The 71,256-nt window shown below is 48.3% G+C and overlaps 2 protein-coding genes across 3 annotated transcripts; one reads left to right on the top strand and one right to left on the bottom strand.

The window, feature by feature from the left end:
- The first annotated feature begins 28,318 nt into the window (after positions 1-28,318).
- On the top strand, positions 28,319-29,317 carry NPBWR2 (neuropeptides B and W receptor 2). Its single transcript, XM_074843406.1, has one exon. The coding sequence runs from the start codon at positions 28,319-28,321 to the stop codon at positions 29,315-29,317; it is 999 nt and encodes a 332-aa protein (XP_074699507.1).
- A 10,457-nt stretch (positions 29,318-39,774) lies between these two features.
- On the bottom strand, positions 39,775-53,431 carry OPRL1 (opioid related nociceptin receptor 1). Of its 2 annotated transcripts, none has more exons than XM_074843355.1 (4): positions 53,041-53,431; positions 52,287-52,540; positions 43,137-43,492; positions 39,775-42,863 (listed from the first exon to the last, which is right to left on the bottom strand). In XM_074843355.1, the coding sequence occupies exons 2-4, from the start codon at positions 52,511-52,513 to the stop codon at positions 42,340-42,342; spliced, it is 1,107 nt and encodes a 368-aa protein (XP_074699456.1). In that variant the 5' UTR covers positions 52,514-52,540; positions 53,041-53,431; the 3' UTR covers positions 39,775-42,339. The 2 variants fall into 2 exon arrangements, with proteins under 2 accessions (XP_074699456.1, XP_074699457.1); XM_074843356.1 differs by having other exon boundaries at positions 52,302-52,540.
- Between the last annotated feature and the right edge of the window lie 17,825 nt (positions 53,432-71,256).

Genomic DNA, 71,256 nt, shown 5'->3' with positions numbered 1-71,256 from the left:
CAAATACCATGGGGCACCAATTCACTGAATGCTTCTCTTCCAGTAGTGGAGAGGACCAATATAGGCAGCCATCCACTTGTATTTGCAATGAGCAGGATGAAGCCTCGAGTTAGTACTGATGTGCACGGTTTGGATGTGCAATAGCGTGTTCAGCTAACTCAAGAAAAGCCCAGAAGCTCAGTCAGAAAGAACAGAAGCAAGCACCTCCTGCAGAGGAGAGAGCCCAGAGGCTCTCAGCCAGAGAGCTCTGTGCCCTAGCAGCCAGGCTGGCCAAATTTTTGAAAGAAAAGGTCCTGTGTGCAAAACCCAGGCACAGGAACCAAAGGCAGAAATACCTGCTGGCCTCTTTGCAGGTGATTGCTCCGGGTTCACACGGGTACAGAGTGATGAGGTGCTTATTTTTTCCCCAGCATTTCAAGGCACTGCATGGCAGAACTCAAAGGAGATGGCAGAGTGTTACAGGGCTGTTCAGGATCCTGCACCTGGAAAAGGGTGGGTCCAAATTCAGTCAAGCCTTACAGAGTTGTCACTACCTGAATTTTCTCCTGTTGTTATTCTGTTCTCCTGAAATACATTATGGTGAATTACCAAAGGCAGTTAGCTAATTGGACTGTAAGCAGGTGCTGGTGAAAAAACACCACTTCCCTTTGAAACCCAAAACGGAGACTTATTGAAATTCCTTTTGAAAAGAAATTCCAAAAGCTCATAATCCGTTGATGAAAACAGTCACCTGAAAGGAGAGAAACAGCATTTTTCAGCAGGTTTCACAACTCAGGCAACTGCAATCCCCATCAAGCATTAGGATTGTCATTCTCATACCAGAAAACCCTTCAGAGACTCAAAAACCTTCCTTGGGAAACAGTACCAGCATGCACAAACTTGAAAAATGATCCATGAAAGCCTAATATTTCCATCAAGGACAGGACAAAATGAGTAGGAGAGCATGACTGGGGCTCTTCAAAAGCCAGACCTCAGAGCTGAGAGGGGATTAAATCCTGACATCGCTCTGATTATTCTGGAAAAGGGTCAAGCCATGAGAGCGATCTCAGAAAGCATGAGTGCTCATAACAAAACATTTGCATGTACACAGAGGGAGGAAGAGAAAATGTGGTGGATTACATCCTAATGCTGCTATTCTTTAGACTGACCTGCTGTCTAGCACATGGTGCAGTGAGTCACAAACACCTTGCTCAAAACATGGGTGGTAGAACTGAAAAGTTCACCAATAAGCAATAGAAATAATTAAAAGCATATAGGAGTGAGCATAGCGATTAGGGCTTGGAGAAGAAAGAACCTAAAAAGGCTAGGCATCATATAATAATGTGTATAATGAGGGTAAAGTAGATGCTGCTATTCATGACATATCAAAAGAATGACAGACTGTTCAAAGAAACCAAAAAACAATACAGTAACTGTCAGGGGAAAACTATATTGAAAGCAACCTAGAATTAGAACCAAACCAGCAACTTCTTATCTTTGATCTAAAGAATCATCAATGTACAGATAAAGGCTTAGATATTCACATCGGTAGCGTGATACCCACATTGAGCTGGGGCAGAGAGGGATGCAAGCCTATGCCTTCCAGGCTGTTGCAGTCAACAACTGAGTAAGAGAAGGAGTAAGAGAGCGACAACAGATGAGCTGAGTAAGAGAGGGACAATAGAGAGGGACAACAGATGAGCTCATCGCTGAGGTTTTGTGCCGAGCTCTGCTCCGGCTCCTTTGCAAGGCGGGGAGGGATGAGCACAAACACACCTGCAGGAGCTGCAGTCTGCAAACCCAGTTTCCTACTGCGTGGCCATGTCTCCTCGAATTCTGACCCTGCCCTGTTCAAAATAGGTGCTAAAATTACTTGGCATACCTCTTCTTTAGCACTGACTGCTTTACTTTCTAGTCATCAGACCGCCCTTATCCCGCAAAGGCACGTGCTCATCTCCATTGGCTCAGCTGGGAGCTTTGATATCCACAGTAGAGTTCAGAGTAGCTCGGAGGAGGGAACAACACCTGGTCTCAAGGGGACAACTGGCCCTTCCACATCCTGAGCCCCTTTGCCAGTGCTACGTTGTTCCCCGAACAAGAAAATCAGCATCAGTCCCCCAGCCTGGAGCATCCTGCAGCCCCCCCAGCCTGCTCACTGGCTGCCTGCCAGGCTGCACTGCTTAATTACACCCGCACAGATGGCTAATGACTTTGTCCTCTCCTCGCTGATGAGCTGGAGAAGGATTGTACAAGTTTGCTTGTTAGCAGCGTGACCCTTCAGGCTGCCTTGTGCAAAAGAAAAGAGGCTCCGAGTACTCCAGCAGTGAAAAAAAAAAAAAAAAAAAAGAGGTGGCTACTTTCCAAAGACATCACTTTTGGGAGCAGCCAGGGCACAGTGGGCCTCCATGGGTCATCATTTGGCTTCTGCATCTGTCTCCTTCTCATTAACACATCCCTTAATCCTCCACTGCCATATTTGTGATCTGGATATGCTGTCTGGCACCGAGGGACACAATAAAACAAAATCCCACCACTCTGATTTTCCCATGCTCTGCTAGCAGACATCTCCCTGACCACCAGCTCCTGCAGAAACCTTGGACTTTGCCATGTGACCCCAGCATAGCATCTGGGCACACTCGTGTGAAACACCACCACAGAAAAAAATGCATCACCACTCCTACAAAACAAGGCAGTTTTTACCTGAAGATCGAGCAGCACTAAACTTCTCTGGAAAGGCCGGGGTGCAGGATAACCAGGGACAGAAAAGGGATGTCTCCGTGGAGCAGTGGGCTGGTTTAAATTCTCATTAGGTCGTTAACTGCTGGTTTCATTAGGCTGCCTACAGACAAAACGTAATTGCTTAGTGGCTACTGCACAGTGAATAGTCATTTTGGTTTATTAATGTTCTCACAGCTGTAAACCTGTCAGTGAAATTATTTTAAATATGCCTTGTAAAGTTTGTTCCTTCTTGAAGAACGTGTCAGGTTGATAGACTGGTGTTTGAAATTTAACTCCCCCATAAAAAGGAGTTTTAATGCCGTTTAATAGCACTTGAAAGTGCTCTGCTCAGAGATCCTGTCTCCAAAATCCAGGTGGACTTTTCTCCGCTGGAGCTCTTAGAAGTGTGTGGAAGTTATAACTCTGGTGTACATTGAGCTTTTACAGCTCAAGAGTCAAGACCAAGGCCATAAAATTCTGCTCAAGCCCTGAGCTTCCTCAAACCACAGGAAAACTTGCATCTAAAGGTCTGTTTGGAGCCCAGGACTACTAAATCCTCTTTAGCAGAGGTCTGTTTTAAAGCTTAGCTTGCAATGAAGACAGACCCTTAGCTTAATTTAGTTAAATGTGCCCCCTGAGCTAGCATAAATTATAATTGCTCTGCTAAAACTCGTGGCTCTCCACTCCTAATTTACTCTTCCTCTTGTAGGAGAGCTAGTTATCTTAGCCCTAAGCACCATCCTTACTCCTACAACAGTTTGATGGCTCCCACTTAACTTATTATTATGCAGACACATGTTAGATTAAAGTTTACCTTAATGAGAGCTTTATCCAGTTCCTGATGAAGCTAATGGTGAAGATATTTCAGTATATTCAATGCAGCTATTATCTCAGAAAAAGGATCTTGCTTAGATTAGAATAAAAGTTCTGCCAGAATCAGTATTCCTTTGTTTCACCCAACCCATTCACTAAAAGCTCTCACTCATTTAAGAGCTTTTTATACCATTTCTAGCATTCACCACATAGTCAATTATTAAAAGAGCCACGGACCTGCAGTGCAGTTAATGATGATCTCTAGCATATTTTTTATATTTTTTTTCTCTCCATGTTTTCTTCAACTATAGCTAAGCAGGTGCCCTCCCCCTTTTTAATCTCCTGTTTAATCCATTTACTATCATCTTTCATGGCACAGCACATGATGTTTCCACAGCACCTCCCGTGCATAAGCCTGCGCTGGCCACTATTTCACGATTCACCCATGAAAGCCAGCCCCCAGCCTTTACACTCCCAGCTCTTCATCTTCCTGTCTAGGGAGGAGAGTCAAGGTCAGCCAGATGCAAATGAGATATTTGAAGCTGAAGCGTGACGGGGTGATGATTACCTGATGAGCGTTAAGAGGAGCGAAAGGTCTTGGCTGTGCCTCATTTATTAAATCACCGTCAGTTGCGCAAGGAAAATTAAGGACAGAGTGGTGACGCTGCTCTGACCAGCTTCCCCATGTAATCATGCATGTCATTAAGACAAAGGCAGGCAGGTTACACATATCCTCCTACCCCAACTCCGGCTGTGATAAAAACATTGGGAAAAGGAAAAAAAAAAAAATAAAAAATCAGTGGTTCTCATCACATGAGCTCTGGATTTCCAGCTTTTTACAAAGGGCAAAGATTTGGCAGGCAAAGAATATTAGAAGAAGCCTCCAACTCTTCAAAACATCAGTAAAAATTATCTTTTCCTATGCAAGCCTTAGCATCTAAGCAAAGCAGGCCAGCTTTTCAGACCCTTTTGCACAGCCCATCTCCATCGGTGCATCTCACAAAGAGTGTGTTCCCACTGCCCCAGCATCCCAACACAAAACCTTACAGTGCCATGAATACAAATCCTAAGGAGCTGCTGCCGTCCCTCCGAGCCCAGGTAACTGCAACAGGCACCTCTGTGCTGATCTAAACCGGTTCCTCCCCAAAATGAGGTGATCAATTGCTCCCTGAAAAGCTGGGACTCAAGAAGAGTCATCGCTTCACACCTATAATCTCCACACTGAGACTTTATCCCCCTAAAGTGGTCCAAACACACAGGCAGCATCAAGGAAGGCATTTAAGGGAGATGAATTTAACCCGAGAGCTTCTCACCTCCTTGCGAAAACTAAGACAAGCAATAGTGAAAGAATTATTACCCACAAAACTGGCACCTAACAACCACAAGGGAAGAGAAAAGTTGAATTCAGAGAATGAAGGGAATACAGAAAAAACACTAAGTAATAAAACGTAGGAAAAACCCATCAACAGGTAAATGAAGGTAAACAATTTAAAGAAACACATGGATAGCTGGGGGGGAAAAAAAAAAAAAAAAAAAAAAAAGACCAAACAATTCGTAAATAGTGTGACACCCAGAGCCAAAACAAGCCCTGGGAGATCAAGAAAGAGCTCAGCACTGCTCCAAACAACAGAAGTGAGCTTGTGTGAAAGGGGAACAAAAGGAAGAGACAGCCTGAAGAAAGGAAAAAATGCCTCTGCACTCTTCCTAAGCATCTAATCCATTCCCTGCCCACTAGAGGTTTTTTAACCCATGGTGTTTTGTACCACGCAACAGAGATCCAGAAACAGGAGAGTAAAGTTTCGGAGAAGAATGGCTTAGGGACAATGTTCCTGCAGAGCGGACAAGACACAACCTTGTGCGACAGCAGGGTCATGTCTGGGTAGCGCAACACCTCAGAGAGATCAAGAAAAACAAAGAGAAAGAAAAAGAGTCTCAGAAAACACAAGATTTTTCTCCCTCGCTCCTTCATGGACAATTTTAGACCCATTCCACAGGCTCAGCCTGCAGTGAGCCGAGACGGTGGCTGCGCTGGCCGGTGGTTACGGCAGGTCAGGGACGTGCTGTGTGCTGGGGAGCTCAGGATAGTTGCCTCATTTGCAAACGCTGAGGTTAATGATGCAAACGATTCCATGCAGCGCTCACATCTTTAATTGCTTCTTTTTCTCTTCCCGGGAAAGCCAAGTTGCCCTGGTTACTACAAGCAATATTTTCTTCCTCCTCCCTGCCAAATAACAAGCCCCCCTCTTGGCAAGTGCTCCCAGGGTTACCTAATGCTCATCACACCCTCGCTAAGGGGAAGGGAACAGGTTCATTTATCACTAATTACACTGATTAACTTCCCCAGCCGCTGAGTTCAAGAGTCTCGGAGTGCCTCAGGTTACAAATGATCACAGGACGCACCAGTCCTCTTTGCCTGTCAGATACACACGGCTGCTCTTTCGCTGCCTTGTGAAAATCCCCCATAAAATCCAAGTTATGAAATCCCTCGGCACCCAGGGGAGAGCGCGGCAGGGTGCTGCTTAGGTCTACATCACAAAGCTACGTGGGATATGTGTGGTCTCCCCCTGTAGAGGCAACGTCTCAGGAAAACAGAATGTTTGCCTCGTTCCTCCCAGACCTAAAAATCATATCAAGCTTATCAACAGCCTCAGAGATCTATTTCTATTAAATATCTACATTTTTGAAGGAAAGGAATAGAGCCAACCCTCTATTGTTTGCATCCAACTCTTCAAAAATCATCACGAGCTCTTTAGCAAGGGCTGCCAACCCCTTTCCTTATTTTTCCCCATTTGGTGGAACATTTTCTTTCTGTTGTTGTTGTTTGTAGCAGTATATTTATATATCTGGCTGAGGCTGCTTAAAATAGTACAACGAGATACCAGGGTGCTGGGGATGGAAAACTCTGCTCTTGCACATCCAGTGTTTTTGTTGTTGGAAGCCTTAAATCCCACCTCGCTGGTGGGATGAAATAGATGCTGCTAATCCAATTTCTAAAATATCAGGCATCAAGCTGACACTATTTTAAGACTGAAAAAAGCCAGTTTAATCAAACCTCTGCTCTTTTCCCTTTTCTCTGTTCCACAATTTATGACAGAAGACAGGAGAGGGAGATTGTTTTGGGAATAATGTTTTCAAAACTCTTAAAATAATATAAAACTGCTCTGCCACATTCTGGGTTGTTACCGCCCCAGCCCTGGAATGCTTTAGCTGGGCTTGCCCAAGGAGTTGCAGTGGTCGTGGTGGGACTCCTACCCAAAGGTACCGACCCTGTGGCAGGTCGCTGCTTCCCAGGAGGCAGTGACTGCATTCCCACCTCCCCCGGAGCATTGGAGCGAGCAGAGGAAAAATTGCCTCACCTTTCATATTTCACCCCCCAAAATCTCCCAGAGGCACACATGGAGTCAAAAACCAATCTTCAAACCTCTGCTGAAATATTTATCATCCTGTGCCGTAGACTCCCACTCCGTCACCACCGTACTCCTGTTTGCACAGAACATTGCAAAATCAGGTTTCTCCCTTCGTGTTTTTTTGGCCATGGCACACTGTTCATATATCTGCAGGGACAGAAGGTAACTAGAAGCCAGATACAAGCTGAGGGTAATGCAGAAAATAAATTGTGAGTGATGAATAATTATTTAATAGCTGGTTTCATTGCTGACAATGAGAAAACGCAATGGGGCTCCTGATGTGATAACCAGGATCTCATTGTACCTCATGCAGAGACCAATGAGGTTGGGAGCAAAACAGCCACCAGTTTGCAAGAGCTGGGATTTGTCACAATGAGCGCATGGTAGAGAAACCAATTAATTCTGACTGGATGTAAAGTCACAGCCTCCTGGCCCACAAGCAGCCTCCAAAGCAGCCCAGGGAGGCAGCAGCCCATCAACATCCAGGTTGGAGCACTCCTTTCCCTCCCAACAATTTATTTTTAAAGCACTTCTGCTGTATTGATGTTGGCCCATGAAAGCAACGCCGGGAGCAGATGGGAGAGCCGTGTCGGCGGGTGCAGAGCCACGACGCGTGCGACGGGCTGTGGCTGCGCGGCTGCTTGCTGCGTGGTCTGGGGCTCTCGGAAATGTCAGCAGGGAAACACGCGGCCTTGTGTGTGGCTGTGCATAAATTCCACCTGACCTTTGTGGCTTTTGGGACTGGGATTTGTCTCTGAGATGGTAGAAGGGGTGGGGGTGTAGTGGCTACTCTACCAGATTTTGCAAAGCAGGAGAGGTAACGCCACCGTCCTCAGGTCTGCGTGCACAGCCAGGGGCCTGGGCTGAGCTTTACCCTCCCAAAGAGGAGCTGAAATCTCAGAGGGGTGGCACGTGTCCCTGAAAACCAGGGGAGAGCACTGGGAAATTTCTACAAGGAGACACTGTGGCAATTCATGACCATTTACCTTGTTCTCACGCACTCAGCCAAACAGCAAGCTCACAAAGAAAAGTTTGTTTTGAAAGAGGCTTTTCCAAAAACAAAGAGCCAGATTTTGGGGGTTGGGTTGAGTTAGGGGCTGCATGCTTACTGAGCAGGGAAAAAAAAACCTGGGACTTCAGCTGCCACAATTCTCACTCACCAGGACCCACCATCACTCCGTGGCAGCAACGCAGCCACTGTGATTTAGTCATTGACAGACACAGCGAGCTGGGGTCCTCTTTGTCCCCAGAAATGTCCAGCTACTGTGTGACCACCAGGGTATCTGTACATGGGAGGTCACTACGAGCGCTCCCATGGGACAGACAGTGTTCTCCTGTGAATAACTACAGCACTTCTGTCTAGCAAAGCAAACACAAACCTGTTTTAATGGCCCTTGAAATTGGATGTGTGAAATGAGGTACATGAAATCAGAGGCTGGCTGAATCTGTGGTCTGTGAACGAGTCTTCGCGCTCCTCCCAGGAAGATGAACTGGAATCACTGTTTTGCCAGTGAAACCGCATCAGCTGGGAATCTGGTTTAGAAAATGTGCTTTCTGCTCCTCACCGAGTCAAAATTTGTACAGATTTCTTGCCCAGTTAGATGAGGATCATGTTTGTCTGAGTGACAGTGAAGTAAAATGACAACCCAGGAATATATTTTTCTATACCCAGTATCATCCATATGCATGATTGATTACTCACAGGCACACATGAAGGGAAGGAACCCAAATGCATCACTGTACCTAAAATCATGTTTGTTGAGGGGAGGGGAAAAAAAAAAAAATCTTGCAGACAGGCTGGAAACCTCCCGTGAAGGTCTGCTTCAGGGAGAGCCTGAGCTCTTTGAAGGTTCTGGGCATGAAGATGCTCAGGACCTTCCATGGATGCTTCACAGCCATCAGGATTGTGCCTGAATCCCGCTTTGGAAATACCCGCAGCTCAAACGAGAGCTGGGGGAATGATTTATATTGCATTGAGAGGGGGCGAGGTCACACAAGAGCCTTTCATCAGGAGCAAAGAGCAGGCTGGAGGGTGGGGAGCGCTGGATGCAGCCCACCCCGTGGCCATCCTTCACCTTAATGCGGAGCCGCTGCAGCTGGGGCTGCCACTCGCCCCCAAAGTCACCATGTATCACTTTTTATATTTCTGCTGTCATGTTTAGTTTTGAGCAGCTGGTATATATGGCTTTTCATGATGATCCTGCGGGAAGCAGCCATTTGCAGGCTGTGATTCCCACAAAACTAATACCAACATCTTATTCCCTTTTTTTTTTTTTAAAAAAAAAGAAATGATTGGTGAGCTTTACACTACCGAACTCAAGAAAATGTAAACCTTGCCTAACTTACCAGAAATTACTTTTGACTGGGTTTAGCTGCATCCCCAGGTATAGCCGGGCTCAGGATCACCAATATATTTGCAGGATTTGCTCTACACCCTCAGCCTGCCCAGGCTCTGTGTGCTCGGTGCTACACAAAGGGAGAGGAAGACGGACACTGCACTGGGCCCCTTTTCAAATGGCAAAACCTGGATCAGAACACCAGGCAAAAGCAGAAAGAAAAATAAGACAATCAGCTCAGAGCAGAGAGATCATCCCACCATCTGCCTCTCTGCTTTTATTAATTTTAGACATTTAGAGACAAACCTGGGTCTAATGCTACCATTTCTCCATTCAGTTTCTGATACTATTTGCCACCCTCCAGCTGCATTTCCCACTGATGTAACTCACTTCTGTCCATATGGAACAGAGAGGAAAAGCACCACCAGATCCTACATGAACCAAGTTTCCCTTTAGAGACCACCCCTGTCACCAGACTCTGGCACAAGCGTGACACAACTTTATCCTCCTAGTTAAAGGTGTGAAGTTCACTGGCATGAGTTTGCTCCTTGGACTTTATACCACAGCAAATGTCACAGAATCATCTTGGTTGGAAAAGCCCTTGAAGATCCTCCAGTCCAACCATGAGCCTCACACTGACCGTTCCCAACTCCACCAGATCCCTCAGCACTGGGTCAACCCGACTCTTCAACCCCTCCAGGGATGGGGACTCCCCCCTTGCCCTGGGCAGCCCATTCCAACGCCCAACAACCCCTTCTGCAAAGAAATCCTTCCTAAGAGCCAGTCTGACCCTGCCCTGGCGCAGCTTGAGGCCATTCCCTTTTGTCCTGGCGCTGGTTCCTTGGCTCAAGAGACTCATCCCCCCTCTCTGCACCCTCCTTTCAGGGAGTTGTAGAGGGCCATGAGGTCTCCCCTCAGCCTCCTCTTCTCCAGACTAAACCCCCCCAGTTCCCTCAGCCGCTCCCCATCAGACCTGTGCTCCAGACCCTGCACCAGCTCCGTTGCCCTTCTCTGGACACACTCGAGTCATTCAAGATCCTTTTTGGAGTGAGGGGCCCAAAACTGAACCCACTCATCGAGGTGCTGCCTCACCAGTGCCGAGTCCAGGGGTAAGATCCCTTCCCTGTCTCTGCTGGCCATGTCAGCACTCGTAAGCCCTGTTCTGCAGCCCCTGCTCAGGCACCAAACCAGATGAACCTCCAGGCACATCTTTAATTAGTGCTTACCTGCAGACAGCTACAGGGGGGGAACGTACCACCAGCAACAACACAGAGAAATAAATACTTTGCATTGATAGTCTGGGTTGTAGCTGAAATGAAGGAGAGAGTATTTTAGTGCCAAGAAGGGAGTTTTTTAATGCTGAACTCAAACTCCGAGAAGAACAATAAACCTAATGAAAGCTTTAGGTCTCCTCATCTCCCACAAATGCGTATTGCAAAGGTTTCCTCCTGGATTACAACTGACTTTTATTAGTAGGTTCAGAATTCTAATATTGTTCTTGGTTAAGTTGCAGAGATAATATTTCAGAGCGAGATGAGCTCAGCACGCAACATGCAGCATGGATTTTCAGACCCAGACATTTACTCCATGCAAACTGATACTTTTTCACCCCTGTGTAAAGATAATTATTAGTACGTCACCAATGTGCCACGCGCTTCTCAGAGCTGTTCCTTCTGCCCGGCTCTCCCAGGTCCCTTTGCAGATCTCACGCCTGAGCAGTTATCAACAGCATTAAGTAGCACGTGGCATTTCATCCCATCTTTCCTTTGCCTTCTCCTCCCCAGCCGTCTTCAGACACGGTGTGTGGGCACTGCCTGACAAGCCGACAGCAGCAGCATTAAAGTGTTGCCTTGTTGACACCAAGGTGCATGTCACAACATTTCATCAAGAGCAGCGAACAAACGATTCACACCGGGTCCCACGCAGCCCCGTGGGGACCTTGTGTGGCTGCAGCTCCAGCACGGGACCTGGTGCCTGGGCGAAACCCAGCCAGGGACACCCAAGGGGCGAGGTGGGGCCTGGCCCAAGCGCGATGCTGCTGGGATGAGGCTTCCACAGGTAACGCAGCCACCCTGCAGCGTGGAGCTGGAGGAGCTGGGGGGTCTCTCCTGGGGGAAACAGCAGCAAAGTGAAGCTCTGCTGGAGTTTGGCAGGACTTGATCTTGCATGCTTTGGGTTTACCTACTTTTTAGCAAACGGTTAAATTAGCAAATAAAAACTTAACAGAAAATAAGTGAATAATAATTAGGTTTTGGAGAGACAAAGATGTATATTTAACAAAACATTTAAAATGACCAGCTAACCCAATTGTCTTTTCTTGGCTTATGATCCAGGGGACTCTGCCAAGACCCAAGAAACCAGCTCAACTTGACGAGAAGTAGAATTACAAGCCCCTAATCCCACAGAGGCAGATTTGACAGATCAGCTAGAATTAACTGCTGGACTACTGCTTCACACTGAATTACACTCCAAGGGCATTTCTACCAAATAGCTTCACTATGGCCCAGTGACCCTCTTTCAGGAGCTGGACTCTGACGTGGGTCCCTGCTCGGCAGCAGTGGCTTTCCTTGCTCTGCTGCCACCTCTCCTCCTGCCTGGAGGACACGTGTTTCTCCCAGGAAATGTTACTTTTGAGCAGCAGAACAGAAACCAGTTGTCAAGAGAGTAATATAGAAAGAGAACAAATCCACAAGTTTTTCATCATTAATTATTTGCCCAAGCAGGGACGCAGTTCCTTAATGAGGCCCCTACAGCACCACAGCTCCAAGCTTGGTGCACGAGCCAAAACCCACGGCAGCACGTCCATGGGATGCTGTGCCTAAACTCAGATCCGTGGCAAGGAGACGAGTCCAATTACAGCACTCTTCAGATCTGGACAAACATCTGAGCAGAGATTCTCTGCATGACATACATTAGTTCAAGCAGAGCTAGCTCAGAGTTCCCTAACGCAATAACTTACACCCATCCCAGTTCCTGAGGACTTTGAAATAAGTTTATTTTCTTTAAGCAACCCCTTGCAACCACCGAAGGCAGCTCCTTGGGGAGCAGAGCTTGGGGAGAGGAGCACTGCAGTGAATTGCCCTTGATCGTTCAGCCCCAGCCCTTCTGCTACAGAAAACAGCCTCATTGCCCAGCACAGCCCCCTCCGGCTTTTAAAAACCAGCAAGTGACTGGGTTGCAATGACAGGTAATTAGCAGGAGCCTCAAGTGCCCAACAAGCTGTGGTCACTCTCCAGAATGGCACATCTCAAGGGGCTCACTATTTGATACCAGCAGAACAAAGAGCTGATTGCAAAGTGTGGGATTTTTAATTATTTTTTTTTTTTTTTTTTAAGCACACAAGAAAAAATACAGTCATTTAGCAGCTGGAAATTGCCCTGAGGGGGCTGTTTGGGCAGCACAAACACCGCTGCCTGAGGGGCATTTTGGCTGCGGCAGAAAGGGACAATAGCAGGGACCCCCTCAGGATCCTGGTGCAGGGTCCCAGTGTATCACCTGCTTCCAGAAAACAGATGACAGAAGTCCAAGACAGGCAATATTTTCACTAAGAAGAAAAATTTATGCCAAAAGTGTCGAGTAACTTCCATCTGCAGATAAAGAGCCAAACCTGTTCTGGAAAAATTCACAGGATGAGCTGAAAACAGCCCAGGTATTTTTACCCATTTAGCGTTTAGACATTTCAACTACTTTCCAAAAGGAAAGAGGCATTAAAAGCCCATGGGCAAGGCCAAGAAGATGATAAATCTTTAAACACACCCTGCTCAGAAGATGTTCCTCCGTGCTGGCAGGATTTCATCCTCATGCCAGGCTGGGAACATCTGCTCCTGGTCACCTTCGGACCCAGGGCAGGGACTGTTCATGCTGTTCATCGGGCTCAATTCACCACCTGCAATAACACATTCGCATCCCATTGCCATTTACGTAGGAATTTCAGGAGAGGACAGAGAAGGAGTCATCAATTCACAGAGAAAAGCATTCATTCACTCAGTCCAAATCCCCACAGCGGTGCAGACTGCAGTAACCCAGACACTGCATTTTGCCTGTGTGCCTTAATTTTCCCCTCTCTAAAGTCACCACCTGCTCCCCCCGTGCTCATATTCCCAAGATAATTAAAAGCAGCATTAGGATGGGGACAAGCGATGTGTGCAAGTCCAAGGCTCAGCAAAATTTCTCTTCTCAGGGCTGACATTTCCAGCCAAGGAGGGAGGAAAAACCTGCATGAAATAGGTGTGAAGTCAAAACAATAATTGAATTTAGGTATAATGAGAGAAGCTGGAGAGGTTTTCAACATTCAGAACAAGATTAGCAGCTCGGGGCACAGAAGGAACGCGGCATTTCCCCTGCTTTAATGAGCCTGCAGTGCAAATCACATCTCAAATCCTTCTCCCCACTTCTGGGGCCCATTCAGCTGCTGACATGGTGCTGAATTTTTATAGCAAAGTGCAGGCTGGTAGGAGAGATGGTTTGCAAATAAAATCACTGAGTTCAGCTTGGAAGCACCAACCAGTGCAAAGAGCAGCAGAGCCTGGGCCTGGGGTGCAGCGCAGCCATCTGACACATGCCTGGAGCTCCAAGGAATTAAGGGCTTTGTCACTTGTTCCCCCCCCCACCCCGGGAATACAGAAGGTGCTTTACAAAATCCCTGCCTCCTTCAGCCTCATCAGCAAGTAGAAGAGCACAAGGATGAAGGGTTACACCATCTTCTGCTGCTGCTTCCGTGTCCTGCCTCAAACATCTCCAAATTCTGACACTACTGATTCTTCCCAGAGCCTTGGTCCTGCTTGGTCCTTCCAGGATTTCAGTGTTGAGGACCATGAAGGGACATAAAGGTGCTTGCAGAGACCAGAGATGCAACTGCTGCCTCAGGTGCATTTCACTGCCCTTCAAGTGAATGCCTAAAATCATTAAAATCAACCCCTTTGACAGCATCAAGCCAACATCAGAACATCAGAGCCTGCAAACGGTTAGAAATGTCATTTCTTAATATTTCTATCCCAGTCTCCCCTTTTGTGGTGCCCTTGCAGGGGGTTATCCCATTACTCAGCAGCTGCAGCAGGGCTTGGCAATCAGCTGATGGATTTTTAGCACTGAAAAAGCATGAGGCATTTTTACTCAGTTCACAATGAAAGAAATTTCAGCTAAATCAGATAACCTCTTTGCTCTGAAGCTGGCCAGGCGGTAATCACAGCCAGGTCCCCATGCCAAAGTCACCTGGATGTCAAACTGCCATAATTTCATCATGAAGTGGAGCCGATGGTGTCACTTAACAGCCTGACCCAAGTGCTGGGCTCTGGGGGAGAAGGGAGCTGTGCCCCAAGGCACAGCTCCTGCAGCAAGGGGGGACCACAGCAGGAACCACCCCCGAGCTGCCAGCATCCCTCTCCTCCCGCAAATAGGAGCTCAGCAAACTGCAAATACTTCCTTTTCTGTCCATGAAAGGAGCAACTCAATCCTCCACTTCCCCTCGGATTCAGCCCTGCCTCCAAGGATGATGCGGAAATGCCAGGAAGAGGAGTGATTAACAAGCCCGTCCTGAGTGGGACAGGGCCAACAAGGATCCAGCTGTGTTCCCTGTCCATCACACCCAGCAACAGCATGTTTACAGCCGGCGGGCAGGGATGGCTCAGCAGAAGGACAGCTGATGCCAGAGCATCTCAACAGGTTGCTGGGTGTCCTAGGCAGCCAAGCAGACACTATGCCATTTAAACCAGGCCAGGGGTTTCTTCCCCAATCTTTTTGTCTCCTTCCTCTGCCACCAAATTATTTCTTTTCTAGAGGACTTTTGTGCATGGGGAGCTCCCTTCCAGTCAGACACTTTGCATATAGGCGGGTTTGTTTGATCCTCAGGACATGCCAATACCTCCTCAATCCCTTCTCACCAATGAACAGGAGATAACACACACAACAGTGGCTTGAAAACTTAAAAAGAAAAAGTCATTTGCTTAAATTCCATCCACTCCAACAGCTCACACAGTGGCAGAGCCAAGGTGCAGATGATCTTCCCATAAATATTATTCCCACCTGGATCCCCTTCTTCAACATGCCTGCTCCTTCCTCTGCCCTCCATCCATGTCTGTTGGGCTAGAAAAGATACTTGGAGAAGGGAAATTACAACCAAGACAGCCTGGTTGTTGGGCCTATGGCACAAGGAAAAGTAAATGAGTTACTTTATGTCATAATTTTTTTCCACATCATTGCTGCAGGGTAACCCCCGAGCGATAAATGCCCACTCGTAAGAGAAAAGTATCCACTCATCACTGAGCCCTGCAAGTCCCTTACAGAGAACAAATTAGAGGGCAAAGGTTTATAGCCTCAGAAGGGTGATGGGCAATGCCTCTTCCTCCATCATTTGTTTAGGGAGGAATCTGCTGGGCACAGCTCTTCCATTTGTTTGCTTAAATAAATTACAATAAGGCCATGAGGAATGAAAACTTGCACGGTTAAAACTGGGCAATCCTAAACATTAAGTTTCAAAACTGACTTCAAATTACTGGGAGGTTATATTTGTTTCATTATACGTGCAAGATTCTTCTGTGTGAAAATAACTGGGAGCCATATAATTGCATTTCCAAGCACTAAATTCAGATCAGCCACAAAGGCCACAAGCACAGAGTCATAATGGGCAGCAGGAGAAGAAACAAAGACAACAGACATTTTTAAGAAGATGGAAATCAAAGGCTGGGGTTTCCAGCTATCATAGAAAGTTCCATAAATTATCTATAAACTCCTTCCCTTCACTTGTGTGGCCATCACTGAATACACTCACAGATAAGAAAACATCTGAAAACTGGAGCTAGAAACAGAAAAAGTTGCACATGTCTGAATTAAAGGACAACATCATTAAATGAGCTGCCTTACAATAGAAAGGTATGATGGACGGCAGGAATGTCTGAAGCCAATAGATAGATGAATACATGAATTATTCATGCTACAAAGATTTCTGACAAAACCTCTAATAACCCAAAGGCAACGTTTTGTCTGGCAGAGCTGGTAGTAACCATGTGCTGTAATTTGGTTGTTGACAGCAAATGAAGATCAGCTTGGAGCTCATTTGGTCCATTACATCTTTTTTTTTCATCCAGAAAATGTAATTACATCTACTCTTTGGAAAAAATTACTGCTTTGAGTGGTTCGAGGCAAAGAGTTCCTTCCCATACCCACTTGTAATCAGTCACCAAAAGAAATATTTTCTCAGAAGATCTCTTCAAAAATTTGGAGTTATTTTTAACATAAATAACTTGTTATTTTGTTCCAAATGATAAGGGAAATCAATTTGGCTCTTTTAGCTTTAAAAAAAGTGTTTCCTTCCGCTCCTTCAGAGAGAGAAGCAAAATGCTTTGTTGCAAAAAAATGGAAGTTTCTTTCCCGTGAGCTGCACAATACCAAGTAGCAGCAAAAAAAAAAAAAAAATCCAGTTTGCAGTTCTCATAGTTTAAGGGAAAAACTTAGGATCAGAGCTGGGGAAAGACAAAGTGGGAAGAGCAGGGGGTCTGCTGGGGTTTTTTGGGGTTGCAGATTGGAGAAATACTACTGTATTCAAGCAAAACCAGTGAGAACTCAAGACTCCATCCCTCAGAGAAGAAATGCATCGATTTGACCCAAATGCCATTCAAACCCAAGCAAGTCAGAGAGGCTGGGGTATTCCCCCGAGCTCTGCTGAGCCACCAGGTACAAACCAAACCACCCCGAGGAGCCAGACCTGCTGCCGGCCGGGGGGCAGGGATGCTCCCACCAGGAACCTGCTTGCGTTGGCCATGGGACTCAGGAGATCTGCCTCTACAGCCCCCACATCCAAAAAGCTCCCCCTTAAAAGTCTTTAGTTTGGGATTTTGCTTCTCTATCTGCCTGTTCTCACTGGGCAGCTGGTCCATGTCTGCACCCTTCTGCTGGGCACAAAGTTTATCCTAATTTCCAGCCTAAATGGCAAGCTATTTCCATTCATTCTTCTGCAAACACTGGGTTTTTTATACCCGATTTGCTATTCCTCTGCCTGGTGTGCATTTGTACACATAGGGTGCCAAGACAAAGAGCCTTTCCTTGCTTATATTATGCCATTTCTCCATATTATTCTCTTCCCAGGTCTTTGCATGGATTTGGTGCTGGCATGGATTCTGGCTTGACACTCAGAGCCTTGACACTATGAAGTCAACAACTGTTTTCCTACTGATCTCCCAAGGCTCTGGATCAAGCCCGTAAAGAAGAATATACAGCAAAGAAATTCTAAACAGAGGCTCTAGAAAAGCTAATAAAATGCCACATGCCTGTGTTTGCTGCAGGGAAGGATCAGCTTCCCTGTTTAGTGCTGCTTATTAAGTCATTACAAACAATTAAAGCAGCAGAGGGGAGGAAGACGGAGCTATCGTTTCCAGCTCCCCAGCCTGCCTCTCTGCCCCCTGGCATGAATTTCATAAAGCACAAATCTCCCAGCGGAAATCCCTCAGCAACCGATTTCCTACTCGTGAAACAGAGCAGGCAGACGTTCCGGCTTTCCTGGTGAGAAAAGGGAAATGAAAGGGAAAATTTGCCTCGATGTTTTTCCCAAGCCACGTGGCTGCAATGTCAAATCCCCCCCTGCCAGAAGGTTCCTTCAGGAACGTGTTTCCATGGGGTGACAACCCTCTGTCGATGCACGGAAGAGCATCGTGTGAGCGTGACCCCCACGAGAGCAGATCCCCATTCAGACTCCATCTTTGCTCATGAGCAGGTCCCAGATGAAAATTCGCAGTGACTGTGTTCCCTCAGAATGGATAATTTCCAGCCTGTTTTTCTCTTTAGCTGTTCTGCCTTCCACAAAAGCAGGGTGCCTGGGATTGCTTCAGAGCGGAGCAAATAGCTCCATCACGGGTAGCAGCCAAACACCTAACAGCCAAGACAGTACAAACCCACTTATCAACCCATCCCTACATCTCCTGGACTCACTTGAAAGCTCAAGAGAGTTAAAAAAGCCAACGTGTTTTCTAAGAACCGGCTGTGCAATCGAAATGTAAATGACAGGCGCAATCAGCCGCAACCCAAGCGCCTCTCAGCAGGCGAAGGAGCAGGCAGAGATCCCAGCCGGCAGAGATCGGAGATGCTCCATTACTGACAATGATGCCAGCTCAATTGATGCTCCCTCACTATTTGGGTCACTTTTGTTGCTTTTACATTAATGACGCATCTTGCACACCGCAATTGTGTTTTCCCTCCCTGCAGCCCCTGAAAAAAGATTCACCGATCACCCATCTTTTTCTGTTTTCTGCCCGATATAATTTTTCCCTTATATAACGGGCAAAATAGCGTTTGCTTTCACGCTGGAAACAAGTCCATAAACTCTTCTACTGATTTCAATACAGACAACAAACCTACAAAGCCTCCATTATTCAGGTGCCCCAGAGCAGCAAGGAAGGGAAGAAACAGAGCAGAGGTGGGAACACCAGCCACAGGTAACGGCGTCATACTCTGCCTCCCTCATGGATGTTTTTCCTTCCAACTCAGAAAACCCCCGGTCCCTTGTAGGGCTGCAGAAGGATGCCCCACACGATGAGCAGCAAGCCAAGCAGGAGAGCTGCAGAGCTGCACCTGGAAAACAGGGTTTCCATGTGCATACTACAGCCCAAAAGCTCTTCTCACCTTAAATCCCAGCCAGATAACAGGGAGATCCAAAGGTTCAAAAATAAAAAGCATCTCTATTCCTGCACAACCTGATGCTGAGCAGGGTGTTATTTGGCTGAGCCCATAAACCCACAAGAGAACAGGCACTGCCTGATTGCAGAGTAAGGAGTTCATCACATCCTCCCTGTAAATTAGGATGTATTGGAGATGTTTAATTGATTGCCAGGTAACCTGCAGAGACACGCAACTACTCTGCGGTTATCTAGGACTCACTAAGCAACACAAAAAAGATTATTGATGCAGTTGGGGAGTGTTTCTGTACAGCATGTGCTCCTGTACCTCCTGACATCCGAGGCGGCGAAACGCATCACTTAACATTTACAAGAAGAAAGCAATTCTTATTATAAAAAAAAAAAATATATCAACTTCCTGGCAAGGAGCCTCGGTGAGAGTTTGCAGAAGTCGGTGGAAACGGGCCATTTGCAAGGAAATCATTTTCCTCCGCCTTCAAGTGGAATTGAGAAGCAGGTGGAGATGAAGAGGTCTTGCAGAGCCCAAGTGTGCTCCTTATTGATCAAATGACACTGATATTACCAAGGATCACTGGTATTACAAGAAGAGACACTTACTTGGCCATAACTCAGCCCTCCAACACAAAACACCTTCTCTGGCTCTGTTGGCTCTTGTCTGAAATTACTCACCTGGCAGGAGGCCCTACACGGCCCAGGGAGTTTTGTGCTTCAGAAATTACTCCCAGTGGAAAACGCAGAGGTGTATTTTTATTTATTTTCTTTTTCTGCTTTTCCCTTACAAGCATCTGAAACATGACGTGGTTGTCTATAATTAAATTTGCATCAACCAGATTTCTGATGGGGACCGCATTTTCTCCAGCACGCCATGAAAACCCCAGTCAGTGCCCTGGCAGCTCCAGTTCCCCATGGAATTAAATTTTGGGCCTTTGCTTTGGGGTTCAAATTAGATATTTGAAGAGAGAAGAGCCAGGTCCTACTGACAGTTGCTGCCCTTTTGGTTATTTCTGGTGCTCATGCTGAATCCCCTCCCTCGCTCAGAGCCAAATGTCCCCACTCTGTCCATGACCATGGGGTGAGATGAGCGGACAGCACCAGCTGTAAACCTCACTTTGCAGCAACACCTTCCCTTTTCCTTTTATTTTTTGCCTGGTGTTCCATAGCATACCATTTCCTACTAATTTCACCTCAGTTATCCAACTTTCATTTCCTCCATCATGCTGACACATCCAGCAAGGATCATGCTCTTAAAACTGAATTTTCATAAGCAGATACTTGGCCGCAAGAATTACAACAACCTAGTTAAGTAGGTCAGACTGGTATTAATTGCAGAAGTGAGCTGTAATAAGTGATTGTAGTCCAAAGCCATAGAGTCAAGTTTCACTGAGCTCAGATCAGGCCTCCTGCTTTTCCCTTTTTTCTTTAGAATAATCAACAGTATCATAAACCTTGTACTCCACTATGCTTGTTAGCCTGAAGAGCGTATGGAGACAGGTGTTGGCTCTGTATAATTGCACTGGAAAATGTTGTGCCAGAAGACAGATTTCATGGGTTTTGTTGTTTTTTTTTAAACAATGAACATTGTACAAAATATTAAAACATTTTTCTAAAACATGGTATTAAGGTGCAGATGAGTCATTTCACTGTCATAACACAAGCAGGGAGGGGAAGCTGGAGTGAACAAAGCAGCAAATTCATTCAGCAGCAATTTGCACTCCATAACCCTCCGATGATTAGGCTTTTAGGCCAGAGGAGCTCTGCTACTTAAGCAGAGGAGGCGACACATTTAGCTGTTGCTTAGAGATATTGGAATATATTGCACAGAGCCTGCTCCCAGGGAGCTCCCTGAAGGGCTCGGGGCTGATTTTCCAAGGATGCGTTACAACCCGATCGCAGCGCCGCTGTTTGCAAAGCCTCACAGCTTTCAAAGCAGGTCAAGCCTTGACAGCAAGGGTGGGTGACTTCTCAGAAGAGACAGTTCAGATGTCATTAAAAAAGTCAAAGCAACAACTCTTATCACTTGGAAGCGGCGCAGACACCAAGGGCTCTTTGCAGCTCTGTAATAACCAGCTTAATGGCAACTCAACACCGTACCCTTCCCACGCGGGATGCCGGCGGGTCGCAGCACCAGCCAGCACGTGTGTCCTGCACGACCCTCGCCTGCCAGCGGCACGGCACTAGGCAGCACCGTGGGGATGGGGACCCAGAACAGCAGATCTCTGCCTGCTGACTCACACCCATTTCTTTTTCACCCAATTAGGGCAGCTAACATCCTTCTATTTCTCTTTCATTCCGATCTTTTTAAACTAGGATTCCTCCTTATGTTTTGCTTGTTACCCCCACCTTGTAGACATGCTGTGCACATCTGCTAAAGTCAACCAGCAAGAGAACAGAATCCTGTTAACATTTCAATGGTCATTGATAGTCTCAAGAGTTAACAGCATTCCAAGATAGCTGCAAAAGTAAGCAATTAACTGTACCCTAGAGTAGTGCAGCACAAGGTACTGTCACAAACGATGTTTCTACCTCACAGGCGCAGGTCCTGTATCCAGATTACACAAAAGCTCTGACTCACATGGGCTGATGGAAGAAACCTGAGATAGGGAATATCAAAAGCTCCAAGCCCAGAAGACAAATCGATCCATAGATTGATCCAGCAGAATAATTTCCTCTGCTTCCAGATGGAGTTAAGGAGGATGAGGCAGCAGCACCCCCACAGCAGTCAGAGCCATCGCAGGACACACTGCGGGACAGCCCCTGCCCACCGCTCATGGCAGCACCGATGCAAAAAGGGGAGCCCCAGGCTGCTGCCTCGAGCCCCACACACCCCTCAAAGGAGATGAGCAGCATTGAAAAGGGTGACAGGCCCCTTCCAGAAACCTTCCTCTGCCAAAGGGCCCTGGTCTGGACAGACTGTTCTGTTTCAGGGCAGAAAACAAAGCACAGACTCACTTACAGTCCTGTGGAAAAGCAGGAAAGGGTGCTGGAGAATAAAAGTATCTTGGAATGGAAATTATTTTCATTTCTCTCTGGAACAAGGCTGCTTGAAGCCAGATCAATGGAGGGGGGGGAACGAAGGTGTTTAAAGAAGCTGCACAGTGTTCTGCCTGCACTCGAAATTCTCACAGATACATATAAATTGCAGCAAGACTGGTACCACATCCTTGCTCATACGGCCGCAGGTTCACTGCCAGAGCTCTATTAATTAACACGTCACTGCCAGCACAGCAGAGGCACTCCAACAGCACGGGCTCCTTGCTGGGAGCCTGGCAGCCTCTTGCAATGCCACTCGCCCTCCACGGCTGGATGGCACCTCTGGGAACATGCCCAGGGCTCTGCCAGCACCACGGGGCTGGGGGTGTCCTGCAGAAGAGCTGGGGTCTCCAAAAGCTGCTGGGAAAGATGGTTGACCCATTGTGGGAGCTTCACAGCCTCCTTCCTGGCTTGCAGGAAGGGAGCAAACAACTCCAGCCACCCACCCACCACGTCCCAGTGCTACAGCTTTTATTCCCCCATCACCTCCAGTCTGAGGAAATTACTCATACAACATTTGTCTTGACTGCTCCCCTGCAGAGGCAGAGATGGGGCAGTTATTGATACATCCCCTGCCTGACAAAAACAGGCCATTTATAAGTAAGCCTCATTACTCTTTTCTTTAAAGCACCTCAAGTACCACTTTGCCTTCACTGCAGCTTGCGGCAGGTTGGATGTGTCACCGCTGCTGGATCCATTGCAATTGTTATTACCATTCAAAGGCACTTTCTTTACCCACAATTCACTGAGGGAGACATCTCTATCCTCATCCCTCAGAAAAATCAGCACCTACACCCTTTGCCTTGTTCCCAGGGGCGTCCCACAAGGTGAGCACCATCATCTGCCTAAGCCAACCTGGCTCAGCCTAGGAACGGTTAGGAAGCAGAAGGACACGTCCCAGCTGGTGGCAAAGGGGGAAGCACCCAGCACAGGGGTGTTGAATAAGCTCAGGTTTCTGCTTTTCAGCTCACGCCAACACTCACCGACTGCTCCTCTGCTGAGCCAGCACCGAGGAGGAGTGGGTGGTTGGTGGGGGACGCGGTGGCCAACCCCTGTGCATCCCCAGGCTGGGACCAGAGAGGCTCGGGGAGGCTCAGCCCCGAGGCAGAGGTTACAGCGTAGTGACAGTTATCCTACAATAAATATAACCTGACCAGGCACCGGCTTTACTTGCCAGAAGCCATCACTTACAGACCATTCGACATAATTGGTTCTGGAAATTAACCTGCAGTGCTGTACCACCTTTTGAAAAGCCTGAACACCTCATACAAATAAATCACCCTAATAACCAGCAACTACAAGAGAGTCAGCTGAGAACATTTTGTTTTGATGAGCAAAGAGTATTGATTGTGTATCTGTGTTCTTGAGATGAACTTGACTCTTTGACAGCAGCAGGAGCCCAACGAAACAGGATTATTTCACCTGCTAATCCCTCAGGGGAGGTGGGGGTGTGAAACAAAGCAGTCTGATCAAACAGGACCCAGTCACAGGACTTCTCTGGTGGCTGCAGGAGTTCCAAGATCATGCCCAAGGGCTGTGAAGCAGAGGGCTGCTGCTCCCTGCCTTGAGCACTGGGAGGGATACGGAGCCCAGCACTGCACAACCTCTTCCTCCAAAGCTGGGAAGTGAAGCAGAGGGGAAAGCAATCCCTTCATGTGTCTAGGAAAGCTGGAGTCCTAAAACAGCAACCCAAATCCAAATCTGGCCTGCTCGCGTGATTACACCCCTCTCTGAGCCCCAGCTTTCCAGTCAAACCTCCTCTCTGTCTCTGTAAATTGTCTGTGGATCCTCCCTGGATGGACATGGAGGTGAGGCCCAAAGCCCACCCCAGAAAAGGACAAGGACTGCCAGCGCTGTGACCACAGGGAGATGATCATACCTTGTCTGCAAAGCAAGAATGTCAAAAGCAAGGTGCATCCTGAGGGGTACCCGGCATGACTAAGAAGCCATCTTCATTTTGCTTTATTTAGCAGCTCTCCTTGAATTCAATTCTAGAGACAAGAATATGCTTTTCAAAGAAGGTGAAAAAGTCCTGGAAAGCTACTGCCTGATCAGCAGGTGATCTGTGACTTTAGGCAGCAGTAGCACAGGTGCATTAAAAATTTCCAACTTTACCACCCCGCTGAAGAGCAGAACATAATCAAGTCTGTTTTCTTTCCTGCAGTTAATTAATTTCATTTTAAATGGCTGAACATGTCTCCTATCCCTGCAAGCCCTTGCAGGAAGAACACACTCATTCCCTTACCCGGTGAAGTCACCCCTGAGCAAGCCTGGTTCCACCTCCCCTGGGGCTCCTGCACAGAATAAAAAGCAGCCTTAATTCAACAAAGTTTCAAAAATTAAATCCAGACAAGATTACTGTGACTTTGAAAAAGGAGAAGGGTTTATCTCAGGGGCTGATCCAGAGGAACTCATCCTCTTTAATTGCCCCGTGGATCAACAAGGGAGGTGAGGTAGGCTTCACTCCTTGTGACCTGGAGAAGTCCTCACTGAAAGGACTGAAACCTGGTTAGAGGCAGCAGCTTTCTGCCTTAGACAACAACTCTTTAGACAAGATGCCCTCCTTGGAGGACTGAAGCAGCTCAGAGGCCTCGGACAGCATCGCTCACACTGTCGGTGGGGAAATAATCCCATCGTTCGAGCAGACATTTTGAAGTGCTCTCCAAAAGCAACCCAGGAGAAGAAAGCTCCTGCCCTGCCCATCCCCAGCGAGGTGTGAGCTGCTGGTGCGGCTCAACCACTCCAGTGCTGGGCACTCCTGGTGCCCCAGGCACCCATGGCAGCCCAGCTCTCCCTAACTCCAGAATGATGGGTGGCCTTTGGAGTCAGCAGCACGTCAACTTTATGAAGGCAATAAAGCACCATTGATTTGGCATTGCAAGGGATCTCGAGCTGCATGGTGTGAACGTGGGTTTCGAGAGGCAAAGTCCATCTCCACGGCATGGCTTTGCCAGGGATACAAACTTTGTCCCTCTTGCACCGTGCTGGTGATGGAGCTGCCTGCACGAGAACAGGTTCAAGTGGCTCAGGGAGAAAACACAGCTTGTGTCCTTCGTGACAGCAACTTCAAACTAGTGCTTGATTTTCAGGGCTTTGAGCCACCATAACATTTATAATCAAGTGGAAGGGACACCCAGCCAGAGAAAACAGGATGAATAAAACATCCTCTCAGCCTTCCCTCCAGGCTCTCCCTGTTCACATCATGCCAACACACACAGTGTGCCTCCTCTGTGCTCAGCCACTGGCTCTGGTGGGATCCAGAGCCAACGCAAGGGAAGGATTTTTCTCATCGTTGATGGAAGCGCTCCTGCTGCAAAGCAATTTCATGCATGAATTTAGATCTGTTTGCAATTGTTCTCCCCAAAGCAGGTGAGTTTTAGTGCAAGTCTGTTAGAGGAACTAGACAAGGAGCACAGCTCGGAAAGCAGGCACCGTGGATTTGCCTGGGGGATATAAAAGACACAAAACCCCCTCTACTCACACTAGACGACGAGATTAAATTCTTTGTCTCCATCTCATCTCTGACAAGGTAGTTTTAATCAAACACATCCTAACCAAGGCACGCAGGAGACTGTGCTCACTACAGATAATGAGAAGTAAGGCGGCACAGGCAGCCAGGCAGGCACAGCTCATGTGTGGTCCACAGGTGCCCAGCCACCCCTGCAGCCCTCCCCAGCCCCCAGACTCCCATCCCCTTCCAAGTATGTCCCAAAACACACAGCACTTGAGCACAGAGCCAGTGGTCAAGGCAGCGTGACAGCCGATTCCAAGATAACATAGTTTGGGGAGTGAAAGGACAGCTTTTAAGATCTCCCAGAGCCCGGAGAGATGTGCTTTATACTGGGGAAAAAAAAAAAGCCACGATGGATGTTTTTACACCATTTTGCCCTGGGAAAATAGTTACAGATGAATAAATTTCACATCACATTCTACTGAAATTCTCTATCTTCCAGTATTTTCTCCTCTTTGACAATAACAGCAGCGATTCCTGGGAAACTGCCGTCTCCCTGCAGACCTGGCAAAACCTGGCTTCCCTCACAAGTGCTTACAAGCTGTGCCAGCTTTGCCAAAACAGGCAAGAGGAGGGCTCTGGGGGTCTTTCATCTGAAGAAATATCATCCATATTGTTCCTAGGCATCTTCTTGGGCAATCTTTAATTTCTGTCTAGTTTTGCTGGTCAGATTTTGGCCAAAACACAGAAAATATCTGTAATAGTTGTACCATCTGCTGAAAAGTCAGTTATACCCATGGCCTTAAGCAGTTACCTCCCCAAGTGCAATGGAGTGTTTTGTTCCCACCCATTTACAGGAGCACAGTAATCTTGCCGGAAAAGGGTAAACATTTCCAGAAGAGGAGCAAAGTCAAACAGAGCTCTTGGCTGCACGGCTCATACAAACGAGCTGACCCGCTTGGTTAAATGACACTGCCAGGCACAGCACTGATGGATGGCTGCATTGTCTCTTGCCTGGTATTGAAACAAAGGTCAGGCAACCTGCAGCTGGGGGATACATTTAAAACACTAAAGGAGAATCAGAAGACCCTTGATTTCCTCTTTTCCTCTTTTTACAGGGACACAAAGGTAAAGCGATCTTACATCGTTGCTGGTTTTGCTGTATAACCCGGGGTGCAATTCTGTCAGGCTTCACAGGACTCCAGCATCTTGTGATGCACATCTAAAGGATTTAGCTGTATTTCCAAAGCTGAAGCAGAGACCCAGCTGGGGAAAACCAGCTGAGCTCCCCCAGAGCAGCTGAAACCAGCAAGATCTGGCAAGGTACGTCTGTTTATTTGTTCATTTTGAGCACTGTAATGTTGTGTACCCTCCTCCTACTCCCTCCCCTCCCCACATTTGTGCATCTTCCTTTGTTAAAACCAGCCAGCGTTCCCTATTGAAGCAGTTTAACCGCCCCCTTCCCACTGTTTCACACATCCCTCATTCAGCCAGCCACAGCTTGCCAGCCCTGGGTGCTGCCTGTGCCCCTCAACATCTCCCTCATTCCTGAAGAGAGCAGCCCTGGAGCATCAGCTGCTCGTCAGCATCTACCTTATTTACTATTTAAATAGCCCTGCAGAGAGAAAACTTTTTCCCACCCCCTTCCCTGGTGTGAACAAGTACTAATTGCTCAGACATGCAACGCAGAGCCACCATGTTGATATGATCGCAAAGGCGGGTAACGTCAGCATCCCAGAGACCCTCCTCCAACTCGGATTTGAGAGAAGAGGCTCAACAGTGCCGAGCAGGAGGTGCTGGAGGAGGCAGCCGGAGCCGCTCGCCAGGTAAGGGGCACTTCGACCCTCCGTTCCCAAAGCTGGCGGTCCTGCTCACTTTATTGCCATACGACAATGAAACGCAAGCGAAGTGAGGCGCTTCTCTTTCTCAGAGCCTGGGGACCAGTTGCCAAGTCTTTGATCTTCACCGGGGGGGTCGGTTGTTTGTTCACTTCCCTGCGGAGGAATTCTTGGAAGTATGGCTCAGGCAATAGCGATGGATGTAGCAACAGATGTAAACAGATGGGGTAATCCTTGCTTTGACTCTGAAGTGGATTTGCTTCCAGGGTACTTCTCTCCCTGCTTCCCTGAATAATCCTGAACTTTTCAGATTTACAGGTTTGTCTGTCCATCTGTGCCAAGTTTTGTGTGCTGCCACAGTTGTTTGCAGTGGAGATGGTCTTCATATTGAATGAGATCATAACCTAACCTTGCTTAGGGAGTACTTTAATTGTGGGTTAAACCCCTTTAACCCTTAGTTTTGGAAATACTCCTTGAACTCTATTCCCCCCTGCCCCCCCTTTCTTTTACTAGGGGACCCTGGGAATGGGGAGTAGCTGTGTCGGAAACTTCTTCATTATTTGTGACATCTCAGTCCATGAAGAGAGTCTGAACTCCGACACAAAGGAAGGCACTAATTAGACACTGCAACGCTTCTGTTCCAGCAGCAAGTGAAACAACAGCCATCCCTCAAGTCCTTCGAGGGCTGCGAGTAGCTGACCAGGCACAAAGCTTCCTCTCTGCCTTCCCTGTTCCTGCCAGCTCTGAGGACTCTTGCTGCAGACAGTTGAACTGTAGCCACTTGACTTCCCCAGCAGAGAAAAGCCAAAGCTCACCAGGATGCTCTGAGAGAGAATTCCTTGACTTACATAGGGAGTTAGAATTCTCTTGTTTGCTTTGTTTATGGAGCCTTATGTGTCTTTCAATTATTTTTTTTTTCCCCCAATCACTCCAAAATCTAACTTCTCCAATGGTGGGGGACAGGAGAGGTAAGTTAGATGATCCATGCTGCCTCACAACACACTCTTTGGAAATAACCCAGTTCTAAATGAGATAGCAGTTGCTTCTCACAGAAAAAAAGGCTCTCCCTTCTGGGCTAGCAAGGCTTTCAATGACATCTGAGAGTGGTCTGTGACCAGCAGGCATGGGAAACAGCTCTCTTCGGGATGATCTGAACAGCACCTGCAGCAACACAGGCAACAGCTGCTACCTGGACAACAGCATGAAGTTCAACTTCACCTTCCAAGAGCAGGCAGCCGATTTCTACGTTGTCCTCCCCGTGATTTACTCTGTCATCTGTGCCGTTGGGCTCACGGGCAACACTGCTGTCATCTATGTAATCCTCAAGGCCCCCAAGATGAAGACCGTGACAAACATGTTCATCCTGAACCTTGCTATAGCTGATGACTTGTTCACACTTGTCTTGCCCATTAATATTGCTGAACACCTCCTCCACTACTGGCCCTTTGGAGAAGTCCTCTGCAAAGTCATCTTGTCCATAGACCACTACAATATCTTCTCCAGCATTTATTTCCTAACAGTGATGAGCATAGACAGGTATCTGGTAGTACTGGCTACAGTCAGGTCCAAGAGGATGCCACATCGTACATACCGAGCAGCCAGGATTGTCAGTTTGTGCATCTGGATCCTAGTCACCATCATAGTTCTCCCTTTCATCATCTTTGCCAATGTCTACATAGATGACCTGGAGATCAAGAGTTGTGGTCTCAATTTCCCCAAGCCCGAAAGATTTTGGTTCAAAGCCAGCAGGATCTATACCCTCATCCTTGGCTTTGCCATTCCTGTATCCACCATCTGCATCCTCTACACCATGATGCTCTACAAGCTAAGGAACATGCACTTGAACTCTAATGCTAAAGCCCTGGACAAAGCCAAGAAGAAAGTCACTATTATGGTCTTCATAGTCCTGGCTGTGTGTCTCTTCTGTTGGACCCCCTTCCACTTGGCCACCATCGTGGCTTTGACAACTGACTTGCCCCAGACCTCCATGGTCATTGGTATATCCTACTTCATCACCAGCCTCAGTTACGCCAATTCATGCTTGAATCCTTTCCTGTATGCTTTCCTGGACGACAGTTTTCGGAAAAGTTTCCGGAAGATGCTGGAATGCAGAACTTCTTGAACAGTGGGTTGGGGCTCACAGATCCCTTCCCTCCCACGGCTTTGCAGGGGCAACTTTGCCAACTGAAGGGGTGGCTAACGGATGAGCAATGTTTTTTTTTCATTTACATGTAACATATGTGTTTATTCATTATCATTCACATGGTTTGTCCAGCTTACTTGCAACTCTTGCATTTTCCCCTCTCTGCACCTCCCAGCTTCTCAAAGTTGCATTTTTATATTATTTTTAATTACACACTCTGAAGCATTAAGGACAGAAAACTTCCTTTTCAGAGGTGTTACTGCTACACAGTGGTCCTTTATTGCCATCTGCTGTACAGCACAGACAAGCTGGAGACCAGTTTTCAGATTAATGTAATGCTCAGTCCTTAATAGCTGTGTTGTTATTTGGAGGATTGTTTCATGGAGCAGAGCTAACGAGCACTTTCCATAAAATATCAATAAAATGGACAGAGGATGCAAGATGAGTATTTGGAAGAGAAAACAAACCATTTCTGTGTCCATGTGTGTGCATATGTGTGTTATGGCTCTGTTTTTGATTTTGAGGGATGTCTATTTTCCAACCCACCCCAAATTCCCTCTTTCCTGAGCTGCTCACACAAGTTAAACCAAAAAAGAAAGATTTGGGTCTCAAAAATAGCATTAAACAACACCATACAAAGTCTATGGCAACCTTGGGAATTCGTGTTAGAAATTATTTTTAACTAATTGTTCCTGTTAAGTGTCAAATATATTTATTTAAGAGTGATTAGTGAAATAAACCTCATGGGGAAAAAAAAGAGACTGGTCCTTCTTTCACCAGGGAAAGCTACTTGTCCCATATCTTTCCTGTATATATATTGCATTTACTTAATATAAAATATAATACTGTAGATTTGTAACAAAATTAAGGTGTTTTGTAAGCCACAAGAAAAACTCCAGCAAGCACTGCAGGTAAAGTTCCTTCTTTAACAGGTAAATAGTAGAAGTACTTCAACAGCACCAGGACTTGAGAGGAAGATTCTGGAGATCAGAAACACCAAAAACATGTTGAAACCCCAACTTCCTTCTCCCAACAAGGGAACCTCTCCCTCACTGACAGACAGTGGGATGAGCACACCACCTCTTCCAGTTATGGAGAAGTCTCAACCCCACCATCCACCTGCCAAGTGACCAGGGCTTGTTGCCATGTTCAGTCCTTAATAGTGACCTACCACAGCCAGGACAGCACATGTGCCACAGCTCTGTTATTTTGGCTCCACATTAGCCACCAAAGCACCTTAGTAGAAGTGAGTAGAGTTTTTTTGGCCAAAGCAACACCAAAAACTAACTCCCCTCATCACTTCTACAAAAACCAAACTGCCCCCAGCCCTTGTCCTAGAGGGGGATGCCCAGCTGAGTGCAGCAGTAAGTGGTCTTGTATGGCTGCAGTAAGTGGGAGGTCTGTAAAAAGCTTATTCTCACACCTTTTAGCCCCATAGGGTATACATATTACTGGTTTAAAGAAAGTTGCTCAGCTAAAATCATTCTCTCCAGCTTTCCCCAGATCCACAAGCACCAACCTGTGCTCTTATCTGTCCAAACTCCACCAGAAAAAGCACAGGACAGGTAAAACAAGAAGGTGTGGCTAGAGACAGGACTAGAGACCAGCTATATTGCACATACCAAAGGCCATTCAGGAGACAAGTTACCTACAGCAGTCATCCAAGGTCTAGCCAGAAAATGAGGCTGGAGATAAAGCTGCACCAAGTTCCAGATCCATCCAGGAGACAGGGCTAGAACCAGGTCTGAGCTTAAATGGGCTCCTGGAGCAATGGGCAAAGGTGTGGGTGGAGATCCCAGCTGAGGCCACTCAGGGCAATTCAGCCCTATCAGTGCCCTCAGATCCCCAACACCAAAATTAACAACCTTCAATACATCATGATGGCAATTTCATTTTTCCCTTGTAGAAAACTGAGAGAGATTTGTGAACACAAGATCATTTGTGTTGCCTTCTCCATATTAAAGGTGTTAACTCTGGAAGAACATGGAAGGAGAACACATTCTTCCAGGTGAAACTTCTCCAGGAATTGTATTTTTCTTATACCAACTGCAACATTAACTTGCTGTAAAGATCAAGAGCTGAATCCCCAGTCTCAGCCAGCCTCATGAAGAACACACCACAGAGGTGGGTCCTTAAGCCCACAGTCTTAAACCCCCAGACTTAGTGCCCACAGGGTGCCCTGAGCCAAGTTTCCTGGTTTCTCTCTATTTCTCATTAGCTGCACCTTGCAACTATCAGCAAACACAAGGATTTTTCAAAACCTGGCCCTGACAGTGTGTGTGTGTGTGTCGGCATGTGCAGGTGTGTGGGGTGATGCTTAGCAAACCCCAGCCACAAGAGGAGACTGGGAGGGATGTGCAGAAGAGACCAGAAGCACTTAGAAGGTGCTGATGGCCCTCAAGAGGTATCAAATGACTCAAAGAATTTGGAGAAGAGAAGGAAAACCTGACAGATGGAGGACTGGGGACCATAAGGGTGGCTGATTCTGGAACAAAAGCTGGGTGCTGTGGTCCTGACTGACCTTTGCAGGGAAGGAGGCGGGTGCCAGCAGCAGATGAGGGGGTGCAGAGGTGTTGCGTGACCCCTCGATGCTGCCCAGGCAAGGCCAGGGAGCAGCGCCAGCCTTGCCGGTGAGCAACCGTGGGCACCCACTGCTTTAGCACGGTTGCCACCTGCTGGCAACAGGCTCCTCAGGTGGGGAAACCTCTCTGAGAGCAGAAAACTGGATCAGATGATGCCACCTCACACACAAATTGCCTAGTTAGCTGCCACACCACTGCTCACTGGCACTAGGTCTGTAGCAAAGGCATTATATATTTCATTAGGTGGAAACCCTATTTCATTAGATGGAAAGAACCTTTCAAATTGAAGTCACCCACTTTCAGACCTGATAGTGTCATTGCTGGAGCTTTTCCCATTTAAATCAAATGTCAGAACTGTCACAGAATCGGAGGGGCTGAGGTTGCAGGCACCTCTGGAGAACGCCCAGACCAACCCCCCTGCTCAAGCAAGGTCACCTCCAGCATGTTGCCTGGGACCATGTCCACAAGGCTTTGGATGTCTCCAAGGATGGAGGTGCCACAACTTCTTTGGGCAGCCTGTTCCAGTACTTCACCACTCTCACAGTAAAAGTTTTTTCCTATGTTTAAATGGAATTTTCCATATTTCAGCTTGTGCCTCCTGTCCTGCCACCAGACACCACTGAGAAGTCTCCCTCTTCTCTGCAATCCTCACCAGGCATTTACAGACATTACTCAGACCCCCCGAGCCTTCTCTCCCTGAGGATGAGCAGCCCCATCTCTCAGCATATCCTCTCACAACAGCGTCCTGCCTCCATCTGTGCTTTTCTCTATGTAAAATGCTCAAGACAGGAGTATCAGCTCTTTGCTCTCGTGGGGTGCAAGGCTACGAGGGGAGAAGGGGTTTGCACTGGCCAAGGTCTCCTCCTGGGCCTAGGAGGGGCTCTGGCTCCCATCGGTGCGCTGAGCTGGCCGGTGTGCCAGCCGGTGGAGCGTCCAGCGGGTTCCTGTGTTTCAGCCCAGCAGCACTAAGCGGCACTCTCTGCTTTCAGCTCAGCATCGCTGGATCTCCCGCAGAGCTGCTCAGCCTCACACGCAGGCTGGAGCCGTGCTTCTGCAGGGAAACCCGCAAACTCGGGCTCTCCATGCCCGGGCAGACCCTCTGAGCTCGGCACCCGAGACCAGGCAGCTACGGCTGTGTGTGGGAGAGCAGAAACCACCTTCGAGGAGGCACTTGCCCACTCGTTGCACAAGTTTACCCCAGGGAAAACCCACACGTCGGCTCAGTCGTTTGAATTTCATCAGGCTGCTGGGGCTGGCTTGTTGCAGATTACACCAGCCCACATTAGCCACATCTTGAAGACTGGAATCGGGGAAATAAATCCTCTTAACAATGCACCAAATAAATCCCCTTCTAAACCAAGCCTCCCTTCCAGGGTCTGCAGGGTTGCAGGAGGCTGAATCAGGGACTCGCACAGCTCCCTGCTGTCCTAACCCCCTTCCCAGCCGTCCATGCATCAAGTGGGGAAGTCAGCTCAGCCCCAAAGTTGGGGAAATTTCCTTCCGGGACAGTCCAGGATGTCTTAATGAGGGCAAAGGTGCCAGGTAATCTCACCACTCCCTGGTTACAGCAGGAGCTGAAGGATTTCCATTTGCTCCTGCCCACTGGAGCAGCACAGAGGAAGGCAGCAGGCTCCTGCCTGCCTCCTCTCCAGGAAGGACATCGCCATCCCCGCTCCAGCTGCACCCACAAGGACGGACAGCCCTGAAGGACTCTGCTTCATCATCCTTGGGAGAGGGATAAGAAGCCATTTTCCACCCCAGAAACAGGAATTAGGGCTCATACAGGGCTCATATTCCCACCGCAGGCTTTAAACGCAGGCATCCGAGATAAGAGGCGAGGATCGGAAATTACTATTCCTTTTTAAGTCTTCGTGCTGCAGAAAGTAATAATGGTTGTTTCAATCAATTGTCCTCATCCGAGCTGTGCTGCAGCTTGTTCCCCTGTGAAGCCGTAATCCCCCGGTAGTTACGCAGTCTCACACTGTCTCCTACTGCTTGGTCATGATTTCAGGTGAGAAAAGAAATAATATCCCAGTAAGGGATGAAGGCCTGGCTCTCAGAAGCATCTTTAGATGGGAAAAAAAATGAAAAGAGAGATCAAAAATGGATGAGCAAAAACTTGGAATATAGAAGATATGAAGCAGAAGAGTCTCTAGAGGATACTGTTAAAGCAATCCAAGAGACAGAATTTGTGCCTTTTCTGTACAGCCTGACTTATCTGTGACACTCGCCTTGTCACCTACGGGATGCTGGGAGCCCCTGGGTGTCATCGCAATTAGGGACGATCGGTGCTAACGTGCCACTGATGCTCCCACTGCAAACCCAAGGAAACGGTGACCCTCCGGCTTTAGTGCTAGTTCTGGGAGAAACGAGTCCACTTTGGTGCCTTCAGAGGGTCTCAGCACCTCAAAGTTTGACATTTCCCACCCAGCTGGTTTTGGGGTGATAAACCCTTGATCTAGGGCAGCTCTGAGGCCTCCAGAGGAGCTCACACTTGCTGTCATCATGGAGTGGCAGGACACCAGGCACGCTCCAAAAAAAAAAAGTATTTCCAAAGAAACCCCTCTTGAAAAGCCACATGCCACGTTGCCACATTTCTCTTCCCCCACCTCCCTTTTGCTGGAAGGGAGGAAGAGGAGCTAATTTCAAGGCAAACACCAAGAATAGTGACAGTAAATATTGCCAAGAGTTTCTCCTTGGCATTTATGTTTGGTAAGTGAAGACGCAGAGGGAAAGATCAAAGCTGTCTGAATAGCTTTTAATTACGAGCCTCAATTGCTCTATTTTCTCTCAGAAAAGTATTACAATTATCTAACAAAGCTCTTTGAGTGGAATTAGATACTAGCCCAACGCTTCGAGGGCTGTTTAGTGGCTATTTTCCCTTTTAAAAAAAAAAAATATTTGATGTCTAGATAAACAACAAGCACTCCCATAAGTGCCTACAGCCAAGTCTGGGGCTCACTGGATAAACAGAGAGAGGCTGGAAAGCTTTTCCTGGGAGGAGGGAGCAGCTCGGGCTGCACCGAAGGCTCTGCTAAAGCACCCCACCGCAACAGTGGGGGCTCTGGGTGCTGCCACCAGCATCCCACATGGGAAGGGGGACTTCCCAGCGAGGGGAAAATAAACTATAGTTTGGGAGTAAGACCTTCAACAGCAAGGAACTGTCCCCGTTTTCAGTTTTCCTGAGATGTTATTTCTTTCTCTGTCTTCCACCAGGACTTCTGTACGTCTTCGTCATCTCCCCTTGCCCCGCGGCTTCGCCTGCACAGCTCGTGCCTGAAGAATAAGACACCTTGGGAGTTTCTAAGGTTCAAACCATCCACTGGACAAAACTCAGTCAGGCAGCTGAATAAGGAAAGCAGAGAAATAAGGATTCAGTTTCATAAACTTAACCCTCAAATGAGATCAGAAGCTGCTAATTAATAAAGTCAGATTTCAACGCAATGAAAAGCCTCCCCTGAGACTCAGCCTGCTGCTGCTGCTCAGTAGTGATGGAAATGCTACGGCTGTAATTACATTTCTCTTAGCTGTGCGCTGGAGACAGCAGGCTCCTCCATGCCGTGGGTCACTCTTGGCTGAGCTCCTTCCTTCCAGGCTGCCCAGGAGCTGGGGAGATGAGGCTGATAGCCACCATTTCACGGTGGGCAGGGCAGGTCAGAGCCGGGCAGCTCATCGTACACCATCCTGGTGGATACCCCAAGGCAAAAGGGCTCAGTGGCGCTGCTGACACACGCTGAGCAGAAGACAGGCAGTTTTCCAGCTGAAGACATTCAAACTAAATGCCAGTGCAGATGCCAAAGCAAACTGCGGGGAGATCAGCCCTGGTTGGCTTTCCCTCCCAACCTCCGAGCTGCCGCAGGAATGCAGGGAGCAAGGATAAACACCAGCACCAGAGGTTGGGCTCATTTTCTGCTCTTTTACACTTAATCTCTGGAGGCAAGTGATTATCTCCAGGAATTTTCTCTGTGGTTAAGCAAAGTAAGATCAGTGCAAGGCTGAGATGAGGGAAAGTCCAAAATATGTGAACGAATGACCTGTGCACGCCAAGAAGTTGCTATTAATGCCTAACATTGAACAAACATTAAACAACCAAATCACAACACAGGATTTGTTTCACACAGAGGAACTCAAGCTGAAAAGCCATTAATCTTGGTTTCATATTGACTACATAACTTGTGTTTTTAGTCCCCGTCACTGAATGAATCAGCATGGCATGAGCTCTTTGGAGCACTCGCTGCACATGGCAGACTGAAAACAGACAGAGAAATCAATGTTTATAGAATGGACACAGCCAGTTCAAAATTTGCCTGGTCTCCTCTCTGTGGCCAGGAGAAAGGTGACCCGATGCAACCAAAAACTAGACTGTGGGAAGATGTTAATTCTGTCAGTGGTTTCCTTGGAAAAAATCAAGTTTCCTGCTTGTTTTTTTGCAGATTCATCCTTCACTTCACTACGCTGAAAATCTGCTGTTTGGCAGGGCTGGTGCTGCTCAGCTCTTGGCTCCAGCCCATCCTGCCTGGCTGCAGGCCCGGAGGGGAGGGAGGTGGTAGATGCTCTCTCTGACCACTGCAGGCAAGCAGGAGGACTCCATCCACACAGCAGCTACATCCCTTCATATACCAATAACATATACTGGAGGAAAAATACCTTTTTCTGCAAGAGTGGGCTGGTTGCATAGGTTACAAGACCTCCCAGTAATGCTTGGGCTCTGCAGGTGGGATTTCCCACCCAGCAGCTATATACTGCAAAAGGCACAAGGATTTTAGAGCAAAGCAGGAGCAAGAGGCAAGGACATGTATAACACCACGCTGTACGGACCCACAAATGATCCAACCTGCTCACTGCTCAGGAAGATCCCAAGTGAGGCCGCGTGGCAGCACAGAGTGATGGGGTTTGCTCCTGGAGGCCCTTCCAGCAGCGTAACCACGGGACGACCAAATTGCCAAGAATCTGAATGTGAGAGATGTTCTCCAAGGGGGGGGCTGAAGGTGATCCCATCTGGTGTTGGGTATTATTGTGCATTTTCTACCTCAGGAAGCATTTAGTGAGTTTTTGGGTTGCTGAAGTAGAAACCTTGTGTGTAGTAGGAGAGGCAGCAGGAGGCGGAAAGGGCTGTCCGTGTCCCCCAGCACTGCAGAGAGCCAGCATCACTCCTTTTCTGCAGACGGCTGGGATTTCACTGCATTAGAGAGAGAGAGAGAGCAAAGTCAGTTTACATGGTTGATTAGCATCATCGTTGCCAAGATACACAACCATGTTGCTCTGTTTATTGATTATTTCATCTGTCATGTAATTTATCCAGGCTTCAGGGTACTGAAAAAAGGAACAAAGGGAGTTTGTGAGCTGTGGGACTCTTTGATCTAAAGTGCGCCCACCCCAAAAACAGTCCCTTAGCTTCGAAAAATCCTAAAACTCCTTCTTTCAAAATGAGTGATGGCCTTAACACACCTGTTATCACATGTTTTGAGCAAAGGTGGTGCGTAGCCCCAGTCTAAATGGGCAAGAGGGCAGGTGCATGAGGTTACTGTGGGCCACTCAGAGCATCGGCTCAGTCGTGACAAGGAGGGGCTACAGATCCAGTAACATCACATCCCCGTCCCAAAAAATCCCCATGGCATCCCACAGCATAAGCTCTATTTTCTTAGAGTCCATCTCTGTTCCTCATGCAGCAGCATGACTCTTGGGTTGTGGGCTGATGCTGAAGCCTCAGGTTCACCTTCCATTTTCTCTCCCTTCTTCCAGCCTCACCACCTCACAAGCCTTTTCACCACCAATCTGAGACAGTTTTCCCTTCTGCAACCCTTCATCCCTCCCATCTCAGCTTCATGGTTCTCCTCAGCATAGGACAAGGCCAGGGAGCAAGAACTGGTCCTTCAGACAGCCCTGGGCAGGGTTTAAGAGGTGAAGATCAGGGATGTGAATTAGCAGCTGATTCTGCAAAGTCACAGCGATGAAGCTCTGCTGCCAGAGATTCACATGGAAACATGGTGTGAAGCCATGAATGCACAATCAGGGCTGCAGCTCAGGATCTGTCCAAAGGAGGTTCTCCCTGTTGAAGGAAGGAGAAATTTGCTTATGCATAAATAGCCACAAAAATAGCTGGAGGAAAGCACAGGGAAATGAGTGGGAAAGCAAACTGGAGGTTTTCTGGCAGAGCCTGCTTTGCTGCCAGTCTGAGAGTCCCTCCTCTGAGCAGATAGGAACCAGCTGCTTCTGGAGATCCTTTTCATTTAAACAAAGAGGCTCTAACTGTGGAGAGCACCCACCTTCCCTATAACACATTGCAGGGTGAGAGGCATCTCTCTCTGGGCACACATTGTCCTACCCAGCAACTTATCCCAGAGTAGCCAGAGATCAGAGCCCAGTCACAGCTCTTTAAGGAGTGAACAGATCTTCCTCTGGGGGCAAAAAAAGAAAAAAAAAATAAAGGAAAAAATAAGACATATTTACTATCTAACTCCTCATGAAAACACCTTGAAAAAATAGACATGGCAACTGCTCAGCATCAGGTAATGCCTTCATCAGGGCGAGTCCCGAGCTGCAGAGCAACGGGCACCGCGTGGGGCAAATGCAGCTTTTGTCTTTCTGCTGTCGGGGTTTCCTCCACCTGCTAAAGTTGCCTCCAGCACTCTGTGGGGCAGAGGCGTTTGGCGTTCGGGGTGGGTGAAAGGCTTTGTGGCTCCTACGGGCAGTGGGCGTGAGGAGGGTGATTTCAGCTGAATACTCACCCAAAGCAGCTAACCTCAGCCTGACCTGTAGCTCGATACAGGATAACTCAGCACCTCCCTGGGTAAGTTCTTCCCATGGCATAAAACCATCCAAACCTCAGTGAAGGGGTAAATTCAGCACCTTATTTCTGCTTTTAGAAATTGTGATTCATGTTGTGGGAAAAGCTGTCAGCTGAGCAGCCTGGGCAGGGGGAGAGGAATGGAGCTGGGACACCAGCAGGGCAAAGCATCCTTCCAAAGCCAGAGATCTGCCCAGATGTGCCAGTGCCATGACCAAGGAGCATCCCAGGGGGGAGCTCAGCCCCCAGCTCATCCATCCCTCGGCCTTTCCAGCAGTTGTCTCCAGCCAGCAGCAGCAAGGAGAAGACTTAGCACATTAATAAATCCCATAATACTGAATAAAGCACTTTGGTTTATGGTTTTTCTATAAGAACTCACCCCTGGGTACTTATAATTAACTGAACTAGAAAAGAAGTATTTCAACTTTTTTCCCACCGGTTTTCTTTCTTTTTTTAAAAAAAGAAGAAAATCACCCTGCTAATTAAAAAAACCTCTCCTGATACTTATGTGCCTGTGTAGGAATATTGATCTCTGTGCAGAGAGAAGGCGCTTTCCTTATTGCACAGCTCAGGGGCTAATCCATCTTTCCCTACAGAATATTCCTTTGGCTTCATTTTCAGAGCAGTTCTGTAACTCAGTGTTCTCCATGACCACGCCTAACCCCATAACTCCTGGGAGGTGTGGGGAGAGTATGTGGGAAGAGCTTGTTTTAGTCCTGCATCAGACTTCACCTCTAACAGCAGGCAGCTGCCGGCACCGCCGCCCTGCCCGCGCCTGGGAGCTGCCTTTTGCGAGACCCGGAGCAGCTGCAGAGGCTGGCGGGGTGCAGGCAGCTCGCCCTCATCTCCAAGTGCCAATTTTCTAGCGTTTTCACATCTTCTGCTTCCAGGTTGCCTGCATAACAAAAGTTCCCACTGTACTGACCTCAGTAAAAACGGCTCAGATGCTTCAGCGTTATCGCACGCACTCAGCAGGTTCGCTGCAAAAAATAAGTCCACGTGCAGAGATACCGGCAGCACTGGGGTTGAAACAATCCACGCAGCTAAGTCTTTCAGACTCCACAGCATTCAAAGTACAGGGGGTTTTATTTTCCTTTATTAAAGCACACAAGTAGCCACCTAGGAAATTGTCATTTACATCGCAGTAATTGTGAAATCATACCAACACAACCATTTCAGATGAGAATTCGAGAGCCTGCGCTTCATCCGACCACAAGCCTTTAATTCCATAGGCACAGTACAATAAAGCTTTTGCTTTCAGGTTTTTGTTGCTCCTCTTATAACAAACTCCACTGAGCATCGAACAGAATGCCTAAACACATTCACCGCAAGGGCCACGGGATTACCCAAAAGCTTAGGAAACACACATGTATTGAGTACTTGATTATGTAAGATTGTTGCAGCATAGTCATTATAACAAAATCCTTATTAAAAAAATGCCAAACACTGGTGTATTTTTTCAGAGGACATAGATCTATTTAAAAACCCAACCAAGAACTACAAAGGGAGGGTGGCTGTTCCTTAGCCAGCCACTAACGAATGCTCCCCGGCTCCCTGATGGCACTGCGAGAAAAGCCCGGCCGTGGGTTCCCAGCTTCACGCACAACCGTACCCAGCGCCCTGTCAGACCGTGCGACAGCTGATGGGCTGACAAGACTGTATCTACAAACACAACAACCCACCAAACTCATTTTTTTCAAGGGCATGGATGCAGCTTGCCAGCAGTGTGGTTCTCGGGAAGTTCTCCTTAGCATGCTTGGGGGCTGTATGAGATTTCCTGGTGAGTGCTTGGGGATAAACAGCCATTGCAAAGTGCTTAAAGTGCCCAGATTTCCCCCTCCCCTACATTATTCAGGGGAAGCGCTAATTGCAAAGATTGCTCTGGTATCCATCCAGATTCCAATCAAATGCTAATCAGCATAAAAATCCTCCCAGCTTGAGCAGTTTAGAAGGGATCTGGGTCCTGTATGTGGGACACTGGAATTGCATCTTTTTTTAAGCTCAACCATAAGGGAAACACTTTACATAGAAATATAACATTGGATTCTTTTATACAGCATATATAAAGAACATGACAGGATTAAAATATTGGCAAATCAATACATTAAAAATACAGACTCATAGACCAGAGCACAAGAAATATATTCACATGAAATCTGTACAGTCCAGACAACACTGCCGGTTCTGGCGGTGGAGTCGACCTCCCATCTCCAAATGAAGGTCATTGCTTTGCTTCCCCATCAGCACCACCGGCCACCACTGCCCAGATTTCCCCAGGCTGTTGTGTTACAGGGAGAATACAAGTCTGGTCTCCCCGCCAGCACGGCGGGCACTCAGTGGTTAAACTCTTCGGGAATGTTTTCGTTATCAAATGAAGTGATGGGGCAATTTCATTTTACACAAAGCTCTGGCCTACTAGGAGCAGAAAAAAAAAAAAATCAGTCTATGGGTGGCAGGAGGGGTGGTACCTCGGCAGCATTTCCCAAGAGCTCTCAGCATCATTTCATTAAAAAAAAAACAAAAAACAAAAAACCACCTTTTGTATGGTTTGTGGACCACTTCTCTCATGCGGAGCAGGTGGGACTGTTTTAGGCTGCCTCTCCTACCAGAAATGTCCATGTCTTCTGGAGCAGCTGCCATTCTGACTTCTCCAAAATGGCTTTCCCCAACACATAAATACATGTATACATAGGTCACTTCATTCCTCCCTCCTCTCGCAGAGGAAGATCCCCAAGGCATGCTTGGCAAGATGAAATCCTACGATAGAGCTGTACCTCTAGCACTAGAGAGATGTGTATGTACAGACACATTCTGTTCATTATTACAGCGGAAATACAAGGTTAAAAAAAGCAATAGCAGCATGTAAACAAGGATTTGTGTTCACTTCATCTTTTTTTCCCCCTCCTCTTCTGAGCTGCATTCATCAGTTTTGACAGTCCCTTCTCACCACCCTGCTCCCCTCACGAGGTGGAGGGTTTACTGCAGACCTTGTCTGCAGGAGCTGATGTTGTCCTCCCCAGGCTCCTCGCCGCGGGGCACTTTGAATTTTCCTTTCCACCAGCTCCCTCCTCTCCCTCCCCGCATCCTTCCCTTCGTGATGACTCATCCTGGAGATGATCTTGGGTTTTGCCTGATGGCTGCTGCCCACTTTGGCTTCAGCAAAGTCTAATTTCAGAGCGATGCCGCAGGAATAAAACCCGCACACGAGCGTCTGGTGAGCCACATGAGCATCTTAAACAACTCAGAGAGGAAAAAAGAAATGGAACAGTTTGCATTTTGTCTGTCTTCCAGCAGCAAAAGTGTAAGTCCTAGGAGCAATGCCTGTTTTAAGCCTTAATTCCTGAATTCTCAATAATGTTGCAAACCACCAGGGTTTTGCAGGAATCAAAGGGCTTATTTCAAACACGTTCCTTAGCGCAGGGTGCACTGGAATTAAAAATGCATCAAATGGGCTCACTTTTTCCGCATGCTCTTGCAGTATCCGGTTTTCCCAACCCCCAAAATTGTTTCCTCGGTTTCTCACCTCTCAGAGTTTTGAGGTCCTGCTAAAGAGCCGTTATCTGAGTTAGCTCTGATGTGGGGGTGGTTGGACTCTGCTGGGCGACAGCCACCATGGGAATTTCCATGCCTAGTCAGGCCGGATTGTTAGTCCCCTCCGAGTTCTTGCAGGCATAAGCCACATCCTTGGCGATGCTGCACATCCTGTTGGACATCTGGAGCTCGGTCCTGAAGGCAGTGGGGAAGCAGAACTTCTTGAAGCACGCCTTGAAGTTCTCATCTAAGAAGGCGTAGAGCACAGGGTTCAGGCTGCTGTTGGCGTACCCCAGCGCGGTGCAGAAGCAGGAGATGGCCAACTCGAGCTCGCTTTCTGCCTTGGCACCCAAGCACTGGACCAGCACGAAAATCTGGATGGGAGTCCAGCAAATGATGAAGACTGCCACCACCACCAGGACCATTCGGGTGATGCGCCTCAGGTTTCGGTCCTTCTCCTTGGAGCCTGAGAGGACACGGACATTCTTGAGTCGTCTGATCATGAGACTGTAGCAAATGGTGATGATCAACACGGGGATCATAAAGGAGAAGAGAAAGACACAGATACCAAATACTGGGTCCCAGTAATCCACGGGTGAAGGGAGTTTAATTAGACAATCAATTTCTGCAAGTGAAAAAATAGAAAGGAAAGGAAGATCAGCAAACCCGTATCAAGAAGAAAAGCATCTGCACATTCAGTTTAGCTTAGGCATGTTTAATACTGGAAAAGCAGTAGCAATGATGCAGAGAGGCAAGGACAGAAAAGAAAGAGTTAAGATGGCTTTACAACAGAGACCTCGCCACACTGATGAAGCTGGAACCCTTCTCCAACGGCTCCCTAAGCCCATGGGCTCTCAGCCACCAGCACCTCCCACCCCTCGGATGCGTTTGTACTGACCATTGTTTTCATTCTCTGCAGATCCCATCACCATTGCTGGGATGCCAAAGACAGAAGCCAGCGCCCAGATGCAGACATTCACCACTTTGGCCTTGTGGGGAGTGCGGATGTCTAGTGCTTTGATAGGGTGGCAGATAGCAATGTAGCGGTCCACGCTCATCATCGTCAGGGTGAAGGTGCTCGTGAACATGTTGTAGTAGTCTATGGAGATGGCAATCTTGCAGAGGACATTGCCAAAGGGCCAGAAGCCAAGGAACGTGTCTGTACCCTGGAAGGGTAAGGTCATCAGACACAAGGTATCAGCCAGAGCGAGGTTAAAGATGTAAATGTTGGTTGCTGTCTTCATCTTGGTGAATCTGAAATGCAGGAATGAACAATTATTAGAGCTCCCTCTGACCACGATGGGTAAGACACTGAAGTCTGCTGAAGAGGGCATTCTGCCACTTCAGGAGATGCTCTATTTTTCTTATGTAACAAGAGACAGAACACCACCCTTTCCTTTCTGCCTCCCACATGCTTATCGACACACAGCTCAACCCAGCTCCTACACCACCACAAACGGTGCCTTCACTATCAGTTTTAAGAGCAGAAGCTTATTCCCTTAGACTGCCAGGGAGGACCACGAAAGCCTGAGGCTGTCAACTCAGACTGTGCTTTTTCAAAAATGACTTCAGTAAGGCTAATCTAGGATTTCATCACATACGGCTTTATTATTACAAATATTGGTGAGAGCTTTACCTGGTAAGCTGATTTGACAGGTCCAGGGGTAAGTTGATTAGCCATTTTGTGTGGGCACAAAGACTATGGCTAATGTGAGCAAACAAATCAGAATGGGCAAGATGGCCAGGCCCAGCCAGTGGCAGCTAAAAACCAGTGAGGAATGAGGTTTATAGCAGAAACCAAAATATCACAACGGATCTTTCTAGAGAAAGGAGTAGTTTGTGGATAAAGTCATGAGTCAGCTCTACTTCAGAGGGGTATCGTCATTTAGAAATGTAACATAGATATTACTTTTATCGCATGAATGGACTGCCCCAAAGGACGACTGACCTTGCTCTAATGGTAATCACGTCCTTTTTACACATGGGAAATGATGCAAAGAAAGATGTGATCACCTACCGAGGATACCTGCAGAGTCTGCAGAAACGGAAACTCAACAATGACTCCGTGACCAAATCTAACATTTCAGCTCCAAGATGTTCCTCTCGTGGGCAAAATAAGGGCTCAGATAGATATAATTTTAAAACTACAACTCATCTACCATCTACTATACTAATGGCCTTTGCAGAGATATTGCCAGAAATGGCAGACAATGATGGGTGTTATTAACAGAGGGCAAGTTCATCCGAGGGCAACACTTAAACCCATAAACTACTGCACTATTTTCAGTTGGATGTGTGCTGGAATATTATGGGGTCGGATTTGACCTAAAAAGCTCTTTTTGTCAAATTGATTCAGAACAGCAAACCCACAACTGCACTCCTCAGTGCTATACCCTCCCCTGATGATCCAAACTTCAGCTCTTGATAGATTATCTGAACACTTGGAGGAACATTATCACCGCCACGCTCTGAACTCTGCTGAGACACAGGGTGACAGAGGCAGGTTTGCCACAACAACAGCCAGGGGATCCACAATCCAGGACAAAGTCTACCTTTTTACCCCTCTTAGAGCTCTAAGGTGTGCTTGTATTACAAGTCAAATGTTTGAAAGTGATTTCAGAAAGCAAGAACAAACAATCTTACGCTTGACTCTGAAGGCCAAGGAAAGCTTTTGGAGGTGGATGTTGATGGAAACACTTGAGGTCCTCATGTAAGCTTGAGTTAGGCTGCTCTTGGCCCAGAAATCACAGCAGCCAAGCCAGACAGCGGGTTCTTAGAAAGCCAGCCCAGATCAGATAAACTTATATAACCAAAAGCAGTAGAGGAAAAATACCAGTCTCTTTCCTCCTGTGACAGGATGAACAAGCAAAACACTGCAAATCCAACACAACCAGGCAGCCAGGGCTTTAAAGCTTTGGGGCTTCCTAAGCAGAATTACACAGAAATAGGCAGACTCCAGTGCTGTGAACCCCAGAGCAGCAGCATCTCAGGGTGGGTGAATTTTGCTTTTCAGTCTGAACCCTTGCAGTTGGCATAAACAAGGCGATGCACACAGGGAGCACGAGATGGGTCTGGGGATGGATTCAGACACTTTCCCCTCTAGGTCAGCAGCAGGGGAATTAAAATATGAAATCACTGTTCTTATCAGCCCACACAAAAATAAATATTGTCAGTTCAGCCTTCAGGAAATTATTCAGTCACCTGAGCCTGCGTAAGCAAAGGTCTCCTGGGAGCTGTAGTCTTCCTCTGCATACCACAGACCTGGCTGGGCTTGCTCAAGCTTCCCAAAGGTCAAGGTTGTTCCAGTCCATCCTTCAAGTAGGACTGGACCTGGAGCCAACTCATCAACATGCCTCTAACCCTGCCTGCTTTTACTGATGTTATAACTGGAGGGAATAACAATTGCGGTTTCAAACAACGATGAGCAACTTTACTGTAAAACAGAAAAAAATTAAAGGTTGCTTGGTTGGTTTTTTTATTGACCAGTGGGAGAAACAAGCAGCAATCCACCCACCTCTACACCTATCCAGCATCCATGGGGGACAACACTGACTCTCTAACACACCCCTGTCCCCACCACAGTGAGAAGTTTGGGGCATCTCAGCTAACCCTGAGCTTGGAGCGTGCTGACAGCAAACCTCCAGCTCCCTCCTGCACCCCTCCAACCCAGGAGACCCCACTGGCCCCTCTCCTCCCAGACACTGCTCAGCAAGAATTCAGAGTCCTGGCCTTGCAAAATCCACTCTCCCTCGACGCACAGATCCCTCTCTGCTGCCTCTTTCCTCACCACCTCCTCGAGGTAACGGCAGAGCCGCCTTTGCTCTCTCCCTCTGACACGGGGACATACTGGCCCACCACTTACCTCCTTCAACCCACCTTCAAGTGGATTTTAAGGCTGATTTTGTGCTCTTGAAAAGTGGGGAAATTAATTTACACCTAATTAATTACTTCTAGCTCCACTTTCTCTGCATGCTGAGAGCCAACAGCCATTACCCCAACCAACTAATGTTCCCAAACATTTCCAGAATGTTCAGTACAAACAAAAAAATCAATTAATCACTTCTCTGTGGATTAACCTCTTTTTCTTTTCCTCTGGGAACTGAGAGTGTTCTCTTTCTTAATCTGCACAAAAGGGACAAATTAAACTCTTGTCTGTTTGGAGGCACCTAAGGTCCCCCCACAGCCCAGCTCCAGTGCAGATAAGCCTGTGGCCTCCACGGAGGACATTAGCTCCCCACTGAGCCACTTTCTTGCACTCAGCCACAGAGGTAATTTCCTAATGGAGCATCTCCCACAGGGCAGTTCTGAGCTCTCCATCCAGCTCCACCTTTGTCACAAAATAATTGCTTCGCTCTGCTCTTCTGTTCTCCCGGCTGCTGAAGCCTAAGAGCAAAAACGTCTGGGTATCATCTCAGCACTTGGTTTCCCCCTCCTTTTTGCTAAGAGGTCCTCAAGCAGTGTTACCTGGAACAAAGCTGTGCTTCAGCGAGGGGAACCCACAGTTTGGGAGAGGAGGAGCTGGGTAGGAAACAGCTCTTCCACATACTGCATTCTGAGGTCCTGTTTTTCACAAGGATGGATTCTGTGCCTGGCTGAGCCTCAGGGTGAGCCACAAACCTGTTGTTTCAGCATCACTCTGTCCTTCCCACACAGTCACTGGGAGGCTGCAGGTCAGCGAGCAGCTCTGGATGCCCCAGGGCTAAGGACCAGCCAGCTGCAGCAAACCAACAACCCAAAATGGGGCTGCAGCCAGGCGGGGCAGAGGGACCAGAGCAAAGCCTTCAGCCCTGGGGAGCCAGGAGCATTATCTCCAGGAGATCTCTGCCTCTTGGAGCCGCTTGATTTTGGTATTCATAGCTCCAGCTAATCAGGATGCAGACAGTGTTGTTCACCTTGAGCAGCTCCCTCCATTCCCACCCCACACCCTGGCATCAGCAACAGCCTTTGCTGCCCTCCCCGGACACACTCAGGGAAGCAAAACAGAACAGAAAAGGCTCAAGGAGGATTTTTGCTGAGCTGCCTCCACCCTCTGAGGAGGGAAATCAGCACCAGTTCAGTGACATCTCTGGTCCCAACCAGCTCTTCGCCCATAGGCTGCATGAAGCTGATATTTGATCTGGCACGTAGCATCGCGATTTGTGTCCTCCCAGCTACACACCCACACCGTGTTCCCCATGTCCCTGCCACTCTGATCACCTTTTCAGATCCCACTCATCCTGAAATTACCCAATTCAAGCCAGTTTATTCTTAGTAGCTCAACAGGCCACAAAAAAAAATATTTAAGAAGGACAACTTTAAATCACTTTAGACTATGAAGCTAGACACTAAAGCAAAAGCAGCCAGCAACGCCGGCACGTAAAAGCCTATTAATTACCTGGCAGGATGGTGACTGACTAGCAGGGGTTAAGGAGTCTGCTGCCAGCCAGGGTGAGCAGCAATGCTTTGGGACAGATTATTTTCTCGCCCTTTGAGCCTTGCTGCAGTGACTGGGTGACACTGGTGCCCTCCCTCCTCAAGGTGCTCTCTGGGGACCAGCACAGGACAGGGACATTGCATGGCCCCCGATCGCTGCCATGCCAAGGGCAGGGGCTGTGTGGCTGCTGCTGCAAAAGCCTCTGCAACTCACCCAGGGGCTCACGGGGATGCTCATGTAACCCCAAGCAGGCACATGGCCACCAGGAACGGTGCTTTGGTCTAAGGAGGGTGTTTGCCAGCATCCGTCCTGCAGCAAGATGCTCTCAGCCCTGTTCACATGCTGGATCTGCCTCTGCTGAGCTGCTTGTGTCCTAAACGCTGCTGGGAATTTCCCAGTCCCTGAAAAGCACTGGGAAGCAAGTCCCACATTAAACATCACAGAATTACTGCTGCACATGGGTAATTCCTCATCCAGGGGAAACCAAGAGCCCTCCAGCACACACTGAAGTCACAGGAGCTGTGTTAGCAGGCGCCACACACAGCTGCTATGAGCCATGTAGCTGAGCCCAGCTCATCTGGGCTCATGGGGACCTGGAAACTGGGTCTCCCTCCTGCTCACCTTGCCATCCTCCCCCAATCACTCTCCACAGCACAGAGCCCTCAGCATGGGTTTCCCTTCTCTACAGATTGCAACAATTGTCTTTTGTTTTTTCCTGAAAAAAAAAAAAGGCTAATCTGGAGAGAGCTGAGGTCTCAGGTGGCCCCACTGGTGTCCACACCACATTAAACACTCACTTTCAAGTCCAAGACACACAGCTGGTCGAAATAACAGGTGGCACAGCCATTCCCAGTGCAGGCACCTCCCCATCACATCTCTCCTCCTAAAGCTTCACCTGGAAGCAGCAAATGGAGGTGTAGGGGCCTGACAGCCCTAATCTGCCTAAACAGCTGCTTAAAATGCTCTGAAACAAGTGTTCTTCAATAGGGAGAGCTGGGCATCCCCAGTACTTTGCTGGGCTTCCAACAGAGAGCTGCCGTGGCAAAGGAAGTGCCTTAGAAACGAGGCATCACTCCCACAGGGGCCTGATCCGGGCGAGCAGAGCTGGCTCTGAGGAAGGGAGTCCTCCAGATCATCGCTGCTGAGCATCGTAGTAGCATGATGGAGCTGGGGACAACCCAGGACTCCCTGGAGCAGAAGCTGCCCGTTGTCCCTGGTCCCTTCCCTGGCACACTGGTGGTGGCTTGGGGGTCTGTCACACCCCGTGCAGCACCGCTTGGGTCAGCATCACCTCCAGCACCACTGCAAGAACAGTACATCTCCCTTCCCCTTTGCTTTTTTTCCTAAAAAAGAAAGCTCTGAGGCATCCAGCCTTGCAGCACTCAGTCAAGAGGGACCTCAGCAGCCTGGCTTCCCCCTCTCCCTCAAAATCCTCTCTGCCTCGTGCTGCTCAACTGCTTGTTTCCCGTTCATTAAAAAGCAGTACAGGAAATATATGCAGAAGAGAGCAAGCAGCAGAAGGAGGGAGGGGAGGCATTATCTCCACAGTGAGCCAGCAGAACAAAGCCCCAGACAAGGCAGGTTTCCACAATAGGCCCTTTACTGTCCAGGAAATCGTGTTCCTGACCAGAGCCCTTCTCAGTCTTATCCAATTAGTGCTGCTCAGCATTAGAAGGGAATTGATAGTCACATGATGACTGTCTCTATAAATTAATCATTCCAAATGTTAAATCGCTGCAAGTATAATAGAGATGTAGGCTGAGTTCTACAAGAGAGGGGAAAACCCAGAGGAGGCTTTGAATTTGTATTTTTGTGTGAAATACCAGAAGATTTTAAACTTTTCCCTCGGTGCTGCAAAAAACTTATTCAAGAGGAACATAAAAACAAGCCTTCCTGATGCCTCCAATTTCCTCGAGTGCTGATATTAGAGTCTTTGTATTTCTCCCTCAAAAAACAGGAAACAATTACTGTTCTTTTTGTGGAAGATAATACACTGGATTCTTATAGATTGTGTAGCGTGCTGAAGTCTGGTTATCCCTGGTGAAATATAAGCATGGAAAGAAAAAAACAGGCTTTGTGTAGAGTGCTCCATACCCACAGGTGATAGGGGCGCAGCACAAGGGGTTTGCCAGTCTTTTTTCCATTAACAGAAGGATACAACATTAAGAGTCCCAAAACCCCATATTGACTTACCAGCAACCAACTTTCAACCTACTGAAAAAAAGATGCTATTTAAGGTATGAAGTCCAGAAGCATCAATGCTCCTGTCTGGCAAAAAAACCCCTGTGCTCACGAAGTCATCAACATCCTCCTTGCATGGCCACCGATTTGGCAGCTCTGCACAAATCTGCATACATGATCAGGGTCAAGAGTTTGAGATGTTGAGTCCGGCTTATCACCACACCTGCTGCTGACCTTAACAGAGAGCGTAAGAAGAGAAAAAACCTGGGCAGAGATAACCAAAAGTTGTAGCTCCTCACTAGACCGAGTCATTTCCCTGGGTATAACAGTGTTAATCCCAGCTCAGTACTGAGCTCCCAGGAGACACCGATGGGGAGAACCAGGGGGAAACAGCAGCTTCTTCTACATGTGCTCCAGTTCAGTTGTATCTTCCCCAGCACACATTATTCAAGGAGCCCCTCTAGGCTCACACAGAAGTTTTTTATAAAACACAGGTGAATACCCAAAAAGGAGTACCCAGATAATTAAAACTTCTGATGGCTTTTTTGTATATACAGGGGTTTCTGGATAAAGGGGAAATGGAAAAAATGGAAAAGGCCTGAGGGAGATGAGTGACACCTGCCTTCAGTTTTCAATTGCTTAAAACCGGAGGACATAAAAAAAAGTTAAGTTCCAGGGGAAATTCCAGCGCTAAACCCCACTTTTTTTTCCTTGGGTCCCATTTATCCAGCTGGAAGGTCTCAAAGCCAGAAAGGAGGGGAACAGGAGCCACCATTTTAAAAGCGTGGCCCTGCGTAGCCACAGCACACATCCACCCTGACCGGGATGCTGGTTGGGGACACTGATATTCATGGTGATACACTGGCCACAGCCCTGGGCAGGGCCAGCCAGGTCCTGCTGTCCACATCCGTGACTTTTTCAGACAGGGAGCAGGTTTCTGCCAAGTCTTCTCCTTCCGACACGTCTAAGGTTCATGCATGGGGCATGGACTCCCTTTCCCTGCCTGCACACAGGCTCAGTCATTCCCCAGGAGCTGGATTGCCGTGGGACAGAGACTTCTCACTCGCAGAGACTCACTACCCACCACGCTTACACGCACCCACAAACACCGTGTCTACTCGAATCATTGCTACTACACTGAACAGCAGCACGAGCTCTCCAAACGCTGCACTGCAAACCTCCTCCCTCCACACTCCCCAGGGCTAACGTGATCCCCTCTCCCTGCCATAAACTCAGCAGGAAGAGCACGGACAGGCGGCCTGATGAACAGCCACGTCACTTCACCCTTGTAGCAGAGATTTAGCCGCTGTTCACCGGCCTGTGATACCAAAGACTTAATTTTGCAGCATCTCCCCCAGCCGAGTTGTGTGTATTTTAGGGAAAGATGCTGTGCAAGCAGCAGGGCTCCTGGCAGGAGCAAGACTTAGTCCCATCGGTGCCTGAATACCTACTAAATATTTTCATTCTCTGCTGGAGGAGAAAACAAACTCACCCCGTCTTTTCTTTACCGGCAGCATCCACCTGCACCAGGAATCTGCTCCAAGCTGTGTATAAAATGGAAGCTCATTCCTTAATATACAGGGTACAGACATCAGAAGGGGGTTGCTGGCATTTGACACAGAACCACAGCCTTAACAGAGGTATAAACTTATTTTGTACTTACAGGGGGGAACGGGGTTTCTGATTCCAGGAAACAGCGGGGTTGGAACCCCAGCAGAGTCAGACAGGGATACTTAAAATGCCAGCAGTGTGCAGGGAGGCTGGAGAGTGCTGCTCCATGCTCTGTCCCCCTGCTCTCCCAACTTCAGCGTGAGGAGACAGAGAAGTTGCCCCCATCTCTGCAGCATCCTCTCACATCTTATTCATGCTTATAGCTTCCAAAGACTTGGAAGAGCTATATTTGATCTTTTCCCCTGAAAAGCAAGACTAAGCCTCCCAGCAGGCCCTTTCCCTTGCAGCTAGGTTCAGCTTTGGAAAGCACCAGCTCCCAGGTGGAGCAGCACCTGCAGCCACAGCTGGGGTGCTGGACACAAAGGAGGGAGAGGTCCTGCTAAAACTCAGGCACACCCTGGCAGCAGGATGCTCCCCCCACATTGCCCTCCCCAGGGACATCCAGCTCCCTGCCCTGCACTTTGCCAAAAGCGCCCCATTTTTTTGAGCAGATCTGATCGCTCTGTTCCATTCTCTGGGTTAAACTTTAGGAGGCACCAGAGGGCAGCTGAAAGCTGGTGGGAACCTTCATCCCAGCCTGGGAAGGGAGAAAAACAAATAAAACCCAAACAATAAAACGAATGCCACACCGTCACCTCTATAGCACGTCGCAATGAGCGGGGAAGCGCCTGCCTGCTTCACCCGCAGCAGGGATTTTTTTTGGGGGGGGGGGGGGGGGGGGGGGAGTGTCTGTCCCCTCACAGCCCCCCAGAGCCTCCCTGGCATGCTGCCTGCGTGTCCTACCTGACGATCACATACATGACGGAGCAGTTGCCCACCAGCCCCACAATGCACACAATGGAGTAGACAACCACAATGGTGATCTTGATGCTGAGCGGCAGGAAGCTGTCCCCCGTGCCGTTGTTGAACCAGTTACTGGGGAGAAAGCTCAGGTTCAGCATGGAGGAGTCGTTCAGCAGCTTTCTCAGGTCAGGGTCTTCCAAAATATGGGCAGGGAAGAGCGGGTCCATCCTGAAACACCAGCCTGCGCCAAGGACCTGGGGCACCAGAGAGACAGTTTTAAGATGCGCTGATCTATCGGGGAGCACGGGACCGCAGCAAAGCATGTGCGTGAGAAACGCTGGGGGAGAAGGAGGATTTATTGCCGAGGAGAGCACAGCCCCCCCCCCCCCCCCCCCAAACCTCCCCAAGAGCATTTTAAAGGGGATGTAACCCTGAGAGCTTGGTGCATCCTGAGCACACAGGGAGCTCACGCATATCTCCACACCGCCAGCGCAGGGGACATGCGGGCTGCAAATCCCTCCCAAGCCTCGGATGCTTCTACCTGCCGGGTTGGTGAGACCCCCCATGCGGCTTTGTGCCCCCCAAGTCCCCCCCATCCACCCTCTCGAGCCCTCCGACACGCGTCGCAGCCTCCCACTGGGGCTGGGGGCTTGTCCCACCGCTGAGGCACGACCCCCCCATCCCCCGGCCCCTACCTCGATAAAACGGCAAGAAAAAGCCCAAAGTTGAAAAGAAACCCCCGCTGGCTGCTTACCTGGGGGGCGGGTTTCACCTCTAGCCCGGCTCCCTGCCCCGCGGCCGCATCCAGACACCCCCGGGCTGGGGAGAGGGGACGGGGGGGGGGACGACGACGACGACACCAAAGCCGGGCTGGGGGCACGGCCGGAGGCTCCGCTTCGGATGCGGGGGGGTTGGTAAGGGGCTGCTCCTCGCAGGCAGGGATGCTGCCAGCGCAGGGGGCTGCACCCCGGAGCCCACGTTTTTAACGAAAAGGGAGGGATGGGGAAGAGGGAGGGAGGGAGGGAGGGAGGACGGACGGCGGCTGGGCAGAGCCAGCCCCGGCTGCTTGGCTTCTCCCACTGCGTAAGAGAAAAGCGGGGGGGGGGAAGGAGGAAAAAAAAAAAAATAACCAAACGCACCAAACGGAAAGCGAGCCCACACCTGCGAGCCCAAGGGCAGCGGCCTCCCCCCGCTCCCGCAGGCGCCCCGAGCTGCCGGCGCCCCCCCCCCGCGTCCCACCCCCGGAGCGGGGAGGGGGGGTCCAGCACCGCCCATCTACACACCCCCCCCCCCCAACCCTGCCGCAGCCCCCCCAGGTGCGGAGGGGACCCGCAGCCTACCTGGGGTGGGCTTCCACCCACCCGGAGGAACTGGGAAGGGGGCGGGGGGGGGCACTGGGGAGACGGGGCTTCGGGAAGCAAATTCCTCCCTCCTCTGCAATTGTGCAACCTGAAGGCTGTGCTAGCGCAGGAGAAGCAGAATGGGGAATTTGACCTAGAAACTAGCAAAAAATGCAAGGAGGATTGAGAACTGGGGGGGGGGGGGGAGAGAAAATTATTATTTAGCATTCTTCTAGTAGCATTCACTAAAGGTCATTATTGTAACCCAAAACATCCTGCACTTAGGATCAGAGTAGCACATTTATTTCAAGAAGCTGCAGTGATAAATTCATTACCTTTGGGTGGAGTGATCTATGCAGACCCCACAGGTCCCTGCTGTGGGACACTGACCCTGATAAACTCAGTGCCCAAGAGCTACAGAGCCCCCCAGCTATGCCACCCCCCTAAACGGGGTGCAAAGAGGTTGCTGGGGTCCATCCCCAGCTTGATCCCAGATCTGCGGAGACCCAGAGCCTCATGCTGCGGAGCTCTGGCCATCCACAGTGTTTCCCTGAAGATGCCATTTCCCAGCAGTTTGGGGTGGGGATGCAAGCAGAGACACACAGGTCAGGTCTAATTCGGGGCACGTTGCTGTTGCCCAGAAGGAGATGGAGAAAAGGAAAATGGGCTCTTGGGCAGCAAATGCTTCTTTCTCTTCCAGAGCCCACAGGCAGCCCAACGCAGAGCTGCTTGGGCCTAGCAGACACATTCAGGGCTGGCCCCTTCCACTCCAATTCTACTTTAACAGATGTCTGGGGATATTTAGGACAGAAGCTGCACCTTCTTTACAAGGAATGTAATGGTATGGCACGGTAATTTTCCTGAATGCTTCCAAAAGAGCAAGTCTCAGCTCCAACAGAGAACAAGAGAAAAAGCATGACCCAGACACACAGCCCCCTTGTGAAAAACAACAGCCCTAGTGCTTGAAGAAGGTGGTTTGGTTTTTTTTTTTTTGGTCAGTCCATTAAGGAGAGAGTGTGAAATAAATACTAGACCAGACATTACTTTAATTGTTAATGGATTGATTTTCAAAGGCTGAAGGAAGGACAGCAGTAAATCAGTGCGAGACAGCCCGGCTGGACAGCCCAGGAGTCTACGGGAAAAGAGTGTTTGCAAATTCAGCTCTGCTCCTCTCTGCTGGCTCCCACCCCAAGAAGCACACTAAGCCCTTCACATATTCATTTTATGTTAATTCGGTGCAGCAAATACAGCATGTTCACCTCTATCTTATTGCGGTGCTTGTTTTGACTCGACACTGCCTAGTGTTTTGGAGTGACTGCTGTGAAAGGAAATCGGGATTGCCACCTTGAACTACTGACAGCCGAGACATGTTTCGTGTCTGGGACAAAAACGCTTCTAAAAATTCTCCTCCTCCATCCATCTAACATCTTGATACCATTGCCCAGGGAAGAGCCCAGGATGTTCATGCTGCACCTTCAGTTCCAATCCTACTGTTTCACATGATGTCACCCCAGTCCTAATTCAACCATGAAGAGATCTGTCCTTCCAGAACATCTCATCGTCTCTTACCTTCTGCTCTTCTCAGGATCCCTGGGATGAGAGGAGGACAGACAGTCATCCCAAGAGCAGGAGACTGGCTAGATTTCTTCCTTATCAACAGACTCCACTGGAGTCTATGCACAAAGGGTGAGATTTAAGGCCGCCAAGGTTTCATCTGAGTGACCCAAAAGGACTTCTCCCAGCCTATTTCTTAGAAAAACAGATCAACATTTCTGCTTGAAGGTTTCTATGCAGACAGCAAGGTAACAAAAGCCAAAAAGAACAAGGCAAAAATGCAACCCTTCTTCCAGGGGATGATAGCCTGGATGACAGAAGTGCACATGAAGGCAGCAGGTGACACACCACAAATGATGTGATTTACAAGATGGATGATGGATTTACAAGAAAGTGTCCAGAGCACCAACATGCAAGTCAAAAATCACATTCATGGTGCAAATACCGTTTTTCTCAACCCCACTTTCCATTGAATATCTGCAAAATAAGATTCAATCTAAAGACACAGAAAAGTTTTTTAATTAGGTAAATAATTAAAACATGCATAAAAAGTAAAATTTGTCTGAAAATGAGCTTTGTGCATATTTCTGGGGGGGGGGGGGGGGGGGGTTGCAAATTTTCAGAGGCTTCTATTATGAAGAACCACAGCTGGGGCCCAAGCATGCCTGTTCTCTGCTTGGTTAATGGATACGTGTTGGCAGAGGCCAGACCCTGGGCTTTCCCCACATACCTGTCAGCATATCTATCTCCAAACTCCTGGACCATCAGTACGGTCTATCTAGTTGGCGATGAACAAACCTTATTTCAAGCTAATCTAGTTCAAGAGCCAATAATTACTTCTACCATCGCTTCAACCAGGTTAACTTTAGAGACACTGTTCCTAAACATGGAGAATTTTTGCTGCTTTTGCAGACAACAACCCACAGCCACCTGCATTTTGTAACAGCAACAGCCCACGGTTTTTTGCCTTTCAGAAGGTGAAGACGTCTGCGTGTCAGAGCTGTTTTGCTACCTTTAGCACAGTTTGCCAATCTGTTTAATCAAGGCCATCATGAGCAGAGAATTAATTTTGCAAGATGCAAAATCATTTCTCATGCAGGCACAAGCGTCTGGGCTGGAGAAGAGAGGGAGGAAGGCTGGGGGGGGGGATGAGGAATGTGCTGGAGAGGCTGGAAAACAAACGTTCAAAAATGCAGCCGTCACTCCTGGGATGATGGGCACCTGCCAACCATGTGCTAAAGGCTAATTAACTAAATTTGCACCCCAACCACTGATGGTGAGTGAAATTTTTTCCTTGGAAATTAATCATCACACAAATTCAGCAATCAAGAACAAAGGGCACACGCAGGGAAACGCACAGCTCATTTCTCCCACCGCTGTCCACACCATGAACACTGAAAACCACCTCTGGTTAACACACACACCCCCCACTCATCAGAACTGATGGCACTGGCAGTGCATTACCACTGGTGAACCCATTTCAAGTATCATAAAACTGGGCTCAAACCGTTTGGCAGAACGAGAAACATACAACAGGCAGGTAGAATTGTTATTTGCTGTTAAAAATTTGCACAAATAAACACAAAAGGTCTTATCATAGAATGGGTTGGAAGGGACCTTAAAGATCATCTAGTCCCACCCCCTGCCATGGGCAGGGACACCTTCCACTAGCCCAGGTTGCCCAAAGCCCCGTCCAACCTGGCCTTGAACCCTTCCAGGGAGGGGGCAGCCACAGCTTCTCTGGGCAACCTGTGCCAGGGCCTCCCCCCCCTCACAGGGAAGAATTTCTGCCTGAGATCTGATCTAAATCCGCCCTCTGTCAGTTTAAAACCGTTACCCCTTGTCCTATCCCTAGACCCCTGATCAGGAGTCCCTCCGCCCTTTCCTGTAGCCCCTTTCAGTCCTGGGAGGCCGCTCTAAGGTCTCCCCAGAGCCTTCTCTTCTCCAGCTGAACCCCCCAACTCTCTCAGCCTGTCCTCACAGGGAGCTGCTCCAGCCCCCTGAGCATCTTGGTGGCCTCCTCTGGACCTGTTACAACAGGCCCATGTCCTTTCCTGATCAACTGTTGGCTCCTCAAAACCCCCCCACATCCACCGCTCGAGCAGCATTCCCTCCGGTTCCTCATTTCACCCTGTTCAGCCTTGGCCTTACAAGTCCTTCCCTGAGCTCTCTGCCCATTCTCTCTCAGCTTTGAGGTTTTGTTAAGCACACATATGAGTCAGGGTAAGCCCAGCAGTGGCTCGGGCTAGCTGCGGTTTCCCCAAGGCCAGTGTTACCTGTGAGCACTGCAAGGTCCTTGAGCATTGCTGCTCCCTTCACCAGGTCGGTGCTGAGCAGGGACATTAACTGTGTCTGCAGCTGAGCAGGCAGAGCGCCAGCGGGCACTGCGTCTTTCAGCAAACCATTAAACACTAAGGAAACAACCAGAGCAGGTATTGGGGTTTAGTAAAAAAAAAATAAAGAAACTGCATTACAGCTAGAGAAATTAGGGCAAGAGCTCTTTTCCAGAGCTGGAAAACCTGCAAGACAGATGTAGAAAATGACATCTAGGATGGTGAAGCTATGGAAGAGCTCAGAAAAGTCACTGCTCAGCCCTGCACCAGCTCCAGAAGAGCAAGAAATGTTGGGTTCAGTATATGAACACTCCAACTGCTTTGCATAGTATCACAGATCTAATACAAACAACTAGAGCATCAGAGAAACTGGCAGGAAGTAATGAAAAGTCATAACAAAATGAAAAAAATTGTCTGGAGCCCCAAAACCCACTTTCCCCAGAGTCCTCTCTACAAGGGGATTCATCAGCCCTTCAGAGACAGCAGTGACAAATTCTATTCCTTGAGTGATGCTATAAATCATGTAACAACACAAGGCAAGAGAGATTTCAGAAGTGGATTATCTGCCCTCCATCGCCAACAGACTTGTTCAAAGAATGAGAAATAACATCTATTAAGGAGGAGAACATGGGCTTCTTCAATATTTGCAATAATACACATTCATTGTAGCTTCTGTATTGCTCCATCAGACTCCTTTTAGAGATGGCAGAAATCTCTGCAGACCCTCTTTTGTAATGCGAAAGAAAACCAGAATAACTTTCACAAGGAGCAAACCGGGCCCTGGGAACAAACACACTGTGGAAAAGATTCCTGCGGACTTCAGCTTGCATGGGGACACTACTCAAAGCCCAGACCCACCGAGGGGAACGGGGTCAGCAGGATGTCACAGGCCATGCCCCCACCTCTTCTAAAGTCCCTTGTTCCCTTCTGTGATCATTGAACTTCTCAGGGAGAGCACATTTGAGACAAGACCTCAGGATGCACACGGCAGGGCGACGGTGAGGTTCCACATCACAGATGACTCATCCCAGTACATCCCATCTACTCTTGGGCCTAGCCATAACTATAAGCCTGGACACTTGCACACAGCCTTTAGCTCAAGCCAGCAGAGAAAGGCAGCGGAGCTCGTCCATCCCCACGTCCCTGCCTGCTCTCAATGCTTGCGGTGCCAGAGCCACAGGTCAGCGCCTGCTTCCCTCAGTACCCCAAAAACCCAACACTGCAGCTGACTGGGTCCTCCCTGCCCATTCCTGAGACTGCAAGCAAGGAACCGATCCATAGGAGCAGGCATATTATACAATAAAACGATTTCCTGCAAGAGACAGCTGATCCCCAGAGGCACCTAGCTAACAGAGCTGGAGTCCTCTTTCTAAAATCGCAGGACAGAGAAGCAAGTATCACTCATGCCCATTTCAAGCACAAATACAAAGGAAATCTCTCCATTTCTACACAACCTTTTCCTTCCATTTTCTCTCCAGGTCCCAAAGCCATGGAGTTATAATGCCAAGAAATACATCAGCTCCTGCTTACGTTCTCCTGGGACCACACAATGGGAGAAGAAAGAGCCATTTAGCTCCCACAACCTGAGCACGACCTCATAGGAAGGGTCGCTTCAGTCCTGTCCCAGTCTCTCCCATGTTTCCAGCACACCTTGTTCAAACCCTTCAGTCACATCCAAAGGACAGCAGCCACAGGATCAGAGGTCCCACACCCCCTTAAACTGCAAAGCCCACGGTAAGAAAAATAACCAGATCCGCTTAAGGCCAGCAGCCACCTGCATTTTGAATATTGTGTGTGGTGATGAGCCTGATCCTCTTTACTTATAAATAATTAGAGCGGATCCTGCTTTCACCAAAAATTCATTTAGAGCAAAATCCCTCAAGCTCTATCAGGAAAAAGAGAGTACACAATGCTACCCACTTCACTGATATTTTATTGTTTGCCGTCATTATTTGCAATTTCAGGTGATTGCGGATGAGGGCATTAACAATCCTCTCTGCAACATTATATTCTTTTTTACAGTCTTGTTCCTTTTCGCATCTGAAACCCATTGACCTGAAAGCAAACAAATCCCTCCACTCTTGCAAGAAAGAAACCCTCTTTTCCCCTGCTATCCCCTCACTCAGGACACTGAATGTTTTATTTTTTTTTCCCCACACCATTTTGGGAGTGGGCACCCAGCATCCAGGTCTCACTATCTGGGGATCCCACAGTCCAGATGCTGAGAGGGGAAGGATTTCTGATTTAGGAAAAGGGAGTGGTGGTTACATAATTTACACAGGTACTCAGTAAGAAGCAGATGCTGAATTCAGATCCCTCAAGCTCCATCCCAGCACTTTAACCTCTTATCCCTTAGGGAGGAAAACATCTCTGTGCTCAGATGGCGATTTTCACAGAAGTCTTTCAAAGTGAAGATCTGCTTATCACCTCTGTACTGCAGCCATTTTACGTAGTGAACAGCTTTGAGAGCAACAAATTCACTGCAAAAAAAAAAAAGAGTCTAGCACCAAGATATTCAGCATCCATTTGCTGTTTTCTTCCCTCTGAGCTTGCTTTCCCCAAAGAGATGTCACTCAAGATCTTGCTGTTATTTGGATCAATAGCAGCTGATGCCTGATAACTTGCTTTTGGGCAGCTTGTTTTCACAGTTTTAACCCACCTAAACGCAGTCTCAGAAGCCTTCTCTTGTTCCATTTTCTAGCAAGAAGAAACAATAGATGTTTACTGAAAAATTCAAGCAACTGTAGAGGGAAATATATTCCCATCAGTTTTTCAAAGGCTTGAATATCTGCCTTAAAAAGACTCCAGTTTTTAACAAATCTATAACTAGGAAAAACATCAGTTAGGTAGAGGATATGTATGTAAATAATATGCAACAAGCAGCAGATATGTAATGTCTCCTCACATATGCTGTTTATGCGGCTGTCATGCTCACTCTGAAGATGTCATGCAAAGCGCCATGCCAGAAGCACTGTACACACACTCCAGCTCCCCATAATTTTATGTGGGATTGAGAGTCAACAGCCCTGCTGGGATAAGCTGGTTCCAGCAAAGCTGTGCTGCTTCAGAGGAGCCAAAAACCAAGGCCTGAAGGTTTGACAGAAGAGGAAAACACTTCTAGATTTGTGTCACCAGAGATGCCAATGACTGAGCACAGCCATGCCTGCCCCAGGACCATAAGCACACGTGCACAGTGCACTGGTGACCATGAGAGGGGCTATCCAACACCCTGGGCTGCTCAGCTCTCACTCCCAGTTATGGAAATTGCACCATTCCCCTGTAAAAATAATATTTAACCTCCATCAAGAGCCTTTCCCACCTCGCTCCAAGCCAAAACCTTACTTAAGAAGCTGCTTGGTCCCTCCCAGGACTGATCTGCTTCCACACACCACTCACCCTCCACGCCAGCAAACCCTTCCCCAGCCCCACATGGCCCTTTTATCCCTCACCCACCCAACCTGCTTCACCTGCGCCCATCACGGGATGAAATCATGTCACCTGGGGCTGCTCCTCTCCGTGGGCTCTTCCAGCCTCAGCAAAGCTCATTGCACAAATGGTGCAGAGGCTCTTTGGGAACTGGGAGAGGTTTGCGGACCTGGTTCAGCAAAAGCACTGATGCTGGGACAGAGTGTGTGAGATTGAGTCAGGCTTTTGAATGTGAAAGGTTGTGTGAAAAGACCTTGAGGAAACCCATATCCTACTACAATTTCCTCTTCTGAATGTGAAAAATTGTGTGAAAGGTCTTTAAGAACTAGATACCCTATCAGTTTTTGCTACTGGGCTCTCAAAAAACACACAAGGAACAAATCTGGGGCTTTTATTTGTTTTCCAACCAGGAGGCATGAAGCTCATTAGAGGCCCTCTTGTGATGGGGCAGCCCTTAGTGCAGCACTGCCCTGCGTCCAGTTTATGCTGTGGCTGGCTCGAGAGCTGGGACGAGGAGTAAATGAGAGCTGGGCGCAGCCGTGGAGCTGGGAAATTATGGGTGGCATAATTGCTTCTGGCACTAATGAGCACAGCATTAATTCTTCACACAGATGTCTAACACGGGGCTCACAGCCACCCCTGCAAAGAGATCTGGACATTTTGGGGTGTATGTAGGGACCCAACTCCCAAGCCAAAGGGAATTGGGAACCCCAGTTGAAACCCCTCGGTGTGTGTGTGTGTTATCCTGGGTCAGGACTCTTCAGCCTAGCTCTGGTCCCTGCTGCAGCTCCTTCCACCCCTTCATGGGCAGCCCATGCAGAACCAGCATCTGCAGGGCCAAGGGGATGCCAACACTGAGCATGAGCAAGACCAGATGTGCCAGCAAAGCTGGTTAACCACCAAGTTAGGGGTTTGAGCATGCCGAGCTGCAGGTTAGTACTAGAGGAGGGAATGGCGACAGCAGGAGGGATGAGAACAGTGCTCTGGGAATGCTCCTGGCAGTGGGAAGGGATGGATGAGCCCCTGGCATTGCATCAGCCATTTCACACCCCGTGATGTCCCTTGATTTGCCTTTGGCTCAGCCCAAGGAGCACTAAGCAGTTCAGGAAGATGCTGGCAGTGCTGAAGATGTGTCTAATCAGAGCAAGGAAGCCATGGAGAGGAGTCATATCAGACGTTTCTCAGAGGTGAAGAGACTGAGACCTTCCCAAAGAGTGACCCCCTGCAGAAATGGCTGGATCGCTCACTAACCACCGCATGTCTCTGAAGACACCCGGGTGGTCGGTGGGGTACTGCTGCACCTCGGCACCTCATCCTCTCCTTCAGACACAGGGAGATGCTCCTGCCAGCCCTGTCCCCAGCTCAGTCCCAGTTTCTGAACCTCTCATTACTTCCTCCAAATTGCCCTCAAGATCATTTTGCTTCATATCTTCTGCTTTTTCCAGACTTGCACCCTCCATTACCTTCGCTGAGGCAGTGTCAGGTTGAGTCCGTCTCCCAGAGCAGCGTGAGCTCAGTGCCAGAGGCAGGATCTGCCAGCTACACTAATCACAGAAATAAGGATTGACTTTTTACACCATGATTCTCCTGCAGAAACCCAGACAGTGCTGCAACCTCCGCAAACTCATTTATGAGATGGATGGAGGGGGAGAGATATCAGGAGCCTGGGGATAAAATGCAGGAGGTGAGAGTAAAGGAGCATCTCAGAGAGGTAAAAATGTCCCAGCCTTGCAAAGTGCTGTTGCCGTGCCAGAGGAGCTGCAGTCATGAGACAGCCATCGAAACCGAGGGCACTGTCATCTGAAAGCCACATCCCACCAGTGGGCTGGATGGACGTGGGCACCCACCCCCGATGGCTTTCCCACCCATCTCCTTGCCAGCACCAGCACAGCCATGAGGATTTCCAGTCCCCTTCTCACTTGTCACATCCCCTGCTCAGTTCATATCACAACCTCTCAAGGCATTTTTATTTGCTCTGCTCCGAACAGTCCATCTCTGATACAAACCAGGTCAGATTTCCCCTGGAAACCATCCCAGATTGCTGAGAAATTCTGACAGCATCCGCAAGCGCTAGAGCTTTCTGAGACCACGGACATGCCCAGATATCATGTTGCTCAGATCTCAGCAACATCAAAGGGTGGAACAGCTGTGACACATGAAACTGGGAAATTTCACATGCTTTGGTGAAATCTTACTATTAATTTGGGGTTTTCTGCACTACCTAGAAGTGTCTCAGATTCAATCCATAAGTAAGGGAGGTTTTCTAATTGTTCAGCATACTATGTAGGACAGGAAACCTGTTCCCTCCCCAGGTCTCATCTAGTCATCTGAGCACCAAACCTCCACATTGTGGAGTGACAAAGTAGTGACAGAGCTGCCTTGGAGAAACAGTCTTAGACATCTAATTCCTCTGGGATCTCACTGAATTCATTTCTGAGGACACTTTGGGAGACCTTTGCCACATCTCTTATTTTTTTATTATTACCATATATGTTGAATGCTTCCAGCTACACCCCTGATTGAAGCTTTCCAGTTCTAACATAATAAAAATGCTGCACAGGTCAGGGACCATCCTGGGAGCAATTTCTCCTCCCTGCCCCGACAGCCTCTGTCCCATGACTTCTGAAACAGCCACCAATGTGCTTCCTAATCTTTCACTCCATGTTCACATATCAGTATTTCTCCAAGACTGGCTGTTCTGGGAAGATGTTCCTACGAGTTCTTCCCAAGGTTTCCCCATGGCTGAGGTTTGGTGCAGCTGGGTTAGGTCCCCGCTCTGCATTTACAGGCAATCCATGTGAGACGACAGACTCGAGAACTCTCCCAGGTGTTCTTGAAATAAAATAAAAATGGTCCAGAAATTATAAAGCTCAGTTGAGATCTTATCTTTGTATGAGATTACCCTACAGGCTGGAGCATCACCTCGTGGTATCAACTGGTTTCATGAAAATCTGAATGAGGGCTGAGGAAAGGAAAAGAGAAAAAGAAGGGAAATGGCATTTTTAATATTGATTCTGGAGCTCAGGGGCAACTATAATTTTGGAGGTTTGGATTTGTGCTTTCTGGCAGACTTTGATCTTTCAGACAAAATGGATTAGATTTTCCAATATACTTGGAGTTGCTTCCTCTAACTTTAAACTAGATACTAAAGCAGTTCAGTGCCACAGTCACCAAGGGTGGTTGTTAAACTTTGCCCAAGGATGCCTTTTATTGCCTCCTCATTGTGAATCTCAAGAGTACAACAGTAAAATTCAAATGATTTAACAAGCCTGCCTTATTACTGTCCTCCTTGCCCTTGTTTTCTTCATTTAAGCCTTCAGGTAGTGAGCCATTACAAAGCAGCACCCACACATCCCATTATAAATCCCAAAGCCTGCAAAATGGGCTGCTTTGCACCTCCTGCCCAACACCCCTGAGCTTTTCACGGGTTTGCAAATCCCGTTGGAACCAGCAGGTGATGCTGAAGCAGAAAACATGGAGTTCATTCTGCCTTCTATTAGGCTTTTATTTTCCTTCCATAAAATTTGTAAGTGAGAAAAATACTGTGATCTTGGTGAGGGATTTAGAAAGTATAGGGTATAAATGATGACATGTAGCATATGGCTTTGTTCTCACTGTCTAGTCAGCTCTTCAATCCCCATGAATACACATGGGCTTTTTCACACCTAGGATGGAGCCAGGACACCTGAAAGAAAGCAGGAACATTTCTCTAGTGGAAGGTCAGTGGGGTCTAAGCTTTCCTTGAGCTGACATTCTCGCAGGACTTGCAAAGCCCCAAAGCTGCACCTTCCTAACCTCGCTGTGACATTGCCGGTGGGTGCCAGACACCACGTGTCCCCTTGCAAGTCTGCAGGTGTTGGTGGGAACATTGCAGGAAGCAGCTGTGTTGGGAGAGGAGACTCGTGCTCAGCATCTTGCTAACTTCTAGTGCACTCCTCTGCAAACATAAGGTAGCGCAGTAAATGACCCTGTCTAAACTAAGAAGAGATGGCTTTTTCTTTTCCAAGGCATGCATCAGCAGCGGTTTATGGGAGTCGTACTGATTTGCAAGTGTCCCTGGTGAATTGTCTTGATGGTCTTCCCTTGAAGCTTGAACATGGCAAGGGTTAGCAGTGCTACAGATGCACCCCTCTGGGTTGCTTTTTGCTTTTAGTGCTTGAGTTAATTCTGCATCAAAATGTTTCAGCTGAGATCTCCGCCTGTGAGAGAGATCATATTTATTAGATAAAAAGAAGAAGAAATGGATAACTCATTACTAAATATCAGCAGAATCCCTTGCTGTTGCCGGTGTTCCCTCAGAGACATAAATGCTCCACCATCTTTCTCCAGCACCCCCCAACTGTGGGGGAGCCCGGACACCTGCACAAGCCCCTGCTCACCCCCCATCTCCAGCCAGCTGCAGCACACAGCTGGTCAGTCCCAGCCCCATCCAGATGTGCAGCCACCACCTCATCCTCCCCATTTCCACGCCAGTTGACACCCACCAGCTGCCACCAAGGGCAGGCACAGCCCAGCTGATGCGGTGGCACCCTCGCCCTGCAAACATTCACTCCTAGAATTGGGGCAGAACCCGTCCCAGTGCCCTACTTGTCATTCACCTTCTGGCACTCTCATCCCTGTGATGTGCAAAGCGGATCCCATGGCTTCTGCCTTCTAGGGCTGGTCTGCTGAGGTAGCCCTGGAGGGATAACTTGGTTTATTCCCCTGACCATTCCTTGGCTTTTCCCTTAACTGGCAGCTCAAGCGTGTCATATGTGCTAATTCTGTGCAGACAAAATCTAAAAATCAAATCAGTAGTTTTGCCAAAAACATTAGACTGTGGAGAAGAGACACTTGATAGGCAGTCTCCACTCCAGGGGATGGGAAATGCAAAAGATCTTCCTGACAGGCAATGACATTAGCAAGTGTTGCCAAACTTCAGTAGCTGAAGGGGAAATAATAATCTTCAGTATTTCAAGAGAAGAGTTTGACACCTTCAGTCCTGCCCCACTCACCACAGGGAGCAAGACCCAAACATCCAGGAGATCACAGAAGTGGACACCAGCAAACTGGCCAGTGGCTCCACAACACCCCAGTTCCTCTGTATTATACCTGCAACACTGTGTGTGAGTTGGGAGCTGGGGGCTGCAACACATTGACCCAAGTGTGCAAAGGTTGTGCACAGAAAGTGTCTGTACACGGGGTTTCATCCAGTCCTGCTGGGTCTGATGGACTTGCACAAGGGATGTTTTTCTCCCTGCATCCCTCCTCGCTTCACCTGCACAAACCCCATACATCCTCTGCTAAGGAAGTTCCCCACTGTACCCAGGTGCCTTCTACATAAAACAGTAACATCTGGGAGTTTAGGGGTCTGTAGGATGCCTTTATTTCAAGCACGGAAACATACTGGGCTTAGAAGTTTTGCTTGATGAATAGTTTTTGTAAAGATTTTAGTTCCTTTTACTTTCCTTCCCCTGAGGATTTAGCTCAGTTGATGTGCACTGATTTCCCTGAAAGCACATGCATCACGAGGATCCAAACAGAACAAAGACCACAAGTTCAAAGCAAACTTTAATATCCCCTTTAAATTTCTATCTCAATCCTAGATGAAATTCACCCAAATTTTCCTGCCGCTTCAGTCAATATTTCATGGGCATTTTCCCCAGAAAGAAATGATGCCACTAACATTTTCTTGAAAGCTCCAGCTAAAGTAAGAGCGAAACTCTGGGTAAGAGACACAGTGACCTTGATGGAAAATAAACAAAAGAAATGTGAAATAGAAACACTCAGAGTCCTCCACGACATCCTCCCATGACATTGGTTACCTCAGCTGCGGCAAATGTCACCTCTGGCAACCAGATGGCATGATTGAAAATTCATTTCTAGGAAAAAAAGGAAGAAACAAAGAAAGAAAGAAAAATATTTGCTTTCATTCTAAGAAATACCAGGTGCAGCTGCTGTCTTCAAGGAGAGTGTTGAAAAATCATTTCCTAGTTAGCTGGGGGGGGTGTTGGGTTTTTTGCTCCTTAACAAGACATGGCAAAACCTAACAAGGGAGTTGGACGAGGCACGTGAAACCTTCCGTGGCCAGAGGACAGCTCTGCTCTCTCGGCCCTTGGGAAGCAGGGCTGGCAGCTGCCTGCACTGGGAGCTCGCCCGCGCCGGGGTGATGCAGCAAAGGGGCTCTCCAGAGCCAGCCGGGAATGCCGAGTGCTGAAACTGTTTATTGCAGCTGCAGAAGCCGGCAGTAAACACGTGCTGCCATAAACGTGAGCCCTGCTAGCACTGCCATAAACACACAGACTTCCCACTTCTTCCCCCTGCAAGCCTGCGTTCATCCAGCTTCTCCTAACCTGTTCGCAGACCATCATTTCCTTCGGGCAGAAGTGTTCCCCCAGCCCCTCCACGCCAGCACCATCCTCTTCCTCCCACCCTAAAATGACACAAGGCTCTTTTTCATCCTCAGCAGTCCCCTTGCCACCGCTAAGCCTCCACGCTGGGTGCAGTAAAGCACCAGCCAGATCTCTGCTTCATCACAGCCCTAGATGATGGGGGTCTTTAGGAAAGCCTTTAGGAAATCACTTAGGAAATCACGATTCTTAGTTCCCAGGTCACTCCTCGGGCTGTGGATCGGTGCTGGGAGCCGGGGCTGTGCCCTCCCCGGCTCCCAGCAGCGTCTTCAGAAGGGTGCAGCTCTCTGCAGAAGCCAACTGAAGCCTGTTCCCTGCTGCAGCAGACCTTCACGGCTGGGATGAAACACAACCAGTTGTACAACCCCGTAGGAACAGCAAAAGCTTCAGGGGTGTCAGGGTCCGGATAAGCCCCCGTGTGTGATCCCATAACATCAGCCGTGCACAGCTGCCAGCCCTCCCGCTGCGTCAGGCGCATCTGGACATCCCTAAGCCCGCAGTAAGAAGCCAGATTGGTGCAAGGCTTGGAGCTCCCTTGAGATTTTGCAAAGGCAGAACCCAACACCACCCAGCGCCTTTGCACGGGCCACAGAGGAGCAGGAAAAGACCCATTCCCCACCCACATTGTCTTAAACCCAGTTAGGGACTGGCACCCACTGATGGCTCCGGCCCCATCCATCAGCTCTGACTTGCCACCCTGGGAGCTCACTTACCCCTGGAGAAGAGCAGGGCTGTTGTACTGATTTACCTGGGACTCTACCGGGGGGCTCAGGCAGGGATGAAGATGCCCAAGATCATTTCTCCTGGTCTCACACATTACTCGCAGCCCTGCTGAGAGACATCTCTGAGCTTTTCCCAACCCAGCTGAGCAGCTGCTGCTCTCGTTCCGTTTGCTATCCATCCCCTCAAGGGCATTATGCGCTCAAAATGTGCTACATGTCTTTTTTCCTGGTTAACTCCTGGGTTTGTCTTTTATGTGTAAAGTGAATCTCGTTCAGCTCTGAATCATAGACTCTTGCTCTCTTTTCCAAATTCCTGTCTTTCAGCAAGGCACGTGTCTCAAGGTTGTTCTTCAGATCATGCATTTATGTGGCTTTGGGCTAAATATTTAGAGGGGTTGTTTGGAGGATTTCATCTTTAGATGTTAAGATGCAGCTGCATAAATACAGCTCCTAATTTTTTCTTTTTTTTATCATGAAAACATCAATGTCTGAGGACAGCTGCTGTCCCTATGACCGACCCATTTTAAGAATACAGCTGTATTTTTCCGGCCTATCTTCTTTCTGCCTCCTCATGCACTATTTGTTTCCTGAGAGAAAACAACAGATCAATTTTGCTTCGTTATGTTCACTGCACATTTTTAGAGATTCCTTACAAAATTCACTGCACTCTTCCACCCTGTTTGTCTGAAAGGTTGCAGGAACTTGAAGCATCATTAGATCCTTGACAGGAATTATTTTTGGCTACAAGTTACCATCTCTGCTTGGAGAAAAGCCTCAAATCAAAGGCAGATGAGCTGCCCTGGAGCTTGTTAGCTGTGTGAGGCTATGCCCTTTGTGCAGATCACATCAACAGATCATCGAAGGCTTCCGAACCTCCTGATGCTTTGTGAAAGAAACCTCCACCCCCAAGCGCTGCTAAAGCATGGTCCTCACTTTGCTGCCCACACTCTGCTCCCAGACTGTGTTTCCTAGCTCATCTGCAGAAGCTTTTTTCAACACCGAAGTCCTCACAGAAAAAAAATCTTTCCTTCACCTCTTAATATGTGTTTACTGCATGTTCTGCATAAAAGCTTCCCAAACCCAACTGGATACAAGAATGTCCAACACCACTGCTGAAAATAATGACTCGTATTTTGCCATTGATTCCTCATACTCTCCCAATCGTTTCCCTTTATCTTTAATTGTGAACCCTTCGAGGCATGACCCGCTGTTCAGTTTGTGTCCGTGCAGCATCTCTCACAGTGTGGTCTGTGACTGGTCTTCTGTATCCCACCACGTTGGTTGCAACCACCACTTCACCCCTCTGATGCCAGAAATGAGAGGGAATAGCTTGAAAACACAATGGTTTATAATTTTTTCAACTTGGCCAGCAAAATTCACTAAAACAAATTTCCCTTTACTTTGTAACGTGTTCTTAAGAGAGAACACTCAGGCACTAAAATCATTTTGTTTGTTCTCTTGAAAGAAGTGACCTTAAAAGACTCGTTCATCAATTCACCCCTAATATGACTGGGCCACTGCCAAAACAGCATTTAACACAAAATCATGCTGTACATGTGAAACCAGAGGGAAGATAAGCCAAACAACTTTTTTATATTATGCTATAACTGTCTTTAACTTGAGAAATTAATTAAAAACCTTGGAAGCCCACAGAAATGTCACAAGAATTTGCTTGCACACCCAGAGGGTCAATGCCTGTGTCCCAGTCCTGGCTGCACCTGGAACATGTCACCTCACCTTCCTCCCTGTATCTTGCTCTCCCTGTCTCTACAGTTGGGAAGTGAAAGATTTCTTTACCCTCCAGGGACAGCCCATAAAAATTCAGACAAGGTCTCTGATTGTCAGCCAAAGAGCGTTGGCCAACAGGCACATACCCTTTTGTTGCTATTGCTGTGCTTGTGTGCCAAAAGCAGCTCTTCGGCGTGGGACTGTGGGGTGGTGGGTGACTGGGATGCTCCCTGGGGCCAACCCCAGCCCGGTGGGAGAGGTTTGCTCTGGGGGCTGAGCACCTCCAGAGTGGCAGGAGCCTCTCTTGGCCACCCACGTAACCCCTTGCTCCCAGCAGGAATGACTCAACCAGCAAGACCCAAGTGACAGCATTTTTGTCCAATGGATGCAAAGGAGCTGCATTACTCATCCTGGGAGCAGGCGGTATTGGGGGATCGTGCCCTGAGGGCAGCAGTCACCTAGCAACTCCAAAGAGGCTCTGCCTGTGCTCATCAACTCTTCTGGCATATCTTTCACAGCAGCTTTGTGTCCTTTCAGGTGAACGTTAGACATGAAGTAGAAACACGAGAAGAATGAATAGCTTGGGTCCTGTTTTGGGGTGAATTTGTGTTTCTCCTTGGGTTTTATGGCTTGCTCGTGGGTTGTTACTAATAGCCAGGGTGATGCTGGGAGGAAGAGTGAGGTTTGGGCAGCATCGCTCCCTGCTTCCAGTAACCCACAGCTGGGAGCAGCCCCTAAGAGGCAGAACTGCCCGGGGAGGTACGGCTCTAAACCAGGACTGAGCCTGCCTTTGCAGAGTAACTTCAGGTTTGGTCACTTATGGGTGTGCACGAGGGGAGTGCTGCAAGGACCATCCGCACCGCAGGGCTGGGGAGAGGGGGAAGCCACCCCCATGGCAAAGTCCAGCCTGCCCAGCCCTGGCCGAGGAGACAGGGCTTTATTCCAGTTGGTGGGCATGTGTCAGCCCCCAGAGAGCCACTGGGATGGTTGGGAGGGCTACTCCAGCACCTCATTTCTTTCAATGCACACACACTGTCCTTGAGGTGTCAGAAAACAGAAGGTGAGATGGAAAGCAAAGGCAAACACCTCATTCCTCTGAACCTGTCTCACTCCAGGCAGTGGTTTCCCAGCTCTGATTCAGGTCCAAAGATCTCCTGACCCACCAGCCCCCTGCCAATTTCAGCTGATCAGAGCCCTCAGCATCTTTGGGAAGACAGGAAGGTGAAGATCCTGTTTCTTGGCTTTGGAAGATGCTGTCTGCAGTGCTACCATGGGCACTGTAGAGAAGGTACCTCTGGACCCAGATCCTACAATACCCGTGTGTGTGTAGCAGGGTTAAGTCAAGTGCTGGGAACTTATCCAAGTGCCTTCTTGGATGGAGTACAGCCATTTGGACAGACTATACCACTGTTTTTTAGTATTTTTTTTTTTAAATGTTCCTTTCAATTGGATCCTTAATTTTTACAGATTACCAACCA

This window comes from Strix aluco, chromosome 17 (assembly GCF_031877795.1).
Source record: "Strix aluco isolate bStrAlu1 chromosome 17, bStrAlu1.hap1, whole genome shotgun sequence".
Lineage (NCBI taxonomy): Eukaryota > Metazoa > Chordata > Aves > Strigiformes > Strigidae > Strix > Strix aluco.
Note: the sequence above shows the minus strand (reverse complement) of the source record. Positions and strands in the feature narration are given on the sequence as shown.

Excerpts from the sequence above, each read along its gene's own strand:
- OPRL1 (XM_074843355.1), bottom strand. The coding sequence starts at position 52,513 with ATGGACCCGCTCTTCCCTGCCCATATTTTGGAAGACCCTGACCTGAGA. Across the intron at positions 43,493-52,286 it reads GTCATGTATGTGATCGTCAG|ATTCACCAAGATGAAGACAG; the intron begins GTAGGACACGCA and ends CCTGCATTTCAG. Across the intron at positions 42,864-43,136 it reads TGCAGAGAATGAAAACAATG|AAATTGATTGTCTAATTAAA; the intron begins GTCAGTACAAAC and ends TTTCACTTGCAG.
- NPBWR2 (XM_074843406.1), top strand. The coding sequence starts at position 28,319 with ATGGGAAACAGCTCTCTTCGGGATGATCTGAACAGCACCTGCAGCAAC.